This window comes from Oryzias melastigma, linkage group LG1 (assembly GCF_002922805.2).
Source record: "Oryzias melastigma strain HK-1 linkage group LG1, ASM292280v2, whole genome shotgun sequence".
NCBI lineage: Eukaryota > Metazoa > Chordata > Actinopteri > Beloniformes > Adrianichthyidae > Oryzias > Oryzias melastigma.
In genome coordinates, this window is record NC_050512.1 from 19,502,405 (window position 1) to 19,563,602 (window position 61,198).

The 61,198-nt window shown below is 36.7% G+C and overlaps 5 protein-coding genes across 7 annotated transcripts in view; 3 read left to right on the plus strand and 2 right to left on the minus strand.

Annotated features, from left to right (window-relative positions):
* doc2d (double C2-like domains, delta) overlaps positions 1–29,030 on the plus strand; it is a 51,026-nt gene extending 21,996 nt beyond the window's left edge. For 2 of the 3 annotated variants that reach the window (XM_024289917.2, XM_024289916.2), the window contains exons 6-11: positions 1,032–1,158; positions 3,391–3,447; positions 3,967–4,091; positions 20,286–20,367; positions 20,587–20,683; positions 25,423–29,030. In XM_024289917.2, coding sequence (XP_024145685.1) covers positions 1,032–1,158; positions 3,391–3,447; positions 3,967–4,091; positions 20,286–20,367; positions 20,587–20,683; positions 25,423–25,562 — 628 coding nt within the window. In that variant the 3' untranslated portion in view covers positions 25,563–29,030. The remainder of the gene's footprint in view (positions 1–1,031; positions 1,159–3,390; positions 3,448–3,966; positions 4,092–20,285; positions 20,368–20,586; positions 20,684–25,422) is intronic. The other variant, XM_036212803.1, reaches the window with a different exon arrangement.
* Positions 29,031–30,529: 1,499 nt separating this feature from the next.
* serping1 (serpin peptidase inhibitor, clade G (C1 inhibitor), member 1) lies at positions 30,530–36,359 on the minus strand. The gene is made up of 11 exons (XM_024289286.2): positions 36,202–36,359; positions 35,899–35,946; positions 35,721–35,829; positions 34,507–34,668; positions 34,083–34,382; positions 33,752–33,958; positions 32,635–32,778; positions 32,330–32,533; positions 32,113–32,252; positions 31,093–31,315; positions 30,530–30,913 (listed from the first exon to the last, which is right to left on the minus strand). Exons 2-11 carry the CDS (start codon positions 35,944–35,946, stop codon positions 30,666–30,668), a joined length of 1,785 nt encoding a protein of 594 aa, XP_024145054.1. The 5' UTR covers positions 36,202–36,359; the 3' UTR covers positions 30,530–30,665.
* Positions 36,360–38,423: 2,064 nt separating this feature from the next.
* tmem134 (transmembrane protein 134) lies at positions 38,424–42,738 on the plus strand. Its single transcript, XM_024290298.1, has 8 exons — positions 38,424–38,636; positions 39,019–39,281; positions 39,346–39,413; positions 40,209–40,295; positions 40,366–40,442; positions 41,478–41,522; positions 42,500–42,553; positions 42,636–42,738. The coding sequence occupies exons 2-8, from the start codon at positions 39,072–39,074 to the stop codon at positions 42,716–42,718; spliced, it is 624 nt and encodes a 207-aa protein (XP_024146066.1). The 5' UTR covers positions 38,424–38,636; positions 39,019–39,071; the 3' UTR covers positions 42,719–42,738.
* A 1,507-nt stretch (positions 42,739–44,245) lies between these two features.
* LOC112157504 (aryl hydrocarbon receptor interacting protein) lies at positions 44,246–48,039 on the plus strand. The gene is made up of 7 exons (XM_024290263.1): positions 44,246–44,401; positions 45,051–45,233; positions 45,320–45,508; positions 45,646–45,822; positions 45,991–46,132; positions 47,152–47,381; positions 47,461–48,039. The coding sequence occupies exons 1-7, from the start codon at positions 44,303–44,305 to the stop codon at positions 47,464–47,466; spliced, it is 1,026 nt and encodes a 341-aa protein (XP_024146031.1). The 5' UTR covers positions 44,246–44,302; the 3' UTR covers positions 47,467–48,039.
* Positions 48,040–48,137: 98 nt separating this feature from the next.
* Positions 48,138–51,460, minus strand: cdk2ap2 (cyclin-dependent kinase 2 associated protein 2). Its single transcript, XM_024289290.2, has 5 exons — positions 51,305–51,460; positions 50,169–50,324; positions 50,003–50,094; positions 48,815–48,935; positions 48,138–48,679 (listed from the first exon to the last, which is right to left on the minus strand). Exons 1-5 carry the CDS (start codon positions 51,369–51,371, stop codon positions 48,612–48,614), a joined length of 504 nt encoding a protein of 167 aa, XP_024145058.1. The 5' UTR covers positions 51,372–51,460; the 3' UTR covers positions 48,138–48,611.
* Between the last annotated feature and the right edge of the window lie 9,738 nt (positions 51,461–61,198).

A 61,198-nucleotide genomic window follows, 5' to 3' on the forward strand; every position in this document is an offset into this window, starting at 1 on the left:
GATTTTATGAGTATTTCTTTATAAATTAGGAGCAGATCTGTAAAAGTTTTGTGTTGTCTCCCTGCTCCACTCCACTCTGATGCTTCCTTGCAAACAAATATATCCATTAACATAATTTTCTTTGTCTGAGCTGGCATCTGGATCAAAACTTTATGGCTGGATTGCTCCAATAATGCTCGCCATTTTTCTCACACCAGGAATGTAAGCTTGAAGTTGTAAGGGGCTGTAAGCTTGTGGGAAAGAAGGGATGATGGGATATCATTTGAAGCTTACTTCAGTACCAACAGTCACAACTCAGAAGCAAATTTCTGATGATCTCCTGCAATGCTGCACTTACTGTCATAGAAAACTATACAAATATTTGTATTTAGACTAAAATATGATTCAAGATATGATCAAAGTATGATTAAAGAAGTACATTAATAATTTTGCAATTGAAATGTGCAACAATTTCAGTTTTGAATGAGTCAAAATTGCTGAAAAAAAATTGGTTTAACAGTTTTTCTTCAATACAGATACATATCTATCTTAAGAAATAATAAAAACCTTGCTTTCTTTCAAGCGGGAAATGAGCAGCGTTGTTTCAAACCCTTGAGGAGTTGCCCAGCTAGAATGCTAAAAAAGTTCCTAGATGAAGATAATGGAAAAAAATGCGTTCCCTTGGCAATAACAAATTATATATATTTGGATAAAAAAACTAACCCTGAATAAACTCTGCAAGAGTAAACATGAAAAAAACATCAAATGAAATTGTAGAATCCAAAGTTATGCAAAGTATTCATTTTTCTCCCGTTTATAATTCTTTTTTTTAACAAGACGTAATGGTCTTTGGACAGATGCACAACCACCTGCTTGGAAAGTTGCCATAGAACACTTAAATTCTCAATCGCTTAGCTCCTTCTCATTACTGAAGTGTCTCGTAAGAAACTATGGAGCTAAACACCTTGCAGGGACTAAGTATTTAAAACAGGCTGCTTTAAAGGAATTATTACTCATCCAGCTGCTTCTGTTCTCCTCCTCTGTTCGTTCAGACTGTGTGTATGTGACATGGACAGACTTGGACGAAATGAATTCATCGGAGAAGTGAGAGTGGCTCTGAAGAAACTGAAAGAGGGTGAAAGCAAACGTTACAATATGGGCTTGGAGAGAATTGCACAGGTATGTGAAGCAAACGCTTGTTTTCCTGTTTTTTTTAAATAACTACTGACCATTTATTCTAGGAATGTAAATACTTAAATAACTACATTAAATCTTTATAACATGCACTGGGATAGCTTTGCAAAAGAAAGCCTGTAAAGTGCTGCGACTGCCTGAGATTTTTTGGGTAGCTCCTCAAGAACCTCTCACTAGATTTTACTGGAGTTTGTCCCATTTGCCTTCAGTTCAGTTTAGTTCAACTTCATGCCAATTTGCAGTATAAAAAAACAAAGTAAAACAGTTCCAAGGAGCTCGAAGTGCACTGTCAACTTTTAAACAGACAAAACAAACAAAAATTCCCAAATGAAATCTTGGAGCCAAGTTAACTGTCATGGTTTTTCTGCACATGCATAACAAAAATCATGATAATTTTGGCATTAAAGTTAAGGGTTTGCCTCCTCAGAATATTTTAAGTGATGCCACTCAATGAAATATTTAGTAGAACCTTTGGAGTTTTTGTCAACTGGAAGACCCACTGATGTCCAGGTGTAAGCTTTATTTTGAATGTTGATTTTCCTTCTGTGTTCATAGACAAAAATGTTACAATGATATTAGCAACGCCAGGATATGATACACCACACACATTATGATACCTCCACCCTCATATAAGGCTGTTGTATGCATGGCTTTCTCTTTTTATTCTACATTTAACATGAATTTTCCAAACGGGAAAAAAAAAAAAAAAATCACGACTTCAGGGGCCTAAATCAATCTCTACATCAACTTTCCGAGCTTTAAAGTGTTTTATTGATTGATTGATTATATTATTAAAACACTTAAAAATTCAAATATATAAAATTGTAGCCTTTTAGGCTTATTTCCATCTTTAGTTTCTATAGAAACGTTTGATGGTCTCTAAGTAAAAGGATAAGTTAAATCAATACAGAAAGGATAACATAAGCCAGACAACAGGAGAAACAGAAACAACTTTTATGATGTTCATTCGTCACTATGAAGAACCCCAAAATGGTATTTTGATTCATTCATGCATTTCTGAGCATTCCTCTAAAAACCTGCGCTCTGGTACCCAACCCCTCCAAGCCCAAAAAAACAGCTGATTTCTCACTATAGACAGTATATAGAGAGAACGTGACTGAGGGATTCCTCCACCCTCGCATTACCAAACAGAAAGCCAATATTGACTTCTATTGAAAATAAAGAGCTTTTACCCAGTCATTCTGTTTGTCAGAATAACCATTCTTGCTCTGGTGTCTCCTTTTAACACGTTCTTGCTAAACCTAATTTTTTTCCCCCATCATATTTTTTCTTTATCAGAAGTTATTCAAGTCATAAACTGGCCAGTTAGATCAGTCAATAAGAGTATGTGGTGCGAGCTGGGCCCTGCTTTCAGTGGAAAGGGTTTGGTTTTCCAACAAACTGAGGACTCAGACCAACTTGGACCAATCACGGCTTACTTATACTGTCTGGTCCCAAAATGACGAAATCCATACCACAGAAAAAAAAGGCTACTGAATTCAATTTATTTTGTTAAAACCTGAGGTAAGGCATTTTTTATCGGCGATGCCACAGTCTTGCTTTGTCCATCTCTATATATGTCAATGGTTCTCACGAGCTGATGTAACAAAGTAAGAACAGCCCCTTTCAGGAATCGTCTGCACTTCCAGTACCTCCGCAGGCTAACACAAATGCCCACTTTCTCCACGGAGCTAACTGTGCTAAGCTAAACACTTTAATTTTTAATGCACAATGCCATATATCTTCCAAATGTGTCCCGTCTCCAATAAATTCCGGGTCTAACAGGTGTTTGTTCCTTTAGCAGGGCTACTTTAAGATGCAGGAGATCAGGTTTGGTGACGGAAGCTTTTAATAACTTAAACTATGACAACAACCACAGAGAAACAACAGAGGGGGTAATGCAGAACAGATGACCTGACAGGGTAAAACAGAAAAGCAGGCACTTAAATAAGGGTAATTGACATAAATGAAAAGAGCTGTGGATGATCATCATGAACCCGGAGTCCCTGATAGGGGAACAACTCAAAACATGATCAACACCAAGAACCCAACTGAAAAAACAAACTAAAGCACAGAATCCTCACAGTACCCCTCCCCAAAAGGCCAGATCCCAGATACCCAAAAACCTGAGAGGAGGTGAAGACCTGAAGAACAAAACAAAAACAACAGTTAGTTAGTCGATAACTTGGATTTCACTTGTTTTATATGTGTTTTCAGAATAAAGAAGCCAACAACCAGTTAGTGGATCAAGGAGCAGTTGTTGCAGAAGAGGAGGTAAGATGGTGATTTATTACATTGTCTGTTACATATAAATGCTGGACACGGAAAACATTCAGTATGCACATTTTGTGGCACGTTTCATCTGTCGTGCATAGCCTCTATTGCAAAAATGATGCGTTTAATTACCATGATCTGTGTTTGAGGCATCAATTTTAATAGTCTAATGAGCAATGAAACTGCTCACATGGATACCATGTAGCAGCAGTGTGTTAATCACACCAGAGCATTATCTCATTCCTCCTCATGATTTTAGACACAGAAGCTAATGGCTTCTGGTCTGTGATAAGATTTGGTTTATGGCTCAAGTGAGAGATTAAAGGCAGACGAGAGTAGCTTTATTCTGCCTGGCCTTTAGGTTCTGTAATTACAAGCTGGAATTCAAATCCCCTGTATTCGATTTTTTTTCATTTTTATCTTTCAGGTTGTTGTTTTGTTGCTTCAAACAAATTAAATTTGAAGTATTTTTTCATTGCTGTCAGGATGTAGGTGACAGCTAGCCTTTTACGTTCACAGCGAGGCCGTATCCTGGTGTCACTGTGTTACAACACAGAGAAGAGCTGCCTGCTGGTGGGGATCATTCGCTGTGCTCATTTGGCTGCCATGGACTCCAACGGCTACTCCGACCCTTTCGTCAAAATGTAAGCTACTGCAGATATTCATGAACATCCTACAAATGATCCTCCTGTGCAGATTATGTATTTATTTTGCATTTGCAATCAGCTTTCATAATTCACAGATGATGCAAAATGACAAGTGAAGCATGTGGAATGAATGAGAATGTTAGACTCTCTGGTTTGATCAATCTCCTCCTCACAAGCAGAGGATCTTTGCATTCACCAAACCAAATTTCTAACCATTAGCTCCAATTATGGGATACAGAAAGGAGATTGTCAATTTTTGGGCTTTATCTTTGGGCTCTTTTTATCGATTGCAATCTTATTTAAAAGAAGTTAAAATGAAAATAATGTTTTCAAATCAGATTTAAAAACTCCCTTTCATATGATTGGCAAAGCAACCCAGCATGAATAGAAACGCTGAGCCGATTCGTGCTGATGCAAGCAGAGAGCTGCAGAGGCAATGAAGTCTAGTGGCAGATGCTGAAATTAACCACTGGCACAGTGAAGTGACACTACTGTGCAGCCAAATCTGTAAGGATCTCACAGATGGGACACTGTTTGTAGAGACATAACAGCGTGGCTGCATTGAAACAGACATTTCCATTAATTTTACCTCAGCAATCCATGAAGAATAGTTACAGATTGGGTCTGAATGAAATACCACATCCTGTATGCTTTACACATCTGAACTGGAGAACCAAAGAGATTCTTGGTAAAATACAGATTTTAGACTGAAGCGTTTTCTCCTCACACAGATTGGGATTTAAAGTAGCAAAACCAGAGGTTGGACTTGATGTTCATGAAATCAGGGAAAAAATTAACATAGACTCAGACATGGAGGACTTAACCTTTGGTGCTCATCACTCTTGTTTGTAAACTACAAAAGCAATCTAAGTGATGTGCCCCTGGGCTGCCAGTGAGGATGATCACAAGTGAAATTATTGTGTGTGAAAAGGAAACTGACAGTGACGTGATATTTAAAGCCGTGTATAAATATGAAGCTGCTGCACTTCTGTTTGGTCATGAATGAGCAACAAAATGGACCAACGTTGGGTGAAAATTGCTGTTATTTAGCTAAGCGTTTGCATTTTTTAACTTAATTTTAAATACTTAAAATGATAACATTGAATTTATTTAAAATCTGTTATACCATAAAAGGCAAAAAGAAATGTCCAACTAGTTAAAAAAGATATGAGGAGAATTCAATCCATCTGTCTTAATGACTTTGAAAAGATCTTTTTCTGAGAAAGTTAAGGGACATGAAGGGCATATTCCAGCCTTGAGAAAATGATTAGGCTTAAATGTTTTAGACGAACTACCTTTTTCTCTCCAGGAGCTCTCGTTAAACAATTTTAAACCCATTTCTTGAAGACCCAATCCGCTGAAAATTGTGCTTTTGGCATTTTTAACATGTTCTTGCTGCATTTTTCTGATGATGGAGGACCTATAAAGGAAATTAGTCATAAAATTGCATTTCTGAGTATTTATTAATTCAAATCAATGTGAATAAGGAGCAGGAAAAATGTAGAATTTGTCTTTTTAAGTAAAAAAAAAATAATGGATAGCTTCCTGCTTCACTCCATCCTGATGCGTCCATTTATACAGTAGATGACTGTGTCAAACTCCAGAGTCCAACTAACCTGCTAATGTATCTTTTTGATAAAACTCACTTGATCCAGGTAATCAATTGCAGATAAGGCAGGATTTCTAAAAAAAAAAAAAAAAAAAAAAAAGAGCAGAAGGTCGGCTCTTGAGGCATGGAGCCTGACGCCTTTGATATACGTCTTAGTTTTTCTTGTCTGAGCTGAAATCTAACTCAAAGCTGTACGCCTGGAAAGCTCCAATATTGATAGCCATTTTTGTTGCACTGGTTATGTTAGGTTGGGGGTGTGAGGGGGTGTAAGGTAGCAGCAGAGTGTAAACAGAGAGCTCTCAGCAACGGGGAGGGGAAGGGAGGCGGCAACAGTCTCAGAGACAAGTTTCTAATGAACTCCTGCCAGAAAATACAGTATATCCTAGAAAACAACACAGCTTTATTTGGCCAAAAATTGCATAATTAATAATAAAAGACCACTCGGAACACAAAAGATGATCTGAATGGAGCTTTAACTTGTTAGTTAAAACCTTTGACTGTCTTTAACTTGACACATTATCCCCTCCCACCTTGAGTTCCAAATAGGAAGTACCTGGTGGTTCCAAAAAGCCAAAATCCCATAGAATTCTACTGAAAAATTCATGGCTATTAGTCATTCTATTTGTCAGAATAACCATTCTTGCTCTGATACGACCTCTTTTTACCATGTTCTTGCTAAACCTATTTTTTTTTATCACAAATTGTTCAAGTTATAAAGTGGCCAATCAGATGCCTCCATAGAGGCATGTGGTTCCTGCTGGCCCCCACCTCGAATGTTGGAAACATTTGATTGACAGATTCTTCTTGAGCCCACTTTCAGTGGAAGGGGTGTGGCTTTTCAGCAAACTCACTCCTGATTAGCCAGAGGGGTTTCCATAGAAACAAAGACTCAGACTGATGTGGACCAATCACTGCTTACTGACATCATCTGGTTCCAAAATGGCGAAGTCCGTACCACGGAAAAATGTCAACTGAACTGACCTAATTTTGTTGGAACTGGAAGTATGGCCTTTTCAATGGATGTTGTCACAGTTGCTTTGTCCATCTCTATATATGTCAATGGTTAAGACAAGCACACAAAAAGATACCTGAGCATTAGTGTTTGCCATCGAGGTTAGGGTCACAGTCGGGTTTATAACACAATGGGGAGGAAACTCAGACACAAGCATTAAAAAAATAACTAAAGAGATCATAGAATGTTGTTTACAGGCTGTCAAGTCTTTATCTGACCACATGAATCATTTGAGTTTGTTTACTGACGTTATTATTGTGACATTGAAGGAAAGCTGGTCCTTTAATCCTCTCAATTCTTCTTCCTACTGTCAGTGGCGCCTCCTCCCTATTGACTCTGGGTCTCCTGATTACTTCATTTCTCTTGGTGATGATGGCCCACCTGTTCTTATTTCATCTTAATCTCATTTTAGTGAATTTAAGGAAGAATGGTTTAATGTAAACAGTTGGCCAGGGGCCGGAAATGAATGTGAAAGAAAACACAACTATTTGCTGTGTTGGTGTTTCTTTATATAGACATGAGCAGTGAGAACACCTGTGACTGCATTCAGTATCTATCTTAGGCTCTATTTATGATAGTTTTTTTTACCCTCAAACTATGGAAAAACACAAAGAAAAATCCCCACTTCACTTTAACACCAACTCATGCTTACATATCGGAATAATGCTTTTGTTTCACTGGATTTTGACTCCGGCTAGAGAAAATATCTTTATTTAAGAAGCAGCTTTGTGGAAAATCCACCTTCGCCTTTGAATTTGTTCATGAAGCTGGAAAGGATCATAAACAAACACAATTTCCACACACATTTTTCTGCTCACAATCTAAACCGCTGCAGCCCTTACAGTCAAAAACACACTTCTGCTGCAGCTTGAAACAAAGAAAATATTTTCCAAATCTGAATCGCATAATATTTTTGTCTGTTGGTTTAAGAAAACTTTCAAACTAAAAGTATTACAGTTAGAATGGGCATTGTATTGTCAATATTTGTCATTATAGTACTATGAATCTACCTTTGGGTAAAATGCACAAAGACCCGATTTTTCTCAGCTTTCAAATTTTACATCCATTCTATTACTTTAAGCTTACTTTAAATGTATGTATTTTCAATTTTCCTTACATTGTTATTTTAATGATTACACCTTTAATATTTTTTATTGTTTTTTATGTTTAATGTCAAGCACTTTGAATTGTCTTTTAATATTCAACATGCATGTGTATTTTTCTTCCAAAGCAAAGACTCTCAGACTGTAAGGAAAAAGCCAGATTGTCCCAAATTGTGCTCTACAAGTTTGTGTTGCCTTACAAATAATATACAATAAAATAAAATAAAAAATAGGACATTTCTAGGGTACTGGATTTTGGAATTGTAGATTTGGACAGCCCTACAAAATGGTGAATGTCATATAATGCACTGAACAGTGAGATATGAGGGAGTTCAGACACAATCCATGAAGCCCAATCAGGCAATTGTTTTTGTGATATTGGGATAAATAAATACAAATAAATTGAATTGAATTGATATCTGTCATCTAAATCCAAACTCTTGTACCCACTTACAGTAAAGTCAAGACTATTGTTTGGTTACAATACTTTTCTGAGTTTAGGCTGTAAAAGAATTTAAAAAGTAGAACTGTGACAGTCTAGCTGAAGAAAAAAAACTTTTATTTAAGTATTTTTGTCATGAATCTAAAGTATTTGCATTTGACTCTTTCTTTTTTTTTTGGTTTGTTTTTTATTGTATGTTTATTGTAAAATTGTTCCCAATGGTCTTTTAAATATGATCATACAGTTTTTGCCAAAATCAATAAGTCTGTGTCCTTTCATATGAGATTTTTCTGCAGGAACTCAGGAAATTTGCTTCTGTGTTGTGGGCGGGACTGTAGTTAGCAATGGTCAATTTCCCATCAAGCCTTTGTTTATATTCTCTCCTGCTAGCTTATAGCGCCTCACAAGCCCAAGCTATCATTAGCTTTGCAAAAAAAAAAAAAAATTACAATATTAGAGCTACAGTTTTGGCTGCTCAGACAAGAAAAACAAAAACATTCATGGATCTATTTGTCTCCATTTGAATACATCAGAATCTGATTGAAGAAGGAAAACTTTGGCCCATGGCAGCAGCTGCTGCGTCACAAACTTAAGATTTATCAAACTTTTCATTTGCTTCTGATCCGACATGGTTTGAATTATTTATTACTTAGAAATGCAGTTTTAATCATAAATTACTTTATATTTGTTCTTCATCATGAGGGAAATATTACAAGAACATGTTAAAATACTAAAAACACTATTCTCATTGAAGTGGGTCATTAAAGTGATCTCACTATTGAGAATTACATCTCAACAATCAATGTGCTGTATAATGTATTCCAAGACACAGCTAGCACAGCCTAATTTATGCTGTGGATGTACATCAATGTTATTTTGCAATTTTGTAACCTCTAGAAAACTGTTGTTATTATGATTCAAACTTGTCAGGCACTTAACTAACTCAAATATCTGCTTCCAAGAACAGAAAATTAGTATTTTAATTGAATACATAAACAGTGTGTGTAGAGATGAATCACATGAAAATCTCATAACTGCCCTCTGAGCTGAGAAGCTTCTTTGATAGTATTCATGGCACATAGTCAGGTTATCCGTCATGCTGCAGGATGGAATGAGATGCAGACTCCTTATCCTGGTGATGCTGCGTGCCTCACTGTGATTTTTTTTTTCACCTCTTCAGTTGATGCTGTAGTTCTGAAAGACTAAAACACATAGGGATGGAGAGGTAAATGATCTGGCACCACACGCCTGAGCCATCCTACCCTTAGGGATGGAGACAGATAAAAAGGTTCAACCTCTAATCTGCTTGTTGTACTTAATACCATCAGTGTGCGATGGGAGACCTCCCCTCAGGACAATCGATATAGTAACCAATATCATCCAGTGGGAGGTTTCCAGGTAGGACCAGATGTTTGATCACTGTCAGACAGAAGGTTTCAGGGAGTCCTAATCAAATTGTAGTTCATTTTATTGACTGAGTAAAGTATTATACGTTAAGCTACATTGACACTACCCTCAGAAACGCGTGCTCAAATGACCACTTCTAAAGAAAAGTCAATACAAATGTACGTTTTGGTGTACAACTCTTCCGTTCAACCGTAGTTGCAGAAGTTTCTACGACCATTTTCAGGCTCTTTGTACAGAATTTAGAGACTTTGAACGTGCAATGACAGATATACCAGGTCAAACTATGACTCTATGAGGGCTCTGCTTCCCTCCCCCACAAGGGTTAGCCCTTAAAAAAACTATTTCGGGCAACCCTACCCCTTCAAAAGCCCTACAACTGGAGGGGTAGGGAGAAGCCACAGGGGAAGAATTTGGATTTGGTCATAAACAGGCGTCACATATCCGGTGTATCAATAGCTTTTGTGATATTCTTTTTATCTTACACCAATACTTAATTTACAATTGGTTAAATAACAAATTAAAGTCAATTTTAATTGTATTCAGTTATTAAATGATTTTTTTTTAAATATTCAACATGCATGTGTATTTTTCTTCCAAACCAAAGACTCTCAGACTGTAAGGAAACAGCCAGACAAGCTTTAGTGTTATAGTTCTCTCATGAATTTTTGAGTAACGGACGTTGGCTTTTTATTGAGCTCCTACCCTCATGTCACCCTTCCTTTGTTTCATCTGAAAGAACTGCAGAACTGCGGCCAGAAATAGAGGTCTGGATAACTCACTGTACAGAGAGAATCCAATTAGCCCTCCTTTTTCTTTTCTCTTGTTTTTTTTTTTTTACTGCCAAGAAGAAGGACAGATACAATTACTCACTGAAATATATTTTTAAATGGAGTTTTATACTGACCTGTACTAGTGAAAAATGTTAGACGAGTCCTTTAGAGTCTTCTCAAGAAGATGTCAGCCGCAGAGAAGGGAAACAAAACCTACAGAAAGGAGAAACTTGTTTTTTTAAATTGCATTCTGCTCCTTTTTTTTGTCCGGTAGGACAATAGTTACCCTAATTTAAACTCTGATGGAAACATAATGACATTTTACACACCACAAAGAGAAAAGGACTCTCCTCTATGGGGGTGGAGCTCTTTTTGACTGGCAGGTGAGCTAACTCATAACAGAGCTTTAAAATCCACCTTGTCCTGAGAGTGAACTGTGATCATTGTGCCCATTTCACCACAGATAGCAAACTGTCTGGGCCAAATGAACTGGTTGTTTGCCAAAAGTGGCCCATTCTCATAATGAAAAAAATGTATCCCAATTATATGAAAGCTCATTTGGGCCACTTTTAGCAAACGTGGCAAACCTCTCTCGGGTAAAATATAGTTGTGTTCCGTAAGTGCTCTGCTTATTAAAATTTTACTATGATCACAACCTTTTGATGAACGTGTAATATTTTTTGGTAAATGTAGTAGTTTCCATGTTAAGTGATATGAATCACATCAGTTTTTCAAGCTCCCCTTGTGCTAATCAAGATTTGTAGGCCATTTCTTGTCGCTACCCTACCTGTAACAGTTACCCGATTGGTACCACAAATGCATGAATCTCTCACCATTTCTTCTCGATGCCAAAATTGTGACAGTTAAGCCATTTAAATTAAATTACCTGCGAGGATTTTTTACTTATTTTGTACTTTTGTTGCACCAAGATTGATGAAAAAAACAAAAAGCTTTCAGTAGCATTTCCCTCCAGTTGTGCCTCCTCCACGATTGTCTGAGCCTTTAAATGAATCACTCCACGTTCACACAATTAATATGGTTTGCTAACCAACAGAGAGACTCCATTACAGCGCCAAATATGAAAGAAATGCAACACTGTATGATCGTTAGATTGCTGTTTTTACAGAAAATAAAAATCTCAACAATGCTTGATTTTACAAAAACCACACGGCTTGGAGTAATTCTGTTTGATCGTTTTGATTTTATATTTGTTGACAGACGAAAAATTGAGAAATGAGGGCATTTTATTCTGAAGAGTTGCTTCTGCAGCCACTTTTGCACCCAAATTAACTGTTAGTAATGTATTAAGTGTTAACTGAGTTAAAAAGTGTTGGTAAGTGGCGACATCATCATACACTAGAGAGTAAACTGTCATAAAATCGGGTAGCTGTTACAGATCAACTATCACACCAGTTATTTGAGACTACTTTTACCACATCTGCTTTTAAAGCTCCGCCTCTATCACTCAAGATCTCCTTGCCCCGCCTGCAGCACATTTTAGGCTGTATCTCCATCCCAATCGTTTTCCAAGCTCTACCTTCGTCACTATACGCTTTTGTCAGATTAGTTTTTTGAAGCTCCGCCTCCGTCGCACTAGATGTCTCCTGACTCCATCTTTTCTCACACCAGCTTTTTGTGGCTTTGTGGAAGTTTTTTCTCCAGCTGTGATAGCAGCTTAAAAAGCACACACAATCAGTGACAGGACACCGATTATTTGAGGGATGTGAATGCAAATACTGAAATAAGTTACAGATAAATACAAATAAACAGATTTTTCTGAAAAACCAATGTTTGAAGGGCTTCATCTGTTCTATGAAAAACTACAAAAGGTGGCAATTTTAAAATGCCAAAAACTGTATTGCTCATGGTTCATTACGAGATTAAAAGATTTAAGGAATGCTAAGAAGACATGGTGACAATCCTGTAGTGAGAATTACATGGCTTGAAGCATACTTTTGAAGGGAGTAGTTCTCTGCCTTCTCTTTACGTCTACATTGAAAACAATTTTTTTCGCTACATGGTTTGTGCACGGACTTGTACAATTGACTAAGGTCAAATGAAGACACACTCTTGTTCCCTGACAACGTTCTTTTTGAACATCATCAGGTGCTGCAGGCTAAAGATGAAAGGAAGCATTCAGGTTTTTATCAGCACACGGTTCAAAAGCAAGCATCTGCCATGGCGAAGGGCTGCATAAGAGCATATGGCATGAAGGAACGTGAAGAAGCCACTAAATAATTTATGCAGGTTTTGGAAAACAAGAGGATGCTTAGATGTTGGCTTTTAAAGAAAAATCCTTCCTTATTTCAACAGGACGGTTACAATCACACTCCTCATACATGTGTCTGTAATGGAAAAGTAATAATTGTGAACTGGTGTAGCTAGATCTGTCACTGAAAAGGGGTATTTTTAAAAAAAACATGAATGGAATTGGGACAAAACGAAATTTTATTCCTGCTAAAACCGAATTTTTTATATTCATTCCTAGCTATCCATTTAATTTATTCTTTTTTTTTTTATTGATTTCAACTTTACTGTTTTTTAGTAAAATATATCCTGTGATGCAACCATAAAAGCTCTATGTGTTATAACTTTTTTATATTTCTGCCACTATTATTTCAAGCATATTGACAGTTTCTAAATCTCTGGGCTTTCTAGTGGAAAACATATAGGCTCCAACCCCCTCCGAGGATGAAGTTCAGTCTATTTTTGAATGTCTTTCTTATTTGTGACACCTCATTTATTTCAAAATTCATTTTCCAAGTTTCCACTTGTCTTTGCTCTCTCTATGTGGAAGGGATGCAACATCCATCAGCCAGAACTGTGTTTTTTTATTAATTTATTTTTGGAGTTTAGCCTGGCTCTCTAGAAAATCGGTTTAGAAAAAGCCTTTAAATCATTGACTGTCATCACTTTGCAAACAATTTCTTCTGACTTTATTTATTTTATGTAGTTAAAGATTTCAAACTTTAAGAAAGTATTGTTAAAAAACTACCAAAGTAAGTGTTTAAGTGTGAAGTATTGCACTTATTAGAATAATTTATATCAGTATTAGCATTTTAGATTTATTATTTTATTTAGTGTTAGTATTATATTCTGTATTAAAGTATAATGTATTAGTATTATATTTAGTAATATTTATATTAGTATTAGTAGTATTATATAGAATTACTATTATATTTAGTATGTAGGTATAAGTATTTTTGTATTATCAGTATTAGTATTGTAATTAGTATTAGTATTATACTTGTTATTTAAGTATAAATATTTAGGTCTAAAGTATAAGCATTATATTTATCAGTATTCGTAGTATGATTTAGTATTATGTATTATTATTAAAATTAGCATTATTTTTATTAATATTAGTGTGTTTTAGCATAAATTAAGTATTATTTGTATTAATATTAGTAGCTTTATTTAGCATTAGTGTTATATTTAGCATTTAGGTAGAAGTATTAAAGTGTAAAATATTGATTTTATTTTTAGCAATATTTTATTAGCATTCATTTTTTAGCATTAGTGTTATATTGATTAATAATTAATTGATTCATATTTGTAGTATTTAATTTTAAGTTAAAGTATTCATATTTTTTATTAGTATAACTAGTGTCATTTAGTATTACTATTATATTTACTATTTATGTATATGTATTGCAATATAAATTATAAGTATTATATTCAGCATTATTTTTATTAGCGTAAGTATTTCTAGTTTTGGTATTAAATTTACATGTATGTACAGTATAAGTATTTAACTAAAAATTAATTATCAAGAACATTGTTAAATTTTGGATTCTTTTTTCTTAGTTGATTTAGAATTTGCATGTTTTTTTATTTATTTTTTTTATACTTTATCTGTAGGACAGATATAAAAGGGCCAAAAACTAAACACTTTGAATGGGAAAGATTGAAACATTATTAACAGAGGTATGTCTAATGCTGAATGAATCCAACACTGAAAAAGATTTTTAAAGGAATTCTTTTTAGAGACAAAAAAGAAGGAAGATTTTGTTTTATGGTTTAATAAAAGACTAGGTATCATATTTGAAGGAAAACTACCAAATCTATCAAATTAAGACTGAAAGAAATATATATGTATATATACATATATATTTCACGACATTTGGCAATAAAAGCTCACAATTACCTCAAAAATTTGGGTTAACATCTTAAGAGAAACCCGGTCCTCATCGCAGCTGCTCATATTCATAACATGAGTTAAAACTAAATTATTCTGTCAGAAGGAGTTTATATTAAAGGCAGAAAACCAGAACTGCAAGGTGTTTAAAAATTCTGCTGAACAAGCACATGGTCGTTTTTTCTCAGTTATTCCCACTAAACTCATGTCAAGAGGAAATCATGAGTTCTGCCTCTGTAGCTGCACATCATCACGTCTGATCAGTTTCTGTCTTTCTTTTCAAATGTTAATGATCCCTTTCTGGATGTTAGGTTCCTATGTTTGCTTTCCAGCTCCAGCCTACTCTACTTTATCTCCTCTCAGTGTCATTTCAAAGGACCGTTCTCATTCTTCAGAGTTTTTCCTGGATTTGAATGTGCTGTCAGAGTGATTCAGGGCTATTAATTCTCATGACTCCAGCAGTTTGTGCTGTGACCATGACATGTAGCTTTGATGACGAAAAAAAAGGACATCTTTGCTGTCAAGTTGTTGTGGATGTTTTTCGTTTTTGTATCATAATAATTTCATATCCAAAAGTAAAAATGTCTAAATAATAGAACACCTCTCACTTATCTTTTTACAGACTTTTTGATGGGACTTTGTTGAAATGAATAATTGATTCTTTTTTTTTTATTTTGAATAATTATTTTACTACACTCCACCTGGCCACTTTATTGGGCACACCTGTCCAACTACTCGTTAATGCCAATTTCTAATAAGCCAATCACATAGCAGCAACTCAATGAATTGAGGCGTGTAGACATGGTCAAGAAGATCTGCTGCAGTTCAAACCGAACATCAGAATGAGGAAGAAAGGGGATTGAAGTGACTTTGAAAGTGTCGTAATTGTTGGTACCAGACAGGCTGGTCTGAGTATTTCAGAAACTGCTGATCACCCACAACCATCTCTGGAGTTTACAGAGAATGGTCAGAAAAAGAGAAAGTGTGGCAGTTCTGTAGGCCAAAATGCCTTATTGATGCCAGAGGAGAACTTAAAAATCACAAAATTATCACAAAGATGAAGCTACATAGTCCTGCTGCTTTTCTATGCATAGATTGCATGTTTAATTGAAGGTTTAAATCTTTTTTTATTTTCTGTCTTCTTTCTTAAAACAAGTTCTTGTTGCCTCATCAGAAAACAAACTTCCTGTCCTTTTGGCCATTTTAAGCTGGTCTATCACAACAGCACATGAATACAGAGACACTCATTGTTTCTCATTATGCATATGTTTAGTAATGAACATATTTTGAAGCGCTCCGCATGGAAGAAAAAAAAAAGAGAGTAATCCTCCCATATCACTGTAGACCAGCCTCCACTGTTATAAATGAGAAATTTTCTTAGCTAATTTTGGCATAGTTTGGCAGCTGGTGTCTTTTATTCCTCCTTGTATAAATATGAATGTAGCTGTCAGATAAAGTGCGGTTACAGGGAAACTGGAATACTCCAGTTGCAGCTAGCTCTGAGTCATGTGTAAAGTGTGATTTGGCACAGCTCCCACTGACATGGCCCACGGCCTTTCATTTTGGCTCCACGCATTCTGCTGGCCGAGTTGACAGTTTGTTTGCTCTGTCAGTCTTTTACACTTTTTTCCCCTACAAGGTCCCTTTTTCTTTGTTGTTAAGGCAGTCAGAGCAGTGTATGAGTGGCAGCCGTACTGGAGGCTGAATTATGTAGCTGATGGTGAAATGACCTTTAGAAATGCTTTGTTAGCATTTAGCTGAGAGTAAATGTGACCCTGATAAAAAGAGGAACACTAACATTTAATTCTTGAATATCAGGGAGTTTGATGTATTTATCACATTTATATACTTGTTATTTTCTGACTTTGTGCTTCGGTTCCTGGTATCCATCTTTTATTCAGCCTGCGTTAAAGCTTAAAATATTTAGAAATCAATCAGTTTGGTCAAAAAGAGTTGTCAATAAAGTTTATCTAACACAAGTAACTCAGGGACGACTGTCCTGCCCACAATTCAGAGACTTTCTAATGAACTCCTGCCGCTCTGCAGAAACTATGACCTAGAAAATGACAGGAGTTTTAAAATTGTCCTTAAATGTTCAATTATTTTTTCATTTGAGACTGCCACAGTTTTTAACAGATAACTGAGCTTTCTGGTTGACGCACTGTTGCAAAAGTTACAAATAAGGACATTTAATGAGCTAAACTTCTCAGAAAGTCTGTTGTAGCAGCTAGGGAAGGTAGTCTTTTTCCAATACACTTTTAAATCATCAGCTTTTTTGACAGCTCTGATCTGAAGTAGGACTGCTTTCTGGTTGATAAGTCAAGTTGAAAGCCTCACATTAAATTGACATGTTCAGCTGTGATAACCAACACAGAGTGGTTCAAATCTCTCTAATGCCAACTTCCCTCCTATCACGGCCGCTTCCTGCTTCAACTCTTTCTCCAGTTCAATTCCTCTATACTTCACTCACTTTGACTTTGGCTGTGCTGTGACAGTTTCTGAGTCCTCCTCATGCTTCAGCTGTCAGGAAGGCATTTCTCACAGAAAGAGGAGAAGGGTTGCAGGATGAGTGAGACATTTCACAGACTGAGCATCTTGACATGGAGTTTATGCTGATCGGGACACTTGCCCTCCGATGATCTTTCTGTCCTTCCCGGGTCTCATACGGTATTGAGCAAACTCAGCTTGATCGTTTTATGCTTTTATATTTTAAAGTCCCTCTGCGATCATCTTGTGATTTCTTAAAGCGTTCTCAGTAGTCTTTTAATTATGATTAAGCCCTTTTAGGGTAAATCAAAATACTTGTATCATTTTTCTTGGACATAGTTTCTGCAGAACGTCAGTGGTTCATTAGAAATTTGCCTCTGGATTGTGGATGCAGAGTGAGCCTGCCTTCATTTCCCATCATCAATCTCTTTTACATGCTCTCCTGCTAGCTTTTATGTGCCAATACTGGCTTTTTCAAACAGCATTTTATCGTCTTCTCCTGATTCACAATAAAGAAAAACTCTAAAAAAAACAGCTTTAATCCTAAGTTTCTTTATATGTGAGCTCCATCATGAGAAAAATTCTATAAAAACAACATTTTCATTGGATTTTCAGGGTAACATGATTTGGTAGCATCAGTTTTAGAACAATAAAACAAACCCTGCATGGAATAGTCCTCTGATCTTACAGAAACAGTTTGTTTGAGAAATATAACAAACATCAAAATGCAAATATGAAGTTGATTTTTTTGTTTGTCACAGAAATGCATATCAAACACTGTTAGTTGAAATAAAAGCTGAAATATTGCCCAGTTTTCATAAACTGGCATTTTCCTAATTGTCAATAACTTCCTTTTATACACTGTTGCTGTAAAATCTCAGTTTTTGTTTATTGCTCAGTTTCATGAGGTGCATTGACTTGTTTTCACTGCTGTATAATTTTATAAATATGTAAAAAAATCTACTGAATAACCTTTAAAAACATTGAAATACACAAGTTGGCATTTCTGTCTTCTTGTAGGCGCATTCTCTCCTTGAGTTCTGCCTCTTGGAATAAAACCAAGTTGGTCAAATATTGCACCCTAGAGACAAATGCTAAAATAGAATAGCCATTATGGAAATGATGAGTAATTTGGGTCACATTCCCACCAAACAATTTGCAAAGGTCTGCATGTCAAACATCGCAACTAGTTTTTTTAATGATCCTCCTGCTGCAGTAGTGAAATAAATGTTGAAATTAAAGCGAAATTTAGAACAGCAGTTTGTTAAATTAATGAGAAAATGAAATAGCATACCTGAGCAGTGCAGGAAAAATAAAATACTGAGTTTAAATGGTTGTTTTTACAACTCAATTCATAATATCTATCAGCCAAATGCCAGAAAATATGATTAGATTCTCTATTTTTATACTTTTTTTTTACCTGATCTACCCACACATTTTGAGGAACTCACTAATGAGCAACACTAGTTCTTGAATATGATTTCGGAGAATGATGGAGTCGGACGGTGATTCTGTAATGGAAAAATCCATGCTGCAGATATTAAATGGGAGTTTTGGGGAGAGGTGACGTTATTTAACGCCTGTTGAATAGATCTTTAGGAATCATTTTGTTAATAGAAGATGGATCAAAGTTAATTAACTGGGTTCTGTTTAAACTGTTTTTTTTTGTTCGGTTTTGTTTTTTTTATCACTCCTGCCAGATTTTCTTAAATTTAAATTTGACAAAATGCTTTGGCCTTTCCTAATGTTGAAACGTTTATCACAGAAGACAATCTCCATAAAACAACAATAAGAAATGGTGGTCAAAAACTGTTCAGGATATTCAATCTATATTTTATTAGACAAGAATTTTTTTTTGTGATGCATTTTTATCCTTTAAAAGTGTGAAAGTTCTATTTGTTGTTAAAATGTCTTTTTGCTCTTGCATTATAAAATCTGTCATGTCTTATTTACCTGATATAAACCAGTGACAATTATGGATGCAGCGATTGGCAATCTTCACAATATATATGGTTCAATATGTGATTTGTGCATAACAAAACAACAACCAAAAGCTAAGAAAATTAATGAAAATCTTTTTTTAATTTTCTAATAAGCAGAATAATACTCTTCAGTTAGCTTATCCTAAACCTGGTGTAATGAAATAAAACACTAAATGGTAAATTCTTCTTAAATTTAGCACAAAAATTGTTTGAAGCTTTCAACATAAATATACTGGTATGCAGTAGGGATGCAATGATTCACTTTCCCCACAATTCAATTCAATGGTGTAACATTCGATTCGGTTTAAAACCGAGAATTATGGCGTCCCTAATGATGATCCTGAGGTTAATCTGAGGCTGTATTAGTGTCAGATTGTGATAATTTCTTAAAGATCTCTACAAGTAGGGGTGGGCAATAATGGGAATTTGGGTATTCAACCAATAACAAGTAATTACAGGGCTAGTATTGCAGATATCGATACAAATACCGTTAGTGATCATTTTTCCTTGAAATATTTGATTAACTGTATAATAAAACACAGAACAGAGATTTAGGCAAATACGAATGTTAACTAACTAATTACAACAACCTGAACTGAACATACAGCAAATAAATAACAACGGTATAGTGTGAAATTTTAAAAAGCAAAAATTTAACAAGAATGTTAGTATACCAGCACCACAAACATTTATTTTTTAAGTAATAAAGTATCAAAGTCACTAGTGGAAAAAAAATAAAGCAACACTTTAATAAATATAAATCTCGTAAAAATATGTGCAGTTTATACAGACAACATTGCCAGTTTCCCCACACACATTGGGTGGGTTTTTACTGAAATTCGTCTGTTTTGTCCTCAATCTGGCAACACTGCAGACAGGTAGAAGCTGCACTTGTATGAGTTCTATAAGGAAATTCATGTCTGTACATATTGAAGAAAGACTGAAACGAAAATAAAGATCTCATCATGATGGTATTGATATTGGTATCGATACTCAGATCAATACGCCCACCCCAACCTGTAAGTGCTTTCACAATTATGTATTGTATATTTCCACCCCCAAAAATGTTTGATTCTAAAAAGCAGATTACAGTGACATACAAACACGGAGTTGCAAATAAACGTTTGTGTCAGGCTAACTGGCTCTTTATCCGAACAATATACGATAACAGACACGCGGAATTGCATGATCAAGGTCAAGGTTAAAATGTGTGACTTACCTTCCCTCTTTTTTCCCTCCAGCATCTTACAGCCAGACATGGGCAAAAAGTCTAAGTACAAGACCTCAGTGAAGAAGAAGACTCTTAATCCGGAGTTCAATGAGGTAAATCGTGTCCCCTCTTAAAAAACAAGTTGCATTAATGCCTTTGATGTCTCTACTGAACTGCAGATTGACTCATGATCATTTAAAAACCGCGTGCCATCTCCAGCATGACATCCTCAGATAGATCTGTTTTCACAGAGCATTTACTAAACTCAGGGCTTCTGTCGCTGATGTGTCTTTGGACTACTAATTTGAATCTTGTGTGTACCACCTGCACAGGAGTTTTCATATGAAGTATCCTTGGATCAGCTGGCAAAGAAGACCCTTGAGATCTCTGTGTGGGACTACGACTTGGGAATGAGCAATGATTTCATAGGTAGGCTGAGACGAGTGATTGTGGAGAGGAGGGGAGAACTGCAGCAAAGAATATCTCTATTTTATGAACGAGAAGCAACTGCGGAAAACATGAAAAGCAGGCCATGGGGGGGTGGGAGTCTGAGAGATGAGGGGTAATTATGAGGCATGAGGGAAACGACTGAACAGGCAGAGAGGAGCTTGAGTGGAACAGGAAAACCAGAGGAGGAATCTAAAAGAGGGATGTGTCTCTCTGGATCTATATCTTTCATGAATTCGCCCCTTCGACGTTACAGCTCAATCAGAGCGCTAAAAAGCTTTTCCATGCTGTGTTGTGCGTTGCGGCAATGAAACACACGGGAGCTGTAGCGGTGATGGAGAACGAGTGAGGAGACGTAGATTACCACTCTATGAGCGTGAAGGCTTTCCAATCAAAGCATTTTTACTCTCCCTAATGTGAACGTTTGAGGCTTCCATGCTAAGCTGGGAGTGTGTAGGTTAAAGGAAAGCACTAATTATTTAGATAAGTCCAGTGATGCAGCGACCTGCTGGCTGAAAAGGCCTTCATTATGACATGTAGCCCTTGATAACAGCCATTATCATTACTGATTCACCTACACCCACCTGCTAGTTCCATTAATTAGTGAGAGGAGAACACGACACCAAAGACACAAAAGGAAAAAATGAAATGAGTTAATGGATGGACTGACCCAAACCTAGAGCATCTCTGTTACCATTTAGAGCAATGGGCTGAAAGACTTTACTGATATACAAAGTGTTGCCAACAGTAGATATACTATCGTGCACCCCTGCTATAGAACACATTTTGGTTGTGCTCGCAGAAAACCTGCGCAGTTATAAGCACTTGCTTATAACTGAACAGTAAATTTATTACTCAACCACCAAAGCAAGTAAGGGGATGAGACAGATAAGTGTAATCTGAAGATGTTGCTCCATGATCCACTGGTTAAGTTGATTTGAAGCTAGTGTTACTTCCTTCTTTTTGTGACCATCTTGGCTGGACTCAGGATCGGCCCTGGGCTGCATGGCGCCCTAGGCAAAACTTAATTTCTGAGCCGCCACTCGCCAACACACAAACATCACTGCACGCAAAAAAGAAGCTTTGTAGCTATCTGGAATATGTTAAAATAACTATTTTAATTCTCAAGAATTATTTAATTATCACTTAAATGTTTTGTTAGCATATTAATAGTTTTCCCTAGCCGGGACGCAAATCCCCAAGCTCTGCAATGAGAGGCAGCTGCGCTAACCACCGCACTAACATTTTACATGCCTGAGTAAGCCCAGCAGATCTTTTGACAGGCATCTCTAGTGTTTAAGGCTTAAAGGTTTAAATATGTCCATTATTAAAGGTTTAGAAAGAGAAAGATAAAAACTACATCACCAGTTAAATTCTTCTTATCTGACCATAAACAGGATAATTTTTTGACCAAAATGGGGGAGGGGGGGTCCAAGCAATGTAAACAGAATGGACGAACCTTTGCTTTGAGTCCGTTTTTTCCTCCTCTTTCTTTCTGTTTTGATCTTAAAGCTGCCCCTGAAGGCTTGTTTAGCTGCTTTTCTTCCTCAAGTTTTAAAGAAGCACTAACATATAACACCCCCCAAACACACACAAACACACACCTAGCTTTGACTGGGGCTGCGTTAGGCAAGGAGGGGCATAGCACCGGGAAAGATAATTGATTATATTAAATTTTTGTGTCATTTTATTCATGGTTTTAATTATTATATATTTTTTAACATTTTTACGCAAAATGAGTGGTGTGTTATACTGTAAGAAAAAAAATAATCATTGCAATTTGGCACCCCTCCAGCAGATGACGCCCTAGGCGGCTGCCTAGGAAGTCTATGCCCAGGACCGGCCCTCCCTGGACATGACAAAATCAAACCTTCACCTTTCAAAAAAAATAGGCAAATAGATAAGAGAACAAGTCTGAAGTGGATTTAGCCTGCTCGTCTAATGGGACAACTAGAGGTTGTTTAGTAAACTGCGCTGGACTCCACTTATTTTCAATTTGAAACAAGCTCTAGGAAATGAAGGTGGAAATGAAGTGACTGCACCCTAAGGGGGAATGGAAAGACGACAAATGTGACAGGCAGTCGCAGAACCAATTAGACAGCAAAGGAGAACAGTATGAGAGGCAACAAAACAACCTGGTCCAAAGAAAATAAAAGAGAGAGAGAGAGATCAATAACATTTTGGCTGAGTTGGGAGATCAGTCAGGAATGTTCTATGATAAGATTGTGTCGATTGGAAGCTGATTCTTTGAGTTTTTATACCCTGCTTTGTTCTGCTGCAACATATTAACCTGCGGAATCATCTATGCAGCTCCACATGTCAAAGCAGAGGATACGCTTTAAGATGTTTACCAGGTTACCAACATGGATGTCAACAATAGTGACTTCTGCGTGTCACATCCTCTGGCCCCGAGATCCTCATTCTTCAAGTGTCAAGATGGTTGATCATTTCTTTGCCAGGAGTCGTCTGCAGGCTTTAAGAATACTTCATCGATCAATGTCCAGAGGGGATGAGGGTGATATGGAGGTGGACGGACTGGGTGACAAAGTATTTTCTGCTATTAACCCATCGAACTGTCAGCTGGTTTAGATTGGCTTCGGGCAAATGGTGATGAAAAGACAAACTGCTCCTGCCTTTTTTATCTCAAAATTATGATGGAAATACCCTAAAACTGTCAGGAGATTTTAATTATTAACATATCATAGTTCAGTAGTATGATTTATCTTTGTCAGTTTTCAGTTCAGTGTTTAGATTAATTGCAGATCACCAATGAAGTTGTGTTGTTATCTTCACAACACCAAAAAGAGACAGAAGTACTGTGTTTCATACCATGCTCTATTGATTGTGCAGCTACAGCCCAGGGAAACCTCAGCTATGACCTGAGTGTGACAAGTGCCGATATCTCCCAGTCATGCGGTGTGTCAGTACACTAGCAGCTCCATCACCTCCATTTCTTCTCACCTCAGTTATTTTAGTTTCTTTTTTGCACGCAGCAGCCTTGTCTTCATTTAGAACCTAACTTCTCCTAGATCTTGTAATTTCATTTATCTTTTTCCCCCTTCCTCTTATGTCACACGTGTTTTCATTAGACTGCATCTCTATCTGCTTTAGCCAAGAGGCAAATGGCCTCTGGGCATCGATGAATAGATAAATGAAATATTGGAGTTTAATGAGATATCGGTTGGTGATACAGCAGCCGGTTGTACTGCTATAGTCTTCAATCTGACACATACAGTTTGAAAACCACCTTTATTCAAATTTGTATTTTTAACATGATGAAGATGAATTAGAACATGTCCATACAGGTGTCTTTTCCCATCATGCTCTCCCAGGATGAAAACAAAGAACAAACAAACATTACAATTCTCCGTTTGGCTGATCTTGTACAATTTTAAATATTACTTCACATCCACCTCCTAATAAGGCTAATTAAAACTGCATTTATTTTAAATATCTATATATCGTTCTAAATCTCCAAGCTCATATGTGAATCCTGCAGATTTGAAAAGCAGAATATATATATATATATATTTTTTATTTATTGTCTTAGGTAGTTGCACAAAAACAGGATTTATTTATACTTTTGTCTCCATGTTTCTTATGGACGCGACAGGAGCATCAATTTTCAGTGTTAAGTCGATGTAAAGATGTGGTCTCAGGTTTGATTTAGGCGTTGGGGCAGCAAGACTTAACGCAGCGCGTCAACCAGTCAGGGACTCAGCTTTGGGCACGAGACGTTTTCAGTGACTTGATCAAAGGGTAGAAAATAAATTAAATTTGATGGCTAACTGCGAAAATGTACTGAACTTCCATCCATTTTCTTAACCTGTGGGGGTAGCGAAGTAGCTGGAGACTGTCCCGGTTACTGCTGGACAGAGCCGGTCTGTCACAGAGCCCATGGAGCTGGATCGACCGCTATTCTAGCCAGCCACCCGGTGGACAGCTTAGCGAGCTAGCAAGCTCCACTCCCCAGAATCCGGCAGAGCTAATAGCGGTCGCTGCTGCCCAGGCGCCCAGCAGAACTAGCGAAGTTTACCGCCTAAGCTACCGGTCCCTGGGCAGTGGAGCTCATTAGGTTTGCTCATTGGTAGATGGAGAGCCACTGCTGGTGCTGTTGTAGTGCGCACAATTGCGAAAATAATAAAAATAATGAACAAAAATCTTCCAGTTTTATTTGTATTTTCGCCGTCTTGGGTTAATGCTCAAACTGGCTCACAGACGTTTAAAATGGCCGTCATCCAGGCATAACTCCTGCAGTAAATAGTGAAATTCACTGTACTGTCATTCTCTGAGGGATCTGGTGAACCCAGACACACAAGCTTGCCAGTGCCTGTGTAGAGTTCTCCAAAACATATACAACCCAAGCTACTCGCTCAACCTCACTTTTCCATGATGCAGCAACAAATGAATTCAAGAAAAAGCTTTGGCGGTTGCACCGCGGCAGGGCATCAAGACTATAAGCAGTAATTCGCGTCTGCCGGGTCCGGGGTAAATGTAGAATTAGAGTTGGTATTGGAAAACCCTACAATGACTAATAATGATAATTAGTTGGATATAATCAATTCAATCAGACTTGATATGTATAGTATATTTTTAAAAAAAGAACCGTAGTTTCTACATTAGATTACTTACCATCAGAGTTGAATTTTCCTCAACCATCTCTTTCACAAAGCCAGAATTGCCTGTCGTCTCTGATTCCCTCTTCCTTTCCATCTCTACAGGAGGAGTGGAGCTGGGCATCAATGCGAGCGGACAAAGACTCAAACATTGGTTTGAGTGCCTCAAAAACAAAGGGAAGAAAGTTGAATACTGGCACACTCTCACGCAGCAAGGAGCTCCGAGCAGCGACAAGCCAGACTAAAAGACGCCAAACGCCCGTCCAAACAAAGACACTCTCACACGCATACACGACTGTCTGACTAAACGATGGTTGATGAAGTCCAAACTGCAAAGACAAGGGATAAAACGTGCAATAACGAAAAAGAAGAAAATTAAATCCTGTAGTGCTGTTAAAAAAACGGCACAGAGTATTAGTATAAATATATACTAATGTTAATGATAAGTTGTAACCTGGATATATTTTCCTTCGCAGGTAAGCAAAATTGTAATAATGTCGTCATTAAAGCGTTGACATTACAAATTGTGGTAAAACCTCACCGTATTGTGGAAGTCACTCATACTCACCTGATTTGACACCTAATAGGCCGATTTGAGGCTAAGATGCTCAAAGGTCGTGGGGTGTCATCGAGCTGTGCGCCCTTGTGACTCATAACGTGACATGTAGTTGCAGGAGTGGGAATGTTGTCTGTTTTCGTGTCTGTCAATCTGATGCAAAACAGCACATCATTGTTATACTGTAAAGCACAAAATGATCCATTTGGTGGATTGGTACCTTTACTTTTTTCAGTATCGTCTTTTTATGGTCTGTGGTGATCTGCCACCTTTTTGTCGGCCGGTAATTTGTCAGCATGTGTGTTTGTGTGAGTGTAGAGGTTATGAAATATGAGTGCCTACATTTCTCTGTGTGTGCAGTTCTGTGTTTGTCTGTATTCTCTTCATGTCCTGTTCGAAAAAAAAAAACAAAAACTATTATTATGTTCAACTCTGGAACTACTGAGGTGTGAAAAAATGTTTGACATGAGATGATAAAGAAATTCCTTGCGACCGCCACAAGGCTCAGGAGTGTTTCAGGCTGTCAGAAACGTGCCGTCTCTCAGTCCCGCAGGGATCTCAGCAAGGAAAGATGTCCTGATGCACGACGTCTGACTGCTCCTTTTGAATTTTCAAACTAAAGAACAAAGTTATTGGATGTACTGCTCACTCCTGTACTTTGTCGCACCATTTATAAATCCAGAATCCCATTCCATTAAAGAGAATTTACAGTTTATACTGTGATTCAAGTTCTGCTCCAACAGAGACAAACGATCCAACATTTTCTTCCTACAAGGCGATGGTTTACACTTATTTGGTAAACACTATGAGTTTTTATCGGTGTGGTTGTTTCTCGATACAAAAAAGTCCCCAAACTGTCAACAATACTGGTGCACTTTGACATAAGAAAATAAGAAAGTGAAATTTAGTTGAAAATGAGGAAAATGTTCTGTTGATCCCACTACTCCTAATCTATTAGAAATAATGGTAAATAAATCCCATTATATCTAGATTGCACTTTTATTAAGGCTATGGTCATATATCCCATAATGCCACCGCACAGCGGCCTAAATGCAAGTTTTTTAGGTAATTTGGCAGGTAGCCATGCGGCGACATTTGTAATTGGGAGGCGGCAGTCGCATTTTTAGATGCCGGTCAGAGGCTGCCCGGGTCCATTTCGAGGTCGCAGTCCAAAGACAGACGGGGATGACGCCATTATGAAATCGGGCGATAGCTGGGTGACCACAGGTCGGTGGCAGCCAGAATTCCCGGCCACCAGCAGATCTGACTTGAGGATCAATGCATTCTCACTCCCAACTCATCACATATGGACATATGCTTCAGGTCCCCTCCGCGTCCCCACTCTCCGGGTCACAAATCGATCCTGGTCCGAGGGCTGCTTGGTACCGGGCCACAGGCAGGACAAAAATATAAATGCTAATCAAAGGTCCCCAACCCTTGGGACGCGGACCAGTTCCGGTTCACCTTTAACATCGCAAACACGTCTCAAGGAATTTCCTCATTCCATCGCACACACAAATATTTCAAGGGATCTCAACATCCCAACTGCACAGCATAACATTCAAAAGACTGAATTGGACCCTGACAAACCCCCCACCTCTATTCCTACAACAAAACAACCTTCCTTCCACACTTTTAAACAATAGATGCGAAAACATTGCACTTACAACGTCACCTGCACTCATGAGGAAAGGTACTTGGGCCAATACACAGCACATTGCAAATCAGACCATCTATACTCCCCATATAGAGGCATGGCTGGTTTGTGTATACTTGACTGAACATCATAGAGGAGTGCCTGATCTCCCTTCTCCAGACGCTGGCACGTCCCCTAACTTAAGGCGGTACAGGTTCCACATCCAGTATCGTGTTCCAAGGGTTGTGAACCAGCCAGCAAGTCAAAAAATGACAAGTTGTCAGAAATTGACGTGGAGGGGCCCGAAACATATGTCCATATATGGCGAGTTGGGAGTGGGAATGTGTAGGGAGGATGTGTAAAAGTCTCCGGACGGTGACCGTCCATATCAAGTGCCACCTGACTGCCGATGTCTACCACGCCAACGATTTTCAAAAAAATCCGGCAGCAGCGTGAAACCTTGAATATTTTACAGATGCCTCTCCATTGCAGTGGCAGTTGTATTTGTGACCGTAGCATTAACTGGATGTATTTCTGCATAATACGTGTGTTAAAAAAGACTAATGAGATCTCTCCGTCTCGACAATTCAGTCACACAAAACACACCTACCGCCAACAAATGACTTCTGAGAGCTTTCCAACTACTGAATCAATCTGGCTGCTCATATCCTGCTGTGTCCTTCAATAACCTTGTGAATGTTTGACTGCAGCAATGGTACCCCTCAGTGCTGTGTTAAGTTTTTAAATAAAAGGGTACTTCGAAAGCTTGAGAAGGTTTAAAGTATATTTTCCGCCAAAAAACCTTTAAAATGTGGGGCTGGTGGGGCTGGGGCTAAAAGGATGTTGGGTTTGTTCTGCACTTTCTCTATGCATATTTGAACTCCCAACATGTCAGCAGTGAGATAATCAAACCAAAACAACAAGTTTGTGTTGTTTGTATCGGCGGTCACCTGCCGAGTTCTTTTCCCTTTGTTCGCTGGATGACAGCGTTCTAATAGAGTTCCTGTTTATAGCTGGATGCTTGCTTATTTCTGTCTCTGGATCTGTTGTTTACCATCAGGTTCTCGTCTATTAACACCTCCCACCCCCACCCCTTTGGCTTATATTTATCCGCAATACAGCTGCATGTTTAGCGATCACCTTCTGCTTGCATGAAAAAGGGGGGTGCCGCCTCGGCCCATCATTCTGATGATTTTAAAGTGCATTCTTTTGTGTGTTTGTTTTTGTGAAGATGACAATTCAGGGTATTTCTGCTCAGTTGCTGTGCTTTATTAAAAGCAAGGTCTTGCTTTGACAAACAAAACCTTTACTGTCACAGACTTTGAGACGTCTTCCTTAAATCAGCGTAAGTGAGTGGTGATGCTGCAGCGGGGGGCTGCTGACACGGGGAGTGAGATGGGGGGGAAGTCATGATTGCTGTCCCTGTGTGTTCATTGTCCGTGTCGATTCCCACAGTATGGCTGCCATCCTGTGGCTGGCTTGTGTCACTACTTTGCAAAATAAACTGAAGCTATCAGTGGCCGTCTGTCTTCCTTTTTCTGATGTTTGCTCTGTTCTGTGATGGACTCCTATAAAAAAAACATGTCCAAAGTGGGGCCTGCATTCAAATTTCCACTGGCTCCCAGGTTATTATAATAAAAACCAATAATATGCGGCCCCAAGCACTTTCTGTGAACTAAGCTTTTTTGATTGTGATTGGCTACATTCTAATATTTTAAACTTAAAATCTATGGATACTTCAGAGCCTTGAGGGCCAAACCCAAAAAAATAAATCTATTCGTTTTTGTTATCAAAACCACAATAGTTTGCGAATAAGATAACTATTTGTGTTATTTTCCTGTTCACATGATTTATATTTAGAAGTTAATTGTGAACAATATGCAGCATATCGTATGAACCCAGATTTAATTTTAACAAAAGGATTATTTTTCCTGACATTTTTTTTTAAATTTTATTTCTGGTCCTCAAATATGAAATTTACTGTAGTTTTGTGAAAACTTTTAAACGTAATTTTGTTCTTTGTGAAGAAATTAAAAATATCCAAAGCAGGAACCGCTCTCAGATCAATATTTTCAGGCTGTCTCAGTTTGCTTCCAAAAAAACTAAACTTCGGTTCACTGTGGCCGTAACCAGGTATGGGATGTCTGAATTTCTTCACTACTCCCAAACCACTAAGAAACTATAAAGTGCAGGACTATAGTGCCCTGGATTTAAAAGCAATTCGGACTCCATGCTCTTTACTTTACTAAGTATGACATCACCAATTTCACAAGGTGAAAATCTAATCAATACAAACATTCTATGACAACTATTTATGAATCCACTGCTTTCGTGATGATAAAAATTTTGATGGTTTATTTAAAACATACATTTAACCCTTGTGATATCCTAGGCATGTTTACATTAAAAGTAGGGTCATCTGGACCCTGCAAGACATGGTACTGAACGTTTTTTTCCAAGGATTTTTTTATCTTCACTGGTGTCTGTGATAGACATAAAACCCTCTCCACCTTTGTCATGGGAATTATCAAACATCAATTTAGACCCCATAAGATAGCACAAGGGTTAAACACGTTTTGCCTCCGCCGTACCAAAGTAGCACTAATAAGTGTACTATGACATTGATCCAGATGTTCAATACTGGTCAGAAAAACAAAGTTTGAATAGTGGACTATCTCAACAAGGATTGCAAAAGGACTTCCAGTATTCCCTCTCTCGTCGCTTTCCCCCCGCCCTCTTAATTCCCGACCAATGACTGAAGAGATCTTTAGTCACGTGGTTTTGTTTACAAGCTTTGGTTTGAAACAGAAATGTCTGGTAGAAAGGAGTCTAAATACAGAACAAAGCCAAGGTTCAGAGCTTGATCCGGACCAAATTAAGCAGACTCGGTCCGAACCAACAGACTTTTCCAAAGAATGCAGCTAAGTGGTTGACCTTTACACATTTGAATTAACAAAATGTGTACCTCTTTGCAAAAAATGTGGAGACCTCTGCTTTCAACTCATAAGATACATGCCGTACAGTGTTTGCATTTATGTGTTTATTTGTCATGGTTAAAGAACATCCACGTTAATGTTTGTCAAAAGCCATTTTTTTAAGTAAAAACTGGTACTACTTTCTGGATTAAGTCACCACCAAACACCCCCTTTCTATGTTTTATGGCTCGGTCACTCTGCCGATAAAAAGCGGCACATCCGCCAGGTCGTTCCACAGCATCAGGATGAAAGGTCTCAGGGCAGAAAAAACAGGAAAGGTACGGGAAAAGGACACGCTGGTGACAGCGCCGGCCTGAACTCCGTGTTCAGTCAGTGCCAGAAAGGCTTTGTGCTTGGCGCTGTCCAGAACCACCTTCCCTTCGGGGAAAAGGCCGCACAAGTTGGCCCCCTCGAAAAGTGATGAAAGACCTGCGGGGGGGAAGGAGGGAATAGTCAAGGACATGGATCAAATGCAGAGAGATCAAAGAGCATCTGAAAAACATGTTTCCAAAAGTGCTCTAAAGGCTCTGGGGAGGCTGAAAGCACCAGAGCAGAAACCTGAGCTCAACAGGGAGTGAGAAAGAGAAAAGCACAGAGGGTGAGCACACCTAATTTCTTCATAAGTACGTTGATGTTTGACTCGACATCCAGCTTGATCAGCGGCAGAGTGATCTCCATTTGCTCTGGAGAGGCCTCCTTCATTTGCTGTATCATTGTACGCACAGATGAGTCCGTCATGCTCGCCTCCACTTGCTTCAGCGCAGCTAGTTTGTTGCTGCGAGGCAGTAGGATGTACAGACTGTTGTCACCAGAGAGGGGCAACTTGACCACCTATTTACATAGAAAAAAAAGGTTTAAAAGATAGTTTGGACCATAAAAGAGCACTAATAGGGGATTTTAACTCACTATTGTCATTGGTTGCTGTCTATTCATAAAATGCATGGAAAAATGTGAATTTATGGAACATCTTTTAGTTTTAGACATCTTTCAGAACAAGAAACTTTGCTTATACAAAAAAAATCAGATTTATGAAAACGTGTTAATTTGACAACAATTTAAGCTGCTTGTTTAAGGCAATTTAAAAGCATATTTTCTGTCTTTTTCAATCAAAAAGGCAACATTTCTGACACTTACAATTTGCTCAACTTTTCGTTAAACCCCCACATTATCCTCAAAACAATATCAAATAATTTGATTCTTGTTTCAATATTTATCCACTAACTTCTGCACACACTGAGTCTCCTCCACAAAGAAGAGGAAATAATCCCTTTTTTCTGGCAGAGCATCTGCAGTTCATTCCCTGTGGATATCAGCAAAAACTATTTGTCTTCTCAGTCATGCACAGAGGCTCATTAGCTTGGGATTCAGTCTGTTTTGTGACGCTTTGTCAAGTAGGGCAGTGGATCAAACCGCGGATCTCCCAACTGGCTGACGAGTGTTTTTCCACTGAACAAAAGCAGTTCACTCTCCAGCAGTCCGACACAGAAACTGTCAAATGTGGCTTTTCTTTCAAAGTGTCAAATTATTTAAACCTGATTCATAGACTTTTATTTATGTATTTATGATTACATCTTCTTAAACATCCACCCAAACATTTTCCCAAAAGATGAATAAATAATGATCCGTACCTGTGCATTCAGCCCTGCTATAGTTCTTGCAGCTGCCTTGTATTTTGGGTGATACAAGACGGAGACTTTTACGAGATCCCCATCCAGTTTGGTGAAGAATTCCTTTTGTCGCTTCAAATTAAACTTGTTTTTCCACTGACCTGAACCCCCAAAAGACACGACATTCACTGAGTGATCATATTTTCTTGCAAGCCGAGAAATTCTGGATTGGGCCTACCATCAAATGAGACGGCGCTGAGCATGATCAGCTCCGTGCTGGGTGGAACCGAGTTGACCAAATGCGTGATTCTGTTTTTGGTCTTGTTGGCCACCCAGCTGTTTATCATGAGTGCGTTTTCCTCTGGGGTTTCCAGCAGCTTTACAGGGTTGGCTTCGTAGTGCTGAATGGACCGCTCAGTAAAAGACTCGCTCAGATTCATTTCTGAAAACCAGAAGAATAGAGGAGAAAGAAACTTGAATGAGTGAAAAAATAAACACATTTTAAATGGGATTCTCCTTTTTTTGTTCACTATGCAGTCATACGAGGGTTATAGTAGATCTGGGACGCCATTTGCAAAGACTGGCTCGTCTTTTCTCTCAGCTTCTTCATCTGAGAGTGAATGCAGTGGAAGTCATGAGGCACAAAGATGGCTCTCTGAAGGGCTCTGCGGGTGTCATCACTGGCACCTGAAGAGGCAAAATCACACAAAATGGACTCAGTAAATATACATTTTCCCACAAACATTTACACTTAATGTTATAAGTTATTTATATTTTTAAGGAAATTATTTTCATCCAAATCTTTGGGTTTACCAAATTGTTTTTCTCTTTTTATTTTAGACGTTTTTGTGGTTTCAGAGGGTCCAGATTTAACAACACAAAATGTTTCATTTTGTCTTAATTAGCTTCAGCTTTGAACATAAATCATGTTTGCATTTTTCACCCCATCTGCCAATTTTTTTAGTTTTCCGTCTTATTTTGCAGCAAAGCTGGTAGAACAGGTCTAATTTGATGACATTTGGAATAAAGCGTTTAAAAGGGAAAAAAAGTAAATCCAGAATTGTTTCCAAAAAAAGAGAAGTGCAGTTTGTTTTATATTAACTCAAAATAATTGACCTTATCTTTAATGTTTTATTATTTATCGTTTTAAGATGCTAAACTCCACAATTTATTTTACCTTGAAAAAATGAAAGAACCCCAAATCATTACAGTTTTTTAATTTTAGTTTAGAGCATAAATTATATATGATCTGTTTACTATACCTGAATTTATTTCCAATCATTAAAATAATCACTAATGTTTAGATGCTAAATCAAGGTAAGTTTACTCCAGATTGAAATGTCAGTTTTCACTGATCTGCAAAATGATTTTAATTGCACAAGTTACATAATTTAATGTCTGAATATATATTTCAGTAAAAAAAACAAAACACTTGTATTTTTTTATACATCTAGGTAGTTCTAGAGCCAACGTGGTTTGTCACTTCTTTGCAACAACAGGCTTTGAAGTGCCAACAAAAAGCTTTATTTTTTAAACTTTTTCACACAAAAAACATCTACCAAATGTAGGAAAAGCACTTCCCTCTGAGAAGAAGTGTGAAACTTTTAGGGTTTTAATTGCATAAAACATTTGAAGAGAAAAACTTTTCAGGATTTCCTACCTAATAACAGATGGGAGAGCAACCCACTGATGCTGATGGGTGAAAAGAGGAGGTTGTTTGACGGCTCGAGTTGTCTGAGGTGAGAAAACACATTCATGGAAAACTCTGTCAGTGATTCTTGCAGCAGAGCTTCAGCTGTGCGGCTGTTCTCATCCTGGCATTCTTCATCAAAGCCTTCACATATGAGCGGCGGGGTGGTGGGAGCGGCTAAAGACGAGTTCATGAAAAATCATTGACACTTAAAAGACTTCCTTTTACATAACAGTGTAATTGTTTTATTTATCAGAATATTTTTAATATATAAGAGTAAAAGATAAAAAGGGATGACTACCTTGAACACTAAGGTTAGCGGTGGTGAACTTCTCCCCGTCAGGACTTTCACATGTGTACAGGCCAGCATCCTCCATAACAGCCTTTCTGAGCATGATGGTCTGATCAGGATCACCTAGATAGAGCAGCTCTACTCTCTTGTCTTCAGCCGACTCATCCTCAGTGTCCAGCTTTATTCTGTTGCCAGAGCCGTCCTCCTTAAACCACAGTGCATTGGCCCCCCTTTGGCCGAAAGTTGGGTAATAGCACGGTATGAGCACGTTGGAGCCTTTAATCACATTCACGGAGAATTCAAAATATCCTTCAGAACAAAACAGCAGGAAGGGGAGAAAAACAAAGTGATTTAGCTTCATATGTATTTAAGGATTTTTGTAATGTGTTTGAAATGTGAAGAAATTATTTTTAAAAAATGTAGCTGGGCTCACCCATCACTGTGATGCTATATTTTCCTATTATCTCCATGTTCGTCCCATTTGTAAAACATTCATATTCTCCTGCACTGCTATATGTTACTGGGGAAATAACAAGGTGGCCTTGTTTGGCGAATGAAGCCGGTCCAGGCTTAAGAGCAGGGCGTATGACCTCTCCTGGAATCATGACAACACACAGAAAAATGTAAAAAAACTTCCTTTGACAAACAAACATATAAACTGTTACTATGAACGGCACATTTAAAAACTCAAGAGGTGCACTTTTCCACAAGTCAACACTTAATGTTAAAATGTTTGTTCTGTTATCACAAAATCTAAATTAAATTAAATTAAATTAAATTAAATTAAATTAAATTAAATTAAATTAAAATAAAATAAAATAAAAAATAAAATAAATCTCTAATCTCTAACTACTAAAAAACTATACAGTGAAGGACTATCTAGTACCCTGAATTTTGAAAGAAATTCAGACACCATGCTCACTACTTTTATTTTTTTTAATGACGGATATGATGTTGCAGATCTCATAAAAAAAATAAATAAATAAATAAATTGTTCATGCGCAATGCATTTTGGTCTCTATTCGCCAATCTGGTGAGCGTCAATGCACACTGGTTTTCGCTAAGACTTCTGGGAAATTTCTAGGGCTTTGGATTTTAGAACTATTGAGTGTAATTTAATTTGCACGTCACTCCTACTTGATGACGTCATCAATATTGGCCAGTCAGCTACGTTTGCCCTTGGAAAATACATAAAAACATTGGTAATATAGCTCTAAAAGGTCATGCTTAAATAAAAAAGTAATTACTTGCATTTACATGTAAACGTATGAGCTTCAGAGCCCCCTACATGAAGAAATGCACTTCTTCTCAACAGTGCAACATGGAAGATCCTCGCAGCAGAGGGCCTTATGACCCTCCACCGCGAGGGTTTCCCCTTCAAAATACTGTTTCGGATGCCCCACCCCTCCAAACGCCCCTGCAACTGGAGGGGTATGGAGAAACTGGAGGGGTAGGGAAAGATTTCAGATTCGACATAGATCTATGACAAAATATGAAAACTGCAGATTTAAGTTTTTATTTTTTGTTTTGTTAAGAATAAAAATGAAAAAAATTAGCATTTTTTTCGTAGATCCCACATTTAAGTCCAGGAGAATATTAATAATCACTGACGTTTGCAACAAATCTAAAGAAGAAACGTGGTACGACCTTGGAATTTCCAAGAAACTTCCATCCCGTTGGAGTCGCTCTCCGGATGCACACAGGGCAGCACCAGAGTCGAGCCGTGGATCGTCTGGATTCGAGTGCACTGAGAAAGCTGAACCGAAAATGCAAAAAGTCAAATATTAGAACAAAAAGCAGGGAAAAATAAACTGATTTTCTTTACCTCAAAAATGAGCGGGAGCAAAAAGCAGAGCACAGCCTGTCTTCCCATCTGAAAAGAATTTTTAAAAAACAGATTGGGTTAATTTCAACACTGAAATGGCATCTTGCCGTGAAGAAGATCAATAAACGGCGCAACTTTTGTCACCGTTATACACTTATAAAGTTATTCTTTCATGGTTTTATCAAATAAATCTCTGAAAAAATATTGAAAAAAAATAAAGACTAAAACAATATAAACAGATTTTTGCAATTAATTATATTTTCCATACACAAGTTGATTCACTGAAATATATTAGAAACTCACAGCGTCTTAATTTCCTCTTGTCCAAAATCCGTAGCACCCCCTGTTTTTTCTCACCAACTTTTCCTCTTCAATCAAACTCTGCTCATTACGTTTCTGCGTTCTCTGAACTTCAACTGAAAATGACTGATCTCTAATTGTTGGTTTAGAGATGTTTGTTTGCATAAAGCAGGTCTTCTGACTTGCTGGAAATCACATGGTTTCTCATGTTGGCACAAGATACTAAGTGTAACCATTTACTCCGTTTTTTTTACTCTTTTTCACTTTGACTTACACCAAATTGCAGAAATATCTCCTAACTTTTACCATAAAGGCTTCAGTGCTTCAGAGCTATCTGACAATTATGCCCACTCAGTCACAACAGGTCAACTCAGTTATGATTAGCTGAGGGTGCATAATCACTTTCACTCAGCCTCATTTCTATTTACATAGTGAAATGCTTTTGCCTGGGGTGTTTTGCATAATGAGGTTTTGCTGAGAGGTGTGTGGGAAGCAGACTCTTGGGCCAAGTTCCAGGCAACAAAAAAGGAGTTTGAATTTGCTTGCAGAAAACACAGCTGTAATATTTATTAATTTCTTTTTCAAAACATCAGTGTCATGGTAAATGTTGAATGTGGAGCTTCAGGTTATGTGTTTGTTTTGAAGCTGTAGCTTTATTTTGCCTAAATTTCATAGATGTCATTTTTTTTTTGCATTGATCTCTAATTTTACTGTTTATTATGACATTTATGTTGTATGTAAAAATGGGACAAATCAAAATATGAATAAATTCTTCTCAGACAGCCCTGTTTTTCTGGATTTAAAATGGTCTGTAGATGAAAATAAATGTAGAAATTCTAAATTTATCATTCTCAGTCAGAAATATTTATCTATATTCCTTCCTGTGTGTGCCTAAATTCATACATGTACCAACAGCTACCTGGAGGTAAATAGTTTTGGCCTTTTGTTGTTGTCTATGAGTAATTTTGCATCAATTTGTAGAACATTTTTAATAAAAATTAACCAACTATTCTCACTTCATATTGATATAACACCAGTATACTTGACTTAATTTTTTTCCTCGCAACAAGCCTTGAAGAACAGCACAAAATAATGATTAAGATGTCTGATTAATGAAAGCTTTGCTTCTTCATGCATCAAACAAGCTGTAATTACAGCATTGTTGTGACTTTTCATTTGTACTCACACTATAATTAAGACAATAAATTCTCTTCTCCTCTCTTTTACTGAGTCTAAGCTTATTGCTTCTTTCATTAAAAAAGAGGCGTGTATTTATGTTTTTGATAAAGCAAAATTAAACTTAATGAACATTGATTTTTTGTGTCATTATTTGAAGCACCGGGTTGTTAGAAATTGTAAATTAACATTTCAATGAATTATTCTTGTTCAAAATAGGGCCTTTTATGTTATGATGTTCTGCTATGATTGTTAAACTAAATTAGATATGATTTAAGACAAGTGTTTTTGTTACAATTTTTGCATTATTATGCAGCAAAGAAGCAAATAAAACGTAATTTTACATGTTTAGTTAAATTGTAAAGAATAAAAAAAACTTATTTAATGTGATTTCTGTTTTAATTATTTTTTCATGCATTTTTTTCAAAATTTTGATATATTCGTCTATATATATATATATATTAAGTTAAATTCTTGAATTTTACTTGTTTTGGTTGTGTCTGGACAACAGAAACACCAATGCCAGAATGATGTTTTCGAACTTCAGCCTTCAATACAGTCATCCTTGCAAAAATCATTGCAAAACTAACATATCTACGTATTAGCTCCCTCATATGCAACACAGGACTTCTAGACCAACTGTATTACACTTTAGAACGCTGCAGCCCAGAAGGCACTGCAAAGGATGGGGAAAACTGCCCACCACATCACTGGAGTACCACTTCCTGCCATTAAAGACATCTACACAAACCGATGTCTGCAAAGGGCAGGAAAATATCATTAAAGACTCCAGCCACCCATGTGTATGTGTATTGTATTGTGTATTTGAGATAAGTGCAATGACAATACAGTTGAATTCTATTCTATTCTATTCTATTCTATTCTATTCTATTCTATTCTATTCTATTCTATTCTATTCTATTTTATTCTATTCTATTCTATTCTATTCTATTCTATTCTGACCCAAACTTTGAAGCTGGTCGATCGATGAGTCGGCACTCGATTAAGCGCCTTGCTGTTCTGCAGAAGGAGCAGAGCACGCAGGGCGTCATCGTCTCAGACATGAGCAATCGAGAGTCGCGCGGAAGAGGAGCAATAGTCCAAACTTCTTCTGGAGCTTGTCTTCGCACTGGGGAAAGAACGCTTTTCTGCCACCAAAACAGTTACAGAAAGAGTCAAATCCAACGTTGCCGACATGTGACGACTTCTAAACAACTTGAAGTGGAGTTTGGCCTCGCGGGAGAACAGATTTACCGAAGACAGTAAGGCTTTCCTGTTGGTCATCTGATCGACAAACGGAAAGAGGACACACAATAGCCCGTCATCAAACACAGTTAGCTGCTGGTTATTTCAATCATTTGGGCCTTTAAAGTGCCTTGCATTATTAATATGACTATTTATGTACTTTTTGTTATTTTTTCATATAACTTGTATCTGTTTTAAGTTTATTTACTTTTTGAATTAAAAGGAGGACTAAATAGTAGCAGTAAAATATGTAAGGAATGTGCGCAGGCGCGTTAAAAACTTTTACATTGTTACAAAAAATTGATTAAAAATATAAAAAGAGAAAATACAAGTTTTGCCAAATTAAAAAGTAAAATATAAATGGTGTGGTAGCACTAATCAAAGGTTCTTGAACCACAGTGAGAACCAACTTTGAGGGCCTGGATGCATAAGAGGCTTTCACCACGGTAGCTATGGCAACGCAGTTCACCATCGATGATGCTTTCGTGTTGGAGGGAGATGAGGAGGCAGCCGGGTCGGAAGGAGGGACAGAAGGGTGGAAGAACAGGGAGAAGGATCGAGAAGGAGAGATGACATTCGGCACTCTGAGCTTCTCCAAACCTCAGACTCATCCTTCACCTGCTGACACCGGCTCCCCTGAACACAGTAACCTGAAGTACCAGGTAAACAGAGATTGAAGAAGAAGAAGAAAAAGTTCCCCTAATCTAACTAACATTTGTTCTTTAGAATCTGGAAAATGAAGAAACCGTGGGAGACAGTGGCAACTCCTCTTTCAATAATTTCTTCAAAATCAGGTGTGTTCAAGTCCATGTTTGTAATTTTATTTATTTAAAAATATTAACAATTTGTTTGGCTTGTCAGTATACTTCTGACATTTTAAAGGGAAAACAAAACACATTTCAAAATGCTTAAAAAAACACAAAAAGGATAGCTTTCTCACCTTAAAATAAGAGTAAGATAAGATAGCCCTTTATTCGTTCCACGGTGGGGAAATTTCAGGGTTACGGCAGCATTACAGAAAGAAAATGAGAGAAATTAGACAATTTACATATTTACAAAGGAAACAAAGTTATAGTGCGGAGATAAAAATACAAAAAAAGAAAAATAAAGAGGAAGAAATTGCACCGTGGATATGAGTAATGTTACAGAAATTGCAGAACGTATTCTAAAAAACATGTCAAAATCTACATTAAAAATGTGAAGATGAATTTGAATGTACACATTTAGAACAGATGGGTCCTAAGAAGGTTTCAGAGGACCTACAGTTGTGATTTTTAAAGCCAGAGAGCTCAGCATCTGAAGATTCTGCTCTTCTCGGTGCTAAGACGGGCCAGGGAGAGCGTTTAATGATCTGACGAGGATCTTCATGGTGTTGGAGGGAGGTGAGACAGATTATAAAGGTGCTGAACAGCCTTTAAAGTTTCCAGAGGGACATTGAATTCAAAGAGGATCTTAATCAGGGGCCAGTGCAGGGATCAAGGGCAGGATAAATCAGAATCTCAGTGATCAAGCAGGTAGCTGAATTCTGGAGCGGGTGAGGTCTCTGGAAAAAGCGAGTGTGGTGAAATGGATTTGTGCTCTCTCCGCAGTGACCCCGCCACTCTCTCTTACTGCAGTTCTCAGTGGTCCTTCAGCACGTTAAGCTCCGTCCAGCAGCTCTCTGCACACTGCTGCGGGTGAGTTCAGAGGCTGTCTCGTGCGTGTAGAGAAGCAGAAACAGAAAGACTCTAAAAACTTGTCTCTCAGGTGGGTGTCGCATCCTTTGGTGAAGAAAAACAGAAAAGTTGTTCTCGCTTCATTCCTCCTCCTCATCACTGGAGTCGGTGAGTCATAGGCACCTTTTATTAGCGATGTGATAAAAAGTGTCTATAAGTATGAAAGTTTTTTTTTTATTGTAAATTGCAAAATGCATTGTCGCTTGACATCAAAAATTCACAAGTAATGCAATCAGTTTTGTTTTTATTTAATATTTTATTTTCTAATTGTCATGTTGATTTGTCATTTTTCATACTGAATTTTAAATTGCAAAATGTATCTTTATGTTCCAAGCCTGAATAGCATATTGATAATTGCATATTATAAAGTTTTGTTCATAAAGTGATATTTATTATAAGGAGAAAACATGTATTTTTGTTAATGCAGATTTAAAAAAGATTTCAGATTTAGTGTAACATGACCATTATAATGTATTATAATCTGAAGCAAAGGTTCAAATTTCCTTCAGTGTCCACATGTAGTGCAGTAAACTTGTTTTGGATGATCACAAAGCCCCACATGAGAGCATAACAACCAACAGCATTGTGTTCTGCTACAAACAAACTTCTAAATTAGTATTTTTTGCATTAATTCCTCCTTAAATCTTTACACACATGTTATATGTACTATAGGAGAACACAAAGTAAAATACTAACTAAATTGGAGTATTTTAAAATCCTGTGAACACATTTTACTACATTTTCTGCCATCTCCACAACAATTACAACATTTAGCAGATATAAAACTAATACATTTATTTTAGAATATCTCTTCACTTTCAGGGAAATGCCACGTCTTTTTGTTGAAATGAACATTTAATGGGTTTAGAAACACTGGATTAGTCAAATTTGTGAAAAAACTCAAACAAAATATTCTTTTTCAAGTTTATTTTGTGCTCTTCAAGTATTCAGTCAACAGGCTGTTCTAATCTCTTCTGCTGTTTTATATCATTCAGTTTGCTCAGTGTTGACTGCTGGACTTTGTTCTTAGATCAACACAATATTACCAAAAAGAAAAAAACATTTAGTTTTTTTTTCTTTAATAACTGAGTGTTTTAAAAGTGAAAATTTTCAACTAACATCATGTTTCTTTTTTCTGTTTAGCTTTGATTTTCATTGGGATTGGCATACAGCTGAATCCAAATGCAGGTGAGATAAAACAGTTATGTGGAAAACCTGAATTAACTTTTTTTGTTTTTTGACAACTTGACCAGTATGTCAAAGAATGTGAAAACAAAAATAATAGATTTTTTGTCATTTAAAAAGACAATATATTCAATGCATGTTTTAATTTGATCTATTGAGAGGTACATTTATGTAAGCACAACAAAAAATACTCAAGTATTTCTCTGTGCTTTTACAGCAGGTTCTAGGAGAGTTCTTGTTTAAAATGTGTCAAACCTCGTCATGCTGGCATCAGCTTCAGTTTGTAATCTTGTTTTTATTGGACCCTAATAGGAACTGCAGTCTCTCAGTTCCAAAGTTCACTTGTTGCTCCATACCAGTGTTTGTCAAACCAGCATGAAGGCAAAATCGGACACGGAACTGTCTTTGATACAGTCAAGTTCACATCAGTTTGGCTTAAGACCCTTTTAAACAAAAATGTTTATGAATCCGACACTTCAATTCATTCGTGATTTCAACACAGAACGACCGTGTTCAGTCACATAAATGCTCGAGAATATAAAACTCAAACCGTCTTTCAATTTTATGCTTTATTTACTCATGACATTTGTGAGCATGTTGTAATGGATTTGTTTAAAAAAAAATTACAACATGGCTTTCCCTATAAACTTTTCACTTAGCAGCTTGGGTTTGGTCTTTTTCTCTCAGATTTTTCATTATGCAATTTTTTTATTAAATAGAAAAAAAGAGAATATCTACTTAAAGTATATGGTACAATTTAGAATGGTATTGAATAACGTAATATAATATAGTAATAGAGAAATGTATAATGTAATATAATGTGTGATGTAATATAGAATAGAAACTTTAGCTTATAACAACAGTTTTTTGTTTACAATCACAAGGAAAAAAAGTAACTAAACATCAATTATATTTATTTTTAAGTTTGTTGAGGAATCTTTCCAAAAAAATACTAAATATCGAACATTTTTTTTCTTCAGGTGTTTCAAGTGCTATCTTCTTTATTCCTGGTTTTCTTCTCTTTATTCCTGGAGGTAAAGTGACCTCTAACGTTCCTTTATTTTAACTTTAATAGCGCTCTTAAACTCAATATTGCCTTTCTTTGTCCTCCCTCAGTGTATCATGTGATCTACATCTGCTGTGCCGTCCGTGGTCGAAGAGGCTTCAAGCTCTTTTACCTCCCTTATTTTGAAAAATAAAACTTTATGAGTCACCAGTATTACTACATTTTCTTGTTTACTACACTAAAATGATTGATATCTTGTCATTTGTACCAAAAATGCCAACCTAAATGTATTTGAGACTTTTGTTTTTGTCAGTGTAATGACCACTACTGCTTTAAACCACTCTATTCCTTGATGATGTTTCCACTATGAATTGTCATTTGCTGTATGTATGCAAAGAAGGAGGAAGGTCTTGTCTGTGGTTTCATATGTGAATAATTTTTGTGAAATTTCAATTACAATAAAATTGTTTGCATATTTTAATTTTTGTCTTGATATATTTTGGATTACATTTAAACTCATTTTCAGCTCTCTGTTATCAATACATTTTGAAATGGCTATAAATTTAGTTGATGTACCAGAACTAGGACTGCAGATTCAGATGTCAAGCTTAAATACATAATTCAAAATGAATTGCTCCCTTTAGGAAAGCAGACATCACATCATCTTTACCCTTCAGGAGTAGCAGATCATCCACTTCGATTGAACCCTCCTCACTTTGTTAACGCCTCCATCACAACCTCCTCATTTTGTCTTCCTTATGGTCTCTATCCCAGCAACTCCAGCTACAGCATCCTTTCACCATCATAGACAGCCTGAAAAGGTCCAAACCATATATCTCCAAAACTTCTAATTGTCTTTATCTCAACATGAAATCATGCTGATGCTCGAAATTCCACTTTTGACCTCAGCCTAGTTTTTCCCATAACTGTAGTGTGTCTTATCTGCTTTATTTCTCTGTAGTTTTCACAACTCCACATATTTACCTTGCTGTTAGAGGCCCACTCCAAAGAAAAATGTGTTTTGGTGTTTTTAATGTATTCTTGTTGCATTTTTCTCGTGATGGGGGATATATATATATATCTATAAAGAAAATTAAGCTTAAAATGAAATTAAAATAATTGGGAATCAGGAACAGACTTCTACTTCCTGCTCCACAATAGTCACATTTTCTGCTCATCAATCCTTCAAAGTTATCCTTCTGCCTTCCCATTACCCAAACCTCTTTCCCATCCTTGTTTTTCTTTCTTGCGAACCAGTACAGATCTACATCTCCCTCCTTTGTGTTCAACCTGTCGTACAAGTCCTCATACGCCCTTCGATTGGGCTTTATTATCTCCACTTTGTTTTGCATTTCCCTGCACATCCCACTTACACACTCGTGAACTTCTTCATTCCACCTTTATCTCCTTTCTTCATTACCGATGACACATAAAGCAAGAACCTCCCAGATTCCTAGTATTTTTTTTTTCAAATTAATTCCTTTTCTTTTGTCACTGCAATTTTTCTTTCTACCAAATATTTATTTTTATTAAAATGATTGATTAAATGTGTAGTGGTGCTTGGAATATGCGCTGGAAAAGCAAAAATATTTCAACTTCATTTAAATCAAAATTCAAATTTGAAATTATGTGTGCAATTATATGTAACACTATGGTTCAGTGCCTTATAATAAAAATAAACCTACCATGTAATGACACCAATGGCCTAAAGGGGCGCCATACTGCACGAGACGACTTGACTTCGGCTCTATTCGTCATTTGTCGTGAACGGTCAAGGATGGAGGAAGAGGCACGCAAGCTTCACGAAGAAGGAATCAGAAAGAAGCTGATAAGTCCCGGTAAAGGAGAACTTTCGAGCTTCCCCAATGGAACTAAGGTACAAATAACAATTCCTTAACATTAAAGTAGTTACGTACAGCGTTCTGACAAGGTTACACAATAGTACGAGAGCCATTAGCAACAAAAATGCTATTAGCGCTGGTGTATTTGGTCACACATTGCACGTTGCTAATATCCGTGAACGTGCTTTCTTAAAACAAACGATGAAAAAACATGTTTTATAGTCGCTTTAATAATACGCCGGGGTGTGTTTGCTACACGCGCTTAGCTAATTTATCTTTTTCTCTTATCGTTTCCCATCAGATGGAAAGATTGTGGGCGGAACTAGACGGGATGTGTTTGTAAATGCTGATTGGTTGGTGTGTGATGTCAATCAAGTGTTCTGTGTCGCAATTGGTCAGAAAGAATGACACTCAAAACGCTCTTAGGCCCATCACATTAAAGCGTCTGTTGTGTTTTCAGAAGAAATAAGCAGCAAAATATTTAGTCAATCTGGTTTTCAATTGAAATCCTTTAATTTTTAAAATAGTGATAATAATAAAGTATATTTTATAATTATGTGGTGAAAAAAGCAAAACAAATTCATCAATAATGAAATGTACAATTTAAAATAAATACATAAAAACATCAGATATTTTAACAGTATTAATAATTATTATTGTGTTTTTTAATTTGTTTTTTTTCAGGTGATCTTTCATTATCGTACCAGCAAGAGTGATGGCACAGTGTTGGATGACTCCAGGACGATGGGGGGCCACAGCAAACCCATGGAGCTCATCCTGGGCAAGAAGTTCAAACTGGCTGTGTGGGAGCGAGTAGTCATCACCATGAGACCAGGCGAAGTCGCTGAATTTACCTGTGACACTAAGGTTGGAGGGATACAGCATACCAGATCTGCAGAGAGGCTGATCCAACTCTTATGCTAATATTTATGTGTGTTTGTCTTAAAATCTAGCATACTATGCTGTATCCGCTCGTATCCCAGTCGCTGAGAAATATAAGTGCTGGTAAGGACCCTCTGGAGGGCCAGAGGCACTGCTGTGGAATCGCTCAGATACATTCCCACCATTCTTTGGGGCACAAAGATCTGGATGAGCTGCAGGCTAGTCCACAACCACTTATCTTTACTATTGAACTGCTGGAGGTGAGTGGTCTGGACACTTCTCTTATTCTCTTTTTGTTATTGAATGTTGCAAATTGTTTTTATTGTGATTCTGTAAATTTAATACTGTTGTAGAGTTTTAGTTGTGAAGCTAATTCTTCTCTCTTTCTTTCCTGTAGGTCCTACCTCCAGGATCATACCAGCTGGATATCTGGGCTATGACTGACAAGGAGAAGCTGGACCTTGTGCCTCAGATTCACGAGGAGGGCAACTTGCTTTATAAACAAGGAAAAATCAAAGAGGCCACAGAAAAGTATTATAATGGAATCGCCTGCCTTAAAAATTTACAAATGAAGGTTTGGAGATAGTCTGTTTATTTTTAAGTTCCTGTTATTACGGATTTTTTTAACCAACACATCTAAACACATTTTTGCCTGATCGTGTGCATCAGACATGGATGTAAAATATGCTTTTATTTTTTTAGGGTAATATTTCAAAGTAATGGCCTTTGTGTCTTTATTCAGGAACATCCTGGAGATGAGGCTTGGGTGAACCTGGACCAAATGATCACTCCACTGCTCCTCAATTACTGCCAGTGCCTGCTCCTCCAGAACCAGTACTATGAAGTGATTGAACACTGCTCCTCCTTGATCTTCAAATACGAGAGTAAGTCCTCATGTTGAGGAACAGACTTACCTCATGTTCATCCCAAAGCCTTATGGGAATACAAAGAGGCTGAGGTGATCTATATGTTTCTTAAAACAATAGTTACTTCAATTGTTGGGAAATACTTTTAATCAGAATCTGTCTCATAGCTTTACACTGCGCATATTATCTTTCTCAAAACAAATAGAATATTTATAGAATATAAGATGTTTTTCCTTTATTATAATAATACAAGTCTTTCAAAGGAACTAGCTTAATTTGTTTTGGTAAAATAATGTAAAATAAGTGATATAAAATCCTTTTAAGACTAAATAAAATCTAGAAATAAGCTATAAATCCTCATATTTGGGTATATTGTTCTGGTAATTATAAATATTAAGTCTTAAATAGCAAAAAGGTTTTATGTCTTTACTGTAGGTCTAATTATACTTTTTTTCACCAAGTATTCTATTTTAGGCGCTAAAGCAATCCAGCTTTTCTTATGTCTAAACTATAATCACCCTAATGTATAGAATTACACATTTTAACATAAATGTGTCTTAAAATTTATATGTAAGTGTTATGAGTCAAAATAAACTTTTTTTAAATAGACCTCTCACCATCACACACAACATTTGTGATCAAAAATATTATTAGAAAAAAGTGTCTCATGTGAGAAATAGTTTAAAATAAGAAGCTTTTAAAATGAAAGATTTTTAAGTTTTTCGATTGAATTCATTACATCTCACTGATATTCATACATCCTTTAGTGTATATAGAGTTTGAGGAATAGCTGAATGGAAAGTTGAAGTACTTTCCATTCCTAATGTATGGGATCTCATTTAATTGCGGCATTTTATTGGAAGAATGTTGAATAATTTTGGTTTAATGCTGATTACAATCCAAAGAAAGTCTGTTGTTTACTTTATAAAATAACATTTTATCTTTTGCTTTTCGTTGTTTTCCTGAAAAATGCAATAATCCAACTTTTAAGGCAGTTTTATACTTGCATTTTTTAAGCTTGTAATTGTTTCCTGCAGGCAACGTAAAGGCTTACTACAAGCGGGCCAAAGCTCACGCCGCAGTGTGGAACAAGGCCGAGGCTCGAGCGGACTTCGACAAGGTGCTGCAGCTGGACCCTTCCCTGGGACCGTCTGTGACCAAGGAGCTGAGGGTGCTGGAGGAACGAATCCGCTCCAAAGAGAAGGAGGAGAAGGGCCGATACAAGGGCCTGTTTGACTTCAACACACAACCAGCCACTGCCACTACAGTCAGTCCACTTTCAACTTGACATGTTTTCTAAATGGAAACATGAATTGTAATTTCTTTACCCATCCGTCTCCCCACAGGGCTGAATGTTTGTGAACGAACTGGACAAAGTTGCCAATGAATTTCAAGATGGAGGGAGAATTACAAGACACGCCAGATATTTAGCTTTTTTTAATCGTTGTCCCATTACCTTCAGACACAACTTTTGTTCTCATCCGAGTCTGTCGATCCACCAAAAAAAGCCCAACAGGATCAGTTTGAAACTGCATCTTAGACCCACCATACCTACAGTACCATCAGATTAAACATAATCTCTTGAGATTATCATCGCTAATGTAGTTATAATGAAAGTGGAATATAATTCAGCACTTCTTATAAGCCATGTTTTCTTTTCTCATGTACTCACTTGCACACCTTTAACCTGATCACTGACAATCATTAAATTGAACTAGCTTTTGTTTATTATATTCTCTACAGCTAAATACTTAATGGTTGTATAAATATAAGTTGTATCTGTTTTTGTCAAGACGTTTTGAGCAGAAAGCCCCAGCACTTTTTAAACAACTGCATGTGTAGCAGTGGGTTGTTAGCTTATCAGAAGTAAAACTCCTACTGTGGCTGTTAATGTTACAAAAAAAATAAATGTGTTAATCCCAAAACTTTAGTGTCCTCTTGCTTCAAAAACAGAAATAAACAGAAAGTTTGAGCATTTTTAGATATTTTTTTTCAATAAAATAGAACAAAAATTAAACACCAATTCTTTTCATGTTATTTATTTAAGATATACATACCCAAATGCAAAAATCTAATTTACAAAATTTCCATAGTAACAAACCGACTTGAGATGTCAAGAAATGGTATGTGCCTACTTCACAAAATGTGACAACAAAGCAAGGTTAAACTGAAATGACAGAATTTAAAAATGTTAATCTCCACACCCAAAAACAATTCAGTGAGCAGAGATTCAGCTGCTATTAGAAAACAACTCATTTTATGTTTTAAATTAGGTGTACTCAAGTTCAAAACTCTTAAAATAAATTTCTTTTTTTTGCATCAACTTTGCATGTTTCAGAAATGTAACTATGAAGTCAAACCATTTCAATTGGAATCCAAAATAGACAATCACCTATAAAATAAACTTAAAAATTAAGCAAAAGTGGGAGGAAGAAGACTGGTGGCAAAAGATCCAATGAGGTCATGAGGGTTGGGATGAAGGGAGGTTTCATAGAGGTTATGTGCGGGCGCTTCTCTCGGTTTCTGCGAGACATTCCCTGACCAGTGCACGAGCGTGGATTATGCCTGCAAGAGAGGAGGTGAGATTTAAAATGTGTACATTTAAAACTATACAAGCATAAATGTAAACATCACCTCTACACAAGACAGAAAGAGGATCAGAGCAACTGAAGCAGAAGATTAAGAGATATGTTTGATTACCTCTCTTTAGCCTCTCCATCGCACTCTTGCTCCCAGCGTATGTCGGCCTGATCTCACGGCTCATCTCCTCAATGACGGACAGAAGCTCGCTGTAGGTGGAACCCTGGGACACTTTGACAGGCTGAGGGTTTCCACAGACACATAAAGAGTTTCCATTTTTGTTATTAAAGAAGAAAATCCACAATATGTACACATTCACAGAAGAAAACAAACATGACATGAAGCAAATGTTGAGATCTAATTAATTGATTCCAACTTTCTTAAGGATTTGAAAACTCGTCCACCATAAATCAAATCAGGAGTGTTCATTTATTAACCAAGGAAACGTTCCCTTTAAGAAAAAAAAACTAAAAAAAAAAGGCAGCAAAGCTCTATTATACTGCACAACAAAACAAAAAGAAATTAGGAAATGAAACCACCAAAAGTCTATTAACTGCACTTTTTCAAAACTCATTTGCTCATTTGATTTTTTTCTTTAAAGCCCTTTTTTAACTTCTTAAAATTAACTGTCAAAACAAGTCTAAATTAGGACACAGTTTTAGTTTTTTCTATCATAAAATTACTGAATTAATAATTAAAAAAAAAGAAAAGTAGCATGTTAACTTTTATTTTATTTTGACAAGCTAAAATGCAATTTTTAGATGCTAGGTGAGCTATAATTTATAGCTTTATAAGTTGAGTGCACTTTGCGCTCTGCCCTAAACTCAAAACCTTATTTTCCATAAAAAAAAAAAAGTTATTTAATGTATAATCAAAGCACTTTGATGTATCCTCTCAAGTTCCAAATCTTGAGTTTGTCTTTGCTGGTTCATGACAATCACATATAAATATCACTCAGACAATGAAGCCTGCACTTATAACATAAAAAATCATCTTGCATTTACTAAAATATATATATTTTTATACCTTTTTTTCAAACAGATAAGTGATGCATGTAAATGCTTCAAAAAGCGAACAAAACACTCGACAAATATGTTAAAACTCTTTGCAATCAAAGTTCTCAAGGTTCTGGGTCATGCTGGAAGATACTCAGCAATGTTTGCACTTGCAATGCCACAACCTAAGTCAATATTACAGATTTTATTATCATGCAAGTCCTCATTTCCTTTTGATTTAATATGATAAGAGGTCAAAATGAAACAGCAAAACATTAAACTTATTTGAAGGAGTTGTGAGAGCAACACACACCTGAACAAAGCCCATAGATGGAGGACCAAAGTCACTGAAGACTGGCCTGAAGTTGGAAGACGAGGGTAGAGATGGCGAGGGGACCGAAGACCCTGAAGGAAAAACAGAAACGAATAAAGCGGCAGCAAACAGGTGATCATCAGGATCAACCTAGACACCAGGTTACCTGGTGGAGTGTGGTTGGACCCGGACGGCGCAGGAGCAATAGGTTTATAACTCATGGCGATTTCAACAGGCAGCTCCACATACAACGCGCTGCTTTCCTCAGGCCGGTCAACCCGGTGCTTATACAGCTTCACTGGTGATGGTGAGCTCCTAAGAGCTGAAGGAAAGAGGAAAGGCACACAGTGTAACAGTAATGGTCATTTTTTCTGCATTTTTAGACTTTTAGAGAGTGATGTCCTCGTACAAAAATCAAATAATAAAATATATAAACAAGTAGCTAAAGATTAAAAGATGACCCCACCCCACCCCCCCACCTCCATATAGTCTAGCTCTGGGTAACCACGTGATTCAAAAAGTGAAACTGCTTCAAGCCAAATCTTTTTTAACAGGAAGCAACTTCACATCATGTTCCAATAAAAAAAAGTTATATACAGAGATCAAAATTATATTCTAAAGAAGCAAATACATTAAATGTTTTGATCCTACAGCGTTGATATTTTTGTCTAAATGTTGGTTTCACAACAGCAGTGTTATGGCTGATTAAAAAAAATGCAATCAAACAGTAGAATTGGTTGATCCAAATGAAGACTTCAGGCTCATTTTACATTCATTGAATCAAATGAAAGAGTCCAGTGAGAAAATAACCCATTTCGTTAAAGAACTTTAAGCTAACTTCAACCATGTTTGAAAAGTAGTTCCTACTCAATACGCAAGCTAACATGTTTTTAAAATTCATTTGACGTAATCATGTTACTATCCACGCGTTACAGTGTAATTCATAATTGTCTTTAAAGCCCCAAAGTCTGAATGGACCCGGTTTCTTGCATTAGACAGGGACGTGTTTTGAAGTACAGTAAGTACAGTCTGTACGAGCGGAGCAGGAGGTGACTGAGGAAACAAAAGCCAACGTTAGCTTAGAGGAAGGTGCCCAGCTAACTACTACTAGATAACGTTAGCCGGATTAGCTAGCGAAGCCGGTTAGCAAAATAACCTGGGTAGAATCTTAAAAAATAAATAAGTTAACAGTTACGCTGTTAATGTATACTTCCGAAACCACAAATAAAGAAAGCGCAGAAACGGTACGGCCGTATACGGGGGATAAAAGTAGCCCTAAAACTGTTATTGTTGTGAATTTACCTTTTTTCCTGAGAGCAGCAATCTTAGGTGTGACGTGAGCCTTAGCTCCTCCTTTGTGTGTGAGCATGCGCACTATTAAAGCCCCTGGACCATTGAGATATATATTACTTTCTATACTTTTATATTATATTAAAGAGGCCCCTACTTTAAATAAAGAGAAACAAATTCTGATTAATATTTGTGATGTTTGAATCATTTCATCTGTTTCAAAATTAAATGTTGTACAAATCTTACTTTGACCATTGAAACAGATAATGTATTGGGTGTAGGTTACACCTAATCACATGATCACATGACATACTTGCTTGGTAGGGTTGGCCACTCTTAGATCATCACTTAGTTTGATGCTGATTTCCAAAGACATTTATCAAATTTGAATTTACAAGTATTGAGTGCTTTCATTTTTTTTTCTTTTGGTCAGTTGAGCTACTTACATAGTTAATGTAGTAAACAAAATCGTTGAAAAAGTGTACAAAATCCGGCATTTGGTTACTGTGTTTACATTTATGTTGTTTGCCATTATGATCAATACATTTAGATCATTCAGAATAAGAATCATCTTGTTCTGAAGATTGAACTGGAATGCTGTTCTCAGGTTCGCCACTAGAGGGGGCAGTCAGTTTTTGAGAAGTTTAGATTATAATGCTTTGAAACAGTAAACAGAGCAGCAAATACAATGCTTTAAGAGCCGTTCTGTGTTTTTGTTGAGTGCAAAAACTGTTTTTTTTTATTGGTGTGTGCATTTTCTGTTTACTTAGTAAGTTCAACTCGTTGGAAAGTTATTAAATTTGCTTTATCGTAATATTGTTTATCTTAGTCTATTTGTAGAAACATACACAGAACCATAAACATATGGACAGATTCTACTGTAAATCTAAATCTACATAATCAAAGAAGATAAAGTCCATCTGTATCTGGATTTTCATTAACCTGCATTAACTTTGCTAGGATTTTGCTGGATTGAAACTTGTCCTTGACATCAGAAAGGTTCAAGTACCGTGTGGTCATCTGAAGTTTGAGGAAACTCTACTTGTTGCTGACTCTTACAGCAACTCACCTCGTCCCTACACACTATGATCAGCTGCACTAGCTGTCAACCCAAAGAATAACAGTAGGAGCCTAATATTGCACCTCTCAGACCAATGCAACAATTTTAAGATCCTGGCCAAAGACCAGAAGTCAACTTGGATTAAATCCAATAATCTGTGCTGGCGTTGTGAATCATCAGAATCATCAGACTGCTCAGATCTTGATTGCTTCCTCCATCATCAGCTCTCCTGACAGTGCCTCTGGCACGGAGCTCTTCCATTGCTCTACCAAATCCCTTCCAAGTGAAGTCCCAAAGATAAACAGATCTTTTTATCAAACGTCTGTGTGAACGTGAGAGTTTTATGGAATGTGGAAGTCTGAAACGCACATTTACTTATTTTTATTGGAAGTGTTTGCTTGAAAACACGTTGCCAGGTGCGGTGTGAACGTTTTAGGAGACCCTGATTACATTCAGCCCGACAATTGCACCTCGAGGGCCAAATGCGGCCCATTACTTAAATAAATGATATTGATAATCCTTATTAATGTTTTATTTTCCCTGTAGTTCAGGTGTCTTCCCATAAAAGGTACATGGCAAATAAATTGACTTTGTCTATATGGAGAAAGTAATTTTGCATTCATGTGGTGTTGGATTAGTTGTTAGATGATGTTAGATTTGTTTTTGTTGTTGTTGTTGTTGTTGTTGTTTTTGGGACATTCGTGTTTGTTTTCTGAGTCATTTTCCAATCATCCCAACATAGCCTAAATCCAGCATTTTCTAAGTTTGCATTTTCCCTGATGGACATGAATGCATTCATGCAATTGGTACTAAAATAAAACAAAAGCCACAGTAAAGAAAAAAAAATAAATTAAAAATGTTTTATTTTAAAGTATACATATTACTTTTTAATCAAATTAAAGCATGTTTTCATACAAATTCCATGTTATTAATTTCTCCTATTGGGTGGATTACTAAAACACATAACACATTTGCATCTACAACTCTTTGGTAAAATCTTACAATATTTTGTGGCCCACAAGTCAGAACGTTCTCCCATCTCTGGTCTATAGAGCACGTCTGTAGATGATCTCTCCATCTCAGTAGCTTGTTCTGTTGGTGGTTTGTGGGCAGAACTCTTAGGTTCACCTCATACAGGACCGCAAGATGTTTCTCTTTGCATATTTTACACTAAACTTTAAGCATCTCCCTGTATTTTATATTGTAGAATCATTTCAATTTTACTGTACATTTAACTGTAGCTGCGTTGTGTCAGTAGATGGTGCTGTGGTGTTTTTGTCAATCCAACAGTAAATTTACAGGCAGTCAGCTTGGTCTCATTCTGTTTAGTGAAAATGGCCAAACATATGTCTTTTTAGGCTTTAAATCCACATTTTTTTTCTGCGCTGTTTTAAAAAGAAACATTTATGATTATCTCTATTAGCTTTAATCAGGATTTGCTGCCAGATCAGAATCAGAATAGTGCTTTGTTTCTTAACATACACAGGATCTCAAACAACATCTGCTGCTCATAATCAACACAACATAATTAACTTTTCTTCCCTTAAATGAAAAGCTGGAAATTAATGTGAAAGAGTAGATTAAATTAATTAATGCACAATTAAAATATGATGACCATTTTTGTAATTGCCTGGTTAAAAAAAACAACAAAAGTCAAATATCTACATTTCTGAACAACTTTCATTAAAACTAACACCTCAGTCTGCATGAACTCTGACTGCTCTCTTCACTGCTTTTAGATTTAAGGTATATGTTCAAAAATCTTACAAGTTAATCAGATTACTAAAGAAAATCATTCCACAAGTGTTGGTTTGTTTGGGAATACATATTCTATGGAGGGTATTCGAATGTGGAAGGATGTTAAAGGACAGTTCTGAAAAGAAGCATCCACTGTTGGTCACTCATGATAAAATATATATTTAAAAAAAGGAAAACTGCAGTAGTAAGAAATGGAAATGTCCCCCCCACCCCCCTTTTTTTGGAATGTTATTTCAAAAAATATTAAAAATTATTTTTTTCCTTAATTGCCTGCAAAATGCTGTGCAAGTTTTTATAACCTTTTTTTAATCATTTTCCCTTCAGATCCAGACTAGCAGAGTTGGTGGGTGCAGAGCACAAAGACAGTGTAGTGAGTATGAGCAAAGATCACTGCCATGGCTACAATTTTTATGTTTCTCAAGGCAAAAAAAAAAAAAAGCATTTGGAAGCAGCATGGCAAGAAAAATAACAGGAGTGACTATCAAGTCTTTTCATAACAGTAATGAGAAAGCTGCTGGTAGAAATGGAAGTCTTGTTACCAATGTGATGACAGGTCACACATCTGTATACCACTTTGGTGCATCATTTTTTTTTATTTACTTTATTTCTTTTTGGTTAAACCCACTTAATTCTTTTTACAGCTTGCACATTTTATATTGTTAGTTAACAAAAGCGTCTGATAAATTGGCTGCCAGAGCAGTGCTCAATCAAAAACCACTGTGAGGACAGACTTGTCATCCCACTTTTCAAAACAGCTTTCCAGCAGAACTCTGGGTGGCCACAATTATTCTGTTTCCAAGAACAATTTAGATGAGAAATCGGGGGACAAGCTATGTGCTGCATTGAAAAGGCTGTCGCTGATGCTGAAAAAAATAAGTGTTTCTTCAGAAAAAAAGTGTCAGAAATTAGAGACAGAAGAACTCTTGTCGTGGAAAAATGCCTCACTTCTGAACTGTCTCAATGATGACATTAACAGGAAGTCTCTTAAAGTGTGAAGAAGAAGAAAGAGTTTATTCTGGAGTTGCTCTCCTGCAGTGTAAAATTTTACGGTTTAAGCAAATAAACATTTAAATCAAAGCTCTTCAGCTGTAGGGACATCCCTATAGTTCTTAGTCTTGGTAAGGATTTGTCAAATTTGTTCAAAAAATAATAAAATACCAGTTTTAAGTACATCTTGATACGATTGCTTTAACCCTGGAGTACTATCGCTAGGTAATTTTCACAAATTCCAAATTTTTCTGTCATTTTCAAGCATGTTTTTAAGATCTTCCTATGCTTATATTTTCCATTTTCTTATATAAACCACAGTTAAAAATAAAAGTAAGCTACTCTAATTTATCACGTGTTGTCATATTTTGATCTATTTTTTACGACTAATATTTTTTATTGGGTAAATTATGTCATGATGGTGTAACTTTTTATTGCGAAAGTGTTCTAGGGTTAAGCAAAAATGCAGCAAGAAGGTGATAAGAAGTGACTTGAAGGTCGGGAAATTTGTGCATTATTTATCCTGTGGAGGAGGTGGGTCAAATGTAGAGAACACTCTGTACCCACTCCATGAAAATGGTGTTTTTAACATGTTCTTGTTCCTCTTTTCTCATTATGGAAGATATTTATTAAGAAAATCGAGCTCAAAATTGCATTTCTGAGTATTTTTTTTTATTCAAATCCTTGTGCCAAAAGTCCCTCCTAAAACTAGGAGACACATTTCTAATGAACTACTGCCACTCTGCAGAAACCATGTCCAAGAAAATGACATAGGTCATTTAGCATGAAAGGTTTTTTTATTTTTTGGTAAAAATGGCATAATCATCATTGAAAGACCATATGGAACACTTTTAAATTAAAATAGCTAAAAATATGAATGGAGTGGTTTTTAATGTGAAACAAGACTTCACAAAATCTTAGATTTGGATTATGTCTGATCCATATTATTCCCTGTCTTTGTTAGTTCCATTTCTTTGGTTTTATTTCGTTCACTTTCATTCACACTAAGCATCTTTGGTCACATATCGCATCTGACACTTTTTTCAGGTTCTAAACTGCTTGTACACACCATTATCTCACATTCTCTGTCATTATAGCATATTGGCCTCAAGTACAAGAAGCCCTCCAAGTATTGTAGCTAGGCAGTGTACTAATTTAGGTCAAAGCCTAAAATAATGTCTTTTCCTGCAGGGCACAGAGTTTAGACCCGGGGTCTGCAGCATAAAAGACCCAAATTCACCAAGAGCCTCACTTTTTTGTGTAGAAAAATACACTTTATTTATGTTTTTGTGACCATTATGTCATTTATTAATCAAATAATTGAATTATTACAGCATTACAGTTTCTTGTATATAACAATTTTATCTTTTATTAGTTTTGACAGCAGCACATATAAGTTTCAAAACAAAATACACCCTATGTCTAATAAGATCCTCCTGCTGCAATCGATTTACTCAAGTTAAAATGTAAGAAAGTCAAACGTGGTATTTTCTATCATTATGACTTCGGCGCGCCAACATTCTTTTTCTCCTTTTACTATTGAGAACAATTATGTCAACATTGGTTTAGGATCCAGTGACAGACTGTGAAGATAGTGCTTTAAACCTTTTACCACCGTTTTGCTCAGTTATTTGACATATTTGAGTTTACGAGTTTTTTTTTTCATGCAAGGCAAAGACTTGCTGCAACATTTCTTTCTGCATAGATGTTTATAGACTCATGCTCCAGTCAAGGCTCTGCGCACATCTAAGTTGGTTTTTCATGCCTTTTTGGTTTCATTAAGAATTGTGGCGCACAAACTCATCACTGTGATTTGTATTAGTGAGTTGGTTGTCCTGCCTGAGCTGTTCATAGGATGACACACTGGCACAGAGACTCATCAGACTGCTCCCCTCATATTTTAGTGAGTTTGCAGCGTAGATCTGATGGACCTGATATTCTCCGGTCTCAGGGCGTCTACCTGCTGTCAGTCCAGAATGTAAAATCGAAGGGTAAGCTCATAACTTTGACACAGTTGGATGTTATTATGAAGGTAGCTGTCAGTAGCTGCTTTTAATTATTTAATTAATTTGTCTTATTCTATTTTATTTATGCATATTTCCATACATTTATTTTAGTTAACTCGGAAAAAAAAATAATATTGACTCAAAATGTTTTTTACTTTAGTTATAGTTTTCTTAAAGACAGACATTGAGAATCTTCATTTTACACGCTGTACCATGTTCAGGTGAATCAGAAGGAGTAATGAGGAAACCACTTATAGAATTTCTTGATTGGAAGGAAAACATATATAGCATTTCTGTCTTTGGTTGATTGAGGAGTGAAAATTAGATGCACGTTTCTTACAGAAGTAGTTATTAGGTGGAGGCATCTATTTAAGACGTAGTACAGCCCATTAATTTACTACAAACCACTTCAAATGAGTAATCCTCTCCTCTCTTTGATACAGACATACAGGTTTACGTTGAAGAAAACTATTCATTTAATGTTGATTTAATCACCTATATTTATGGTTTGGCTACAGGACATTAAACTTCCTTTTTATAATTCAAAATAAATTGAGATTTTAGGTTGACAAACACTTGAAAGTCCCAACTGACAAATCTTTATTGGAAATTCAAATAAAACAGAATGTTCTGCATGTGATACAAAAAGAAAAAAACACAACAGAACTCATTTAAAACTAAAGTAGATAAAAAATTTCCATTACAGCTTCTCTGAATCTTCATTATTGAAATAAAGTAAAAATACATGGAAGTCTGAATGCCTGGCTGACGCCGTCCTGTCTGTTTCCTCGATGAGCTGCTGTGTAAAAGATGAAGATGCATTGATGGAACCTGATTGTCATGGTTATCCTGGAGCTTCAGCCAGTTGTAGTTTTCCAGGCTAAAATAAGAAAGTTTGCAGGCAAAGTCAGACAGATCTTCTTTTTTTTTAAACCCACAGCTAACTTCAAATTATAGTGCTGTGCACTACTTCTAAGTCGCCTTCTGTCACAGTTCAGACTAAACGCTATTTCTTTTTTTACCAAAGGTTTTTATATCTCTTGTAAAAAACTAAAAATGAAACAGTCTCTGTCGTAGCATTCAAAGTTTTTCTAATTTAAAAGTCACGCATCATTGCTTTAAATATCAGAAAGGAAATCAAGTGAGAACAGATTAAGTAAAATTCTATTTAAAGTAGTGACTCTTTCTCTTAAAATACAACTAACAATGCTGATAACATATTTTCCAGACAGATTTGTTGAGACTCTGATGTGAAGCACATTCTTTTTATATTCAGCAGGTTGTTGCAACTCAATTCACCTCACTTCCCAAAGCACTTAGTGCTGACAGTTCAGGTGAACTCATAGATTTCTACAGTCTTTCCTCTCTACCATAAACTGGTCAGAACCATTTATTGTTCCTAGTTACTTGCACCTTTGTGATTCCTCTTCATTTTTAATGGGTTAGCCTTTCTAAACCTTTATTGACACGGCAGAGAATCCACTGAGAGTGGAGTGTTTAAGTTCAAACTCACAGTTTTCCAAATAAATTTATGACAGATGCTCAGAATAAAACCACCTGAACAGCTCCACTGCAGCATCAGGGGTCAAAGATGGGACAGTGGAGAAAGGATTGTGGGAAAATGTAATGCAAAATATTTTTTTTTTGAGCTTTTAATTAAATTTTGATGGTAATTTCTCACAAAAAACACACCCAATGCTGTTTTTTGTTCCATTCATCCATCTCCTAGAGTACTCCTAAAGTACTACTAAAGGCCTGCTCTTTAAATAATAACCCCCCCCCCCTCCAATCTACAAAAAGGAGTGGGTCCTCACTAATGAGCATTTTCCTTTAACTTCATAGCTAATCATACCATAAATCCTTCTCGAAATGAAAACTTTACCTGATAGAACAGCAAAAAACACTGGACTGACTCTCAAATACAAACTATATAGAAAATAAAGAACAGGCTTGTCACTTTTCCTTGAAATGGCTTCAAAAACAGAGATACTTGAAAAAAAATCTGTCAGACACACCACTACTATCTGCTGTGTTGTAGTAATGACACAGTTGGTAAAACCAGTGACTAAAAAAGGGATGGTAAAGGATTGTGAGTGCTGTTTGTACAAGAAAATTGACAAGTTGATATTAAGCTTGTACAAGGATAAAAAAACATGTTGATGAGAGTTGGCTTTGAATGTTAATTTTCTGTTGTGGATTCTGACTGTTATAGGTTGGGGTGTAACAAGAAACTTAATGGTTACTTAATAAACTGCAAATAAATCAAGTTACTTCGGTTCCTGAAAGAGTTTTATTTTCTAAATTATGGACTCAGTTGGTGCTTTTCAATAGAAGAAAATAATATTATTTAGATGAAAGGGAATTTTAGCCACAAATGTGACATTAAGAAAAGCAAAAAAAAAAAAAAAAAATCCCCATGATTTCCTTCTTTTTCAGTGTCATGATTAAAAAGTCGAAATCAAAAGTAAATCATTTTCAAAGACTAAAAAAGCACAACTCAGCCATTATTTTGCACTGACTTTCCTTTAGCATGTCACTTACTCTTTTATTAATGTAGCTTTACAGTGAATTATGATGCTCCACATGCTGCCTTTATGCTTGAGATGATGGCGGATGCACTTATGTTCGAGAACCTTTCTACCTTCTCTTTTGCATCAAGGGCCTCCTTCAGATGTTAATGCCCATTGTTTCTTCAAAACTGCACCGTTCATGCATAAGAAACGGGCCCTGCTCCACAGTAGGTTGGCTGACGCATTTTGATCAGCAAAAGTCATTGTTCAAAAATATTAATATTATTCAGCTTCTAAAGTGACATAAAGGTTGTGAACACTTTTAGGGTAATTATTCTGACATTACGACAGAAAACCGCTCGGAACGTCAGTCTAACATTAAGTTTATGGCGCATTCGTCAGCGTGAAATGAACGCTCCTGCTGTGTTTAAGATGTGGTCCCTTGTTGACATTTTTGTGAAGGACACAGCAAAATCAAGTGGGATTTTTCTTTTCTTTATAGAAGTAATATCAGAATTTTGAGTTGGTTCAAAGGCATTTCTTGATTCTAGAGCAAAAAAGTTTTATAAAATTGCTCATAAAAATAGTCTTGTGCAGCTGAGCTTAATTTTTCTGTGTAGTTGAGTATAAATCGAGGATTCTATCTCATATTTCCTGCAAAAAATGACATTCTTTGTTAGCTTTATTTTATTTTTAACATTTCGTGTCGGTGTCTTTCAACCGGGGTCCTTGGAGAGCTAAGTCCTGCATTTTTCCATTTTCCTTGCCAAAGCACTCTTGATTCAGCTCATCATCAAGCTCTGCAGAAGCCTGAAAATGGAAGTTATCAAAATCAGGTGTGTTGGATTGAAAAATGCAGAACAGTGCTTTCAGAGGACCAGGGTTGGAAAATACTGTTCTGTATGCAGTATCAATGCTAGACTTTGTTAATTTTCTTTATTGAAAAAGACAGACTGTGGTTCTTTTACATGTTACTAATACGCCTGGGAGTTAGCATAGTAACGCTATGTTTTATTTAGCTGTATCAGTCTGGTTTTTTTCACATGCAGCAAAGAAGATTGAATGCAATGAGCTATATAGGCTAGAGTCGCTAAGCTAGCTTCTTGGACGCCATATTGGATTGAGCGAGATACCAGCTAACTGCTGTGCTACAACTGCACAAACAGAGCTGGAAAAACAAGGATTTTTAGGCTGATCTTGTAGCCTATTCAAAGACTGCACTCTTTCCACATTTTCTGTCAGGACTTCCAATCTTTTTAGTTTTATGGAGGATGATCATGGTATTTGTATGTGTGTTCCCTTCAGATAAAACTGCTGCATTACCATGGAATAGTTACGCTGCAGCTGCAGTCTTTATAGTATTGGTAAGTTTGCTTGAGTTTAATTTGGCTAGTCTTTTTTTCTGAAAGTGAGATCTTGCACACATTGTTCACATTTTTATTCTTGAAATTGCCAATTACAACATGTTAATTTCTATTTTCACTCTTTCACACAGTGAACTTTATGGAGAGAAAGTCTGTCAAACCATGTGTTTCAGCAGAAGGGTTACCGGTTTTTCTTAGCATTGTTCATATGTTTTATTATT

Bases quoted from the DNA above. Each gene is read 5' to 3' on its own strand.
- serping1 (XM_024289286.2), bottom strand. From the start codon at position 35,946: ATGGGAAGACAGGCTGTGCTCTGCTTTTTGCTCCCGCTCATTTTTGAG. The intron at 31,316-32,112 runs GTACGGATCATT...CTATGTAAATAG, and splicing joins TAGCAGGGCTGAATGCACAG to GTGGTCAAGTTGCCCCTCTC. The intron at 30,914-31,092 runs GTGTGCTCACCC...TCCCCCCCGCAG, and splicing joins CGTACTTATGAAGAAATTAG to GTCTTTCATCACTTTTCGAG.
- tmem134 (XM_024290298.1), top strand. From the start codon at position 39,072: ATGGCAACGCAGTTCACCATCGATGATGCTTTCGTGTTGGAGGGAGAT. The intron at 39,282-39,345 runs GTAAACAGAGAT...TTTGTTCTTTAG, and splicing joins ACAGTAACCTGAAGTACCAG to AATCTGGAAAATGAAGAAAC. The intron at 41,523-42,499 runs GTGAGATAAAAC...TTTTTTCTTCAG, and splicing joins ACAGCTGAATCCAAATGCAG to GTGTTTCAAGTGCTATCTTC.
- LOC112157504 (XM_024290263.1), top strand. From the start codon at position 44,303: ATGGAGGAAGAGGCACGCAAGCTTCACGAAGAAGGAATCAGAAAGAAG. The intron at 44,402-45,050 runs GTACAAATAACA...GTTTTTTTTCAG, and splicing joins GCTTCCCCAATGGAACTAAG to GTGATCTTTCATTATCGTAC. The intron at 45,823-45,990 runs GTTTGGAGATAG...GTCTTTATTCAG, and splicing joins TTAAAAATTTACAAATGAAG to GAACATCCTGGAGATGAGGC.
- cdk2ap2 (XM_024289290.2), bottom strand. From the start codon at position 51,371: ATGCTCACACACAAAGGAGGAGCTAAGGCTCACGTCACACCTAAGATT. The intron at 48,936-50,002 runs GTGTGTGTTGCT...GGAAACCCTCAG, and splicing joins CATCTATGGGCTTTGTTCAG to CCTGTCAAAGTGTCCCAGGG. The intron at 48,680-48,814 runs GTAATCAAACAT...CCTCTCTTGCAG, and splicing joins GATGGAGAGGCTAAAGAGAG to GCATAATCCACGCTCGTGCA.